General features: G+C 38.8%; 2 protein-coding genes and 1 long non-coding RNA gene across 5 annotated transcripts; 2 read left to right on the plus strand and 1 right to left on the minus strand.

Moving 5' to 3' along the window:
• Positions 1 to 19403: 19403 nt before the first annotated feature.
• LOC126251836 (glycerophosphodiester phosphodiesterase 1) lies at positions 19404 to 41988 on the minus strand. Its single transcript, XM_049952501.1, has 6 exons — positions 41405 to 41988; positions 41070 to 41245; positions 40854 to 40959; positions 34371 to 34463; positions 25401 to 25630; positions 19404 to 20877 (listed from the first exon to the last, which is right to left on the minus strand). The coding sequence occupies exons 1-6, from the start codon at positions 41732 to 41734 to the stop codon at positions 20727 to 20729; spliced, it is 1086 nt and encodes a 361-aa protein (XP_049808458.1). The 5' UTR covers positions 41735 to 41988; the 3' UTR covers positions 19404 to 20726.
• Positions 41554 to 60674, plus strand: LOC126251837 (uncharacterized). 3 transcript variants are annotated; one of them, XR_007545792.1, is made up of 4 exons: positions 41554 to 41686; positions 47515 to 47648; positions 48141 to 48243; positions 60463 to 60674. It is a non-coding gene; the product is annotated as an uncharacterized LOC126251837 (long non-coding RNA). The 3 variants fall into 3 exon arrangements; XR_007545791.1 differs by lacking the exon at positions 48141 to 48243; XR_007545790.1 differs by lacking the exon at positions 60463 to 60674 and having other exon boundaries at positions 48141 to 48503.
• LOC126251835 (dynein regulatory complex protein 11) lies at positions 43319 to 46221 on the plus strand. The gene has a single exon (XM_049952500.1). The coding sequence runs from the start codon at positions 43319 to 43321 to the stop codon at positions 45746 to 45748; it is 2430 nt and encodes an 809-aa protein (XP_049808457.1). The 3' UTR covers positions 45749 to 46221.
• Positions 60675 to 60948: the final 274 nt, after the last annotated feature.

Here is a 60948-nt window from a genome sequence, read left to right on the forward strand (position 1 = left end):
ACACTTGGCTCATTAATTCTTAGCTTGTCTTTTTGAATTTTTTCTGAGTGTTATTTCAAAACTGTATTTCAGCTGTAGTGGTGGTTTGGGTCAACAGAGAATGTAATTCTGGCTGATTGTGTAATGAACTACTGGGAAGAGGTTACAGTAGAGCAGGCACAAGATTCAGAATCTGGAGGAGACTCCGATGCACATTATGTAGCTACTATCTCTACCACAGTAACTGATGATAGTCTCAACTGTATAGTGTCAAGTGGGCCTGTGGATCTGGTAAAGATTCAGAAGGTAGCATACACTGTTTGCTTTTGCTTGAAGAAGCATTTTATGAAAGTCATGATACTGACTGTGATACTGAATAGGTTATAAATGTAGATGTGAACCTCTTTCCTTTAGGGTATGGCTTCCTCCTGAGGGCACATGTTTACTAACAGAAGTCGACATTGATAAATTCCTGCAGATTTTTTCAAACTTACCAGTGAAGCTACCATGGACTATTATTTTGTACACCTGTTTCATTGGGATGAATATCTACGACTTTGTAACTAATGGTGGACTTGGAAATACATAATAAATTCAACATTTTTGCTGATTACTATTCACAAAGAGTGCACACTAACATGTATTTCATTGTTCTGCTGGCTAGGCCACTTTGATATATAAAGGGCCAATTTACAACTTCTTTGAGTCTTGAGAGCTTAGAGTCCCCTCTAAACTCTCAATTATTTGTTCAGGGTAGATTTCATCAGTTTGTTTTCCTCAGAAGACATTGTGATGTAATTCTAGTTAATTCTCTGCTCTTTTCGTAAATCAAAGCTTGATTGAAAGCCCCTGAACTACACCTCTCGCTTGCTTCAGAAGAAAGGCCTTTTAATCACATACTGCTGATGTTCCTGAGATGTACAGAGTATCACCTTTATCTACAATAACGATGTAGGCTGAAATGATGAATCAAGATTTGTACCAGATCCGGGATTCAAACCCAGGTCACCAGCTGACTAGGCAGATGTGCTATCTGTTGTGATGCGCTGGCAGTTTGGCTCCCACAGCTGCTTGGGCTACCCTATTATGTCTCCCTCCTCTACATAAATTCCATTTCATGCCTCACTCCTCACATCAGTATTGGCGAGGCTATATGGTATTAGGATAGCACCTCAGCAATGAGTGAAACGAGGTTAATCCTAGCTGCATCTCAGGTGTATGTGATATTTTAATCATATACAGCTCCTGTTGTTGAGACATGCTGAGTCTGACCTTTATGTAAGATAATGATGGAGGTTGAAGCAATGAATTAAAATCTATACTAGCACTGGAATTCGTACCAAGGTCTCCTGCTTCCTAGCCATATGTGCTAACTGTTGCTCCACGCTGGCACTCCGGCTAGGACAGCTGCAGGGACAAACCTTATATATCTCCCTCACCAACACAAATTCAAGTTCACACCTCAGATGCTGTAGGTGGACTGCCAGTACTGCGCAACAGATAGTGCATCTGCCTAGTGAGCAGAACACCTGAGTTTGAATGACAGTGCTGGTACAATTTTTAACTCATTGCTTCGGCCTACATCGTTATCATAGGAAGGCCTTTTGTTCACCATAAACTAAATTTGCGCAAGATAAAAGTTGGTTCTGTTGTAACATAATACAATTTTTTGTCTAAAACAATGAAATTGCTTGAAATTACCTGTATCTTTACTCATCAATCTCTTAATTAATACTGACTTCATCAGCTTTCTTCATATGATTCAACTTTTCTCATTTGGTTTGCTTTCAGACATCACTCCAGTATTATTAACATTTATTGGAACTTGTAACCATCTCTTATTTGTAATGAAATAGCAGGTTTTTTGGGGGGATGGAGGAGGGGGGGGGGGGACAGCATCCATGACTTAATCCCGCAAAGCCTTGAATAAGACTACTGCTCAACTTAGTTTTCGACACATTATTTCAAAAGCATTCAGAAGCAATATCATAGTCAATGAACAAAGGTCTAAATATCCCAACACAAGTAATTTTTTTTTAAACCTAAAGATGATGTTTTGATTAATCAAAACGTTGACAGAAATGCACTGAGAACTTGCCAAAATCCAAATGCAGATTTCTGACATATGAATCAAATACAATCATTTATACAGGGTGATTCTCGTTAACGTTTGAAAACATTTTGCCCTCCTTTTTTTTACAGACATTATGTATTAAAGAAAATGTAGGTCATTTACTGGTATTGACGTAGTTCAGAATGGTTCAAATGGCTCTGAGCACTATGGGACTAAACATCTGAGGTCATCAGTCCCCTAGAACTTAGTACTAATTAAACCTAACTAACCTAAGGACATCACTCACATCAATGCCCGAGGCAGGATTCGGACCTGCGACCGTAGCGGTCATGCGGTTCCAGACTGTAGCGCCGAGAACCGCTCGGGCACTCCGGCCGGCGTAGTTCAGAAGCTTATACTCATTTACTTGTGTCACAATACTACCTGCCAGATGCAAGACTCGAACCTTGAGGCCCACATACTAAAGTTGCCCAAATAGGGTCGGCATGATGCATGTGTAGTGACGTACGACATATGATGACGTCACTTGTTCAACATTTATCATCCACTTTGGATCATTTCCCAATATTTGCGACACCATGGGTCTTATTTTAAATTAGTTGGGGTACCCGGCTTCACACACGGAGTTGATATGAGATTGTGTGTTGGTTCAAATAATAGAATAAACTTTAAAGTATAAGAGGTGTAAAAAATTATTGAAAACATATTCTAACTATTTACAGTACTCGTCAAAGTTTCATTTTTTGAAAACACATTCTGATTATTTACAATACTTGTTTACAAACAACCTTTTTCATTTTGTTATCCGAGGTATACATGTACAATTTTTCCGAATTTCCTATTCAAGAGTAAGTTACGTACGGTTGACCATGAGAGAAGCGGGGGTATTTGAAGTTGACGCCGCAATGTTTCGAAGTTTGCCTGTGCGCTTTGTTAATTGTAAAACTGTATGCTAATTTGATTGGAAATTGCAGTCTTTGAAACTGGAATGGCAGTTCAGTAGAGATCAATGGCATTCTGAGGATAAAAGGTGTATGTTATTTGTACTTTCTAGTCATTAGTTTGGCTTCAATGATGTTATTCTATAGCTGATTGACGATCATCCTTGTTAAGTAACATAGTTTTGGTGAGCTGAAATTCCTGAGTAATATGATCGGAGATTCAATTGTAAGTTGAAGGCCGTGTAATGGCATTCCTGGTACTTGCAAAGAATTCAGGAATTCTGTACAGATGTTCACACTTTCCGCAAGGTTTAGGATTATGTCAATCAATTTGATTTACTCTCTTCACTGTAAATTTTCTTTTGAATACTAAAGTTGATATCTTCGACAATTTTATTTTTAGTTGCCAAAACTGCTCTTTAAAGCAGCCATTGAACAATGTTTGGATAAATTTGGTCGCTGAGTTCGTTTTCAGCAGTGGCTAGTTGTGGAAATCACTGTTCACTTTAATGAGGCCGGTCGTACACTATGTGATCAAAAGCATCCGGACACCCCAAAAAACATACGTTTTTCATATTACATGCATTGTGCTGCCACCTGCTGCCAGGTACACCATATCAGCGACCTCAGTAGTCAGTAGACATCGTGAACTCACGGACTTCGAACGTGGTCAGGTGATTGCGTGTCACCTGTCTCATACGTCTGTATGCGAGATATGCACACTCCTAAACATCCCTAGGTACACTGGTTCTGATGTGATAGTGAAGTGGAAACGTGAAGAGACACGTACAACAGAAAAGAGTACAGGCCAACCTCGCCTGTTGACCGACAGACACTGCCGACAGTTAAAGAGGGTCGTAATGTGTAATAAGCAGACACCTAGCCACACCATCACACAGTAATTCCTAACTGCATCAGGATCCATTGCAAGTACTATGACAGTTAAGCGGGAGGTGAGAAAACTTGAATTTCATGGTCGAGCGGCTGCTCATAAGCCACACATCACGCCGGTAAATGCCAAACGACGCCTCGCTTGGTGTAAGGAGCGCAAACATTGGACGATTGAACAGTGTAAAAACGTTGTGTGGAGTGACGAATCACGATACACAATGTGGCGATCCGATGGCAGGGTGTGCATATGGCGAATGCCCGGTGAACGTCATCTGTCAGCGTGTGTAGTGCCAACAGTACAATTCAAAGAGGGTGGTGCTATGGTGTGGTCGCGTTTTTCGTGGAGGAGGCTTGCACCCCTTGTTGTTTAGCGTGGCAATATCACAGCACAGGCCTACGTTAATGTTTTAAGCACCTTCTTGCTTCCCACTGTTGAAGAGCAATTCGCGGATGCCAATTGCATCTTTCAACACGATCGAGCACCTGTTCATAATGCACGGTCTGTGGCGGAGTGGTTACACGACAATGACATCCCTGTAATGAACTGACCTGCACGGAGTCCTGACCAGAATTCTGCAGAACACCTTTGGGATGTTTTGGAACGCCCACTTCGTGCCAGCTCTCACCGACCGACATCGATACCTCTCCTCAGTGCAACACTCCGTTAAGAATGGGCTGCCATTACCAAGAAACCTTCCAGCACCTGATTGAACTTATGCCTGTGAGAGTGGAAGCTGTCGTCAAGGCTAAGGGTGGGCCAACACCATATTGAATTCCAGCATTACCGGTGGAGGGCGCCACGCACTTGTAAGTCATTTTCAGCCGGATACTTTTGATCACATAGTGTATGTGTCTTCGCCGATTTGTAAAAGCTGTTGAGCAAAATGTGCTGTTGTTTCGTCTTTCGGTAGTTCAATCCTCATATTTTTTGTTAGTTGCAGTATTCATATGCGTGGCCAGAGATGTGATTTTTTAAGCGTACATTGACCATGTCTGCTCGTGATGAGTTAGGGACAACTGGAAGTGTTTGTCGAAAATCTGCTGTAAGTATGAGCAGGGCTCTTCCCATCACATCAGTTTCCTCGCAAATCTTGTGATGTTCTGTCCATGGCTTCGGGTGGTTTTTTACATGCGATTGTAAATTTGTCGCAGAAGATAATTTTAGCTTGCTTTAGAAGTTCACCCCGTCCAAATGCTCTTGAAATTTTACAAAGCGGTAACTGTTCTTCGGCTATATTCAACGGTAGTTGTAGAGCGCAATAGGCAGTTCGTCCTCCTTCCGTAAGTGTGGTTGCAATACCGGATGATGCCAATGCAAGTGTGATGCCTTGTTTAGCACTTATTTCCACCATCAATAGATTTATTGAAAACGTACTGCCGGTGTCGCCTGGTGCGTCCAAGGACATAATTCCGCCAATGTTGTTATCGATCCCGTCTATGACAACGCTGTAAATTTTCTTTTGATTGTCACTGAGGAGTGGTTTGTTGTGAGCAATGTATTGAAGTAGTTCGTTGATGTTGTAGCTTCTTTGCTTTGTAAATTCGAAGTTTAGCACACTGATACCATCTTTTCGTGGTTCTTGCACTTTCGTTCAGCTGAGGCTGTGAGTGAGGCTTCCTTGTAGTGTTAATTCCTCGTGGTTGTCGTTTTCCAGCAGTCCTAAGCGCTTGCAGGTTCCTCAGTAGTCTGCCATAGATGACCGTCAAAAGTCTTGAGAGCTGTGAAAATTTTTGGTCCCCGTACTTCGTATAGCAACATCCGAAGCTAGAAACATCCGGAATTGTTCGGATGTACAGTATATACTCGGCCTAGTGCGCCAGTTTCCATGATTCCTAGAGGGCCTGCTACTGTAATTTCTTGTTTTCGTCTTTGAAGGGGTTTTCTTGCTGTGTTTCACGTACAGTAGTTAGGGACGTCGATGTATAGTAATGTTTTCGCGAATGGATCCGTTTTTGGCACAGTGGGTAAAAAGCTGTTAATGTTGTGTTACGATGTAGTTCGCTTGCAATTTTTCTGGCTGTGTCTTTCGTGAAGTAAACTCTCTATCCATTCTTCAAACGTACTGGTAGATGTTGCACAGCTAGTACGCGTTTGTGTATGGGAAAAGCGAAAATCCGCCGCGATGTTTCGTTACTGTTGATGTATCTTCCCATCTGGTGCATGAGGATCTCGTTGTTTCTGTTTTGTTGTTCGCTGTCTTTGCCTATTTGGAATACTGCCAATTCACTGCCTTTGTTCACATACTAAAGACATATTTGGCGGATTTCACTTAATTGCAGTATTCTACGTTTATGTGTGCTTGGAACGTTTTGGAAAGTTGTGTGTTACGGTATATGATACTACCCGCAAATTATCTATTTCCAGTTCGTCGCTGCCTCCTATTCGTATTTTTGTTATGAAGCCACCGTTTTTGGGTGATCATCTTCTGTATTTGGAATAGCCATCAGCTCCATTTTCCATTATTTATTGTTAAATGTTTAATGCTTATTAGTAATTTAAAGTAGTGTACGTGGTGTATTTACATGTATCTCGAATCGACGATGAAATTAAACTAAATTGTGCCAGATACGCGCGATCTTCAGTCCTTGCATCACATTATTTAGTCAGTTTCGTTTAGCATTTACTTATTAAGTACTATGGGGGACAAAGAGATGTATAACTTAAACAGTCCTTCGGATGTTGAAGCCGTAATAAATGCAATTCTGCGTGATACCGACGATGAGGATGATCAGGACTACAGTGTTATAGAGGACAGTGACACTGACGATGAAGAGCACGTATCGGAAAGAGACGAAGGTTCTTGTACGGAACTAAGTGCTCAGTCTAGCTCAGAAGACGATGAAGATGAGAGCACCAAATCGACATTTCAAGTTATTTAAAAGAAAAAGAAAAAAACAATAGAGATTTGGTCACGGCAAAAAAAAAAAGCCAAGGAACAGGCAAAGACGAGGTACACAAAACATTTTACTTCATCTGCCCGGAGTAATCGGACCTGCGAAAAACGTGACTAATATTATAGATTCATGGAAATGCCTCATCTCTGACACAATGATTGTAGAAAATACAAACAAATTTATTCTTAGGATACAAGATAACTACTCTCGTTCAAGGGACGCTCCACAGACTGACACAGTGGAAATGAAAGCCTTACTTCGGCAGCTTTATCTTGCTGGTGTGTACCACGCGAATCGTCTCAGTCTCGACGACTTACGGCGAATGGATGACTTCCTAACCGTCGTCAGTATAAAAAGATTTCAGTTTTTAATGCGATCTATTCGTTTTGATGATATGGAAACAAGAGAAGAACGAAGAAAAACTGATCGCCTAACTCATATAACAATTATTTTTGAAGAATTCGTTGCGAACTGCCAAAAATGCTATTCAGTTGGTGAAAATGTCACAATCGGTGAAAAATTCGAGGATTTGCGAGGTAGATGCGGTTTCATACAATATATGCCAAAAAACTAAGCAAATATTACATAAAATTTATGCCTTGGTCAACTCTCAGCTATATTATACATATAATATGGAAATTACGCTGGAACCCAGCCTGAAGATCCATTTAGTGTAAGCAATAGACCATCCAACGTTGTGAAATGGTTAGCAGCACCCATTTTCTACAGTGGGAGAAATATCACGGCCGACAGTTGGTTTACGGATAATGATTTGGTAAAGGAATTGGCATTAAAAAAATTTCATACGTTGGCACGTTACTTAAAAGTAAGCCTCGGATTCCTCCAGAATTCACAGCGACCAAAAAGCGAGAGCCCCACTCACGTCTGTTTGGTTTTCGCGAAGAGGCAACACTTGTTTCATATGTGCCAAAAAAGTACAAGAATGTTTTGTTGATATCCAGCCTTCAAAACGATGGAAAAATCTATGGAGGAACAGGTGATCTCAAGAAACCAAAAATTATAGCTTCTTACAATCAACGACAAACTTTGCGGGTCTTTCAACGTTGCGAGAAATGCAAACCGATGGCCTCTGGAGGTCTTTTTTCGATGAGGAACGTTGCTGCCATAAATTCATTTAAAATCTGGAAAGGAAACACCAGCAATAATCTCAAGAGAAGAAAATATCTCAACTATCTTTCGAACGAACTTGAGCAGGAACATGTAAAAAGGAGAAGTACTCAAGTAACTGGAAACATCCGTATAAACGTTTTAAATGTGTCGCACGCAGAAGACGAACACCAAAAGCAACAAGGAAGAGATCAACCTCAGGAGCCCCAGAAGAAAATATATAGGTCATGTTTAGTTAGTAAGAAAACGAGAATCGCCCGTTTCAAATGTGAAATATGTGGACAGTTTATTTGTTTACAGCATTCAAGAAATGTTTGCATTGATTGCATTTCAACTTCTAAATAACTTTGGTACATTGAGAAACCAAAATTTCAAACATAACCCTGTATAAATTTGACATTCATACACGGAAAGTATCAGTGCCTCGAGAAACTGTGGGAAGAAAATGTGTGTTTTGAAAAAAGCACTCTGTCTTCAGGCCACGAGTGGCCTACCAGGACCATCCGACCGCCGTGTCATCCTCAGAAGAAGACGCGGATAGGAGGGGCGTGGGGTCAGCACACTTATGATGGTATTCTTGACCGAAGCCGCTACTATTCGGTCGAGTAGCTCCTCAATTGGCATCACGAGGCTGAGTGCACCCCGAAAAATGGCAACAGCGCATGGCGGCTCGAGGGTCACCCATCCAAGTGCCGGCCACGCCCAACGGCGCTTAACTTCGGTGATCTCACGGGAACCGGTGTAGCCCCTGCGGCAAGGCCGTTACCGTTTGTTTTGAAACATAACTTCATTTTTACATAAAATTTTACTTGGCTTTTGTTTGTATAACCCATGAATAATAGCTAATATTACTTTTGTGACTAAAATTTAATGTTTTAAGAGACATGAAGTTTGTTAACAAGTGGTATCTGCGGTATATGCGCGACCGCCCTTGTCCGACTACAGGGTGCGCCTATCGGAAGGTTAAGCGGTAAGCATAGAACTCCTTGGAAGTGACTTTTTGGTTTGTTTCTACGCCTGTCCGGGCTGGATTTGTTTCACATTAAAATGATATCCATCCGCTCCGTGCAGAAATATTACGAGCTAGTGTAGGACATCATATAAACGGTGTGTCTCTGCAATGCGTTGTAGTCCCTTCTCTTCTTCGTTGTACAATAATGCCACGGCTTGTGTTATGATCGCAACTTCGTCTATACGAAGTGCATTAAATCGACGTTCTTATTCTCCAGGTGGTCTTTTGTCGGCTGGAATTGTAACTTATTGTCATCAGAAAACATTCGATCTAGTGCTGTTCTGAATATGTGAATCACTTGGTTGTTTTTTTTTAAAAAAAAAAAGATCCTCTGTACATCCTGAACTACTTCTCTTGTCAATACAGTTTTATTTGTGCATCGTTGAAACAGTTTCTGTTTCTTCATTTCCGATTAAATAAACTTGCAGAAATTTATGGTCTTTGTTGGGTACTGATAGCAATGTTGCAATGTGGTGATAGATTTGTCTTTGGATGGAAAAACATAACCGGTTTCTTCCTGTTAGTGTTGATTGAAGTGACACCGAAAGATGTCATTTGGAACCCAGGCATTGTGCGCTTTATATTTTGAAGAAAGTGTTTTGATTCTGGAGTTTCCCCTGTCATGTAACGTGAAAATTCCTGCAGAAGTGCTTCCTAGCGGTACTAATCGAATTTTTCCATTCGTGCAACAGAATCATGGTGTTTCACCACTGATTTTTTTCGCATTGCAAAATTGGCAGGTGATTTCCATTTTCCCGATTACGACGCGCTTGTGTTATATTCTTTAGTTGGATCGTAATGAAATGCTTCATTTGTTACGTTGTACTGTTTACCTGTCCTCGTCCGCGCTTCTCGTAGGGTGATGTTTTTGTGGCTGGCTTCAGATTGCTGTCTTTTACTATAAGATTGTGTCACAATCCTTGATTCTTCAATCCATTCATTTCGTTGTAATTCCGTTTCTCCGCTTCTCACGGTGACCATTCTCGTTCGTTGGGAACTTAAACTTGCTTCGCACTCTTCCTCTGTTTAATTTTTCGCTGTCCTTTTTTGCTTTCGCCGTTTTGCTTCAGAACACGCAAGATCTCCCACTCTTTTACGTTTGGGCATTGTCTAAAATATAAATCAAATCAACTTTTTACTAACAAATACTCTAAGTTCACGTTTCACACTTAATTCTGATTTATATTCAGTCACTGTATCACTGACTACTCACACTTCACTGTTTGTTTTTATTCACTCATTACACTACTTTTTCGATTCCTCCCTTCGTCACTGACAAGAAACCGGCGTTCGAACCCACTATGTATCTTTACCATTGTGTAGCCCCACAAGTGGCGAATTCCAGAACATAACAAAACGGCTTCGAATGGTCCACAATGTTCCACAACATTCGAGACTGTTCTGGAATGTTCCACAATTGATCTGGGATGTTCCTGAACACTCTGGGATCTTCCCGAATGTTCCAGATATTCCTGTATCATTGATGAGCATTCCGGAACATTGTGGAATGTCGAGGAACGTTCTTGAATGTTCTAGAAATTTCTAAAGGGCGAAATTTCCCAGACCTTCAGGTACAAACGGGAACCTTCTTCGTGGGTGGACGATAGAGGGCTACCACCAAATAACCTTGATCGTACCGGCACTCGTTTCTGAGTTTTAGCGGTACGCACAATTGTACACTGATTACTTGTCTTGACGTCACCTACATCGTTTAGAAGGTTTATAAACGTTAACAAGAATCATCCAGTACGTGTCAGCCACTATCAGTCTAATTTTTACTTCGACACTTTTGCAGAGACTTTTGTTCTGGTTTGTTTTTGGCCAAATGTTTGAGCGGAATTTGTCCGAATTTTCATAGCCGAACAAAGGAAACGAACAAATGGAGTACCACACTGAACACCATGAGTTCTATTTTTACATAAAGGGTTTATTTGCTTGAAACTAATCAGGGTAATTAAGAAGAACTTAATTATGATTTCAAGGAAAATTTTAGTCTGAATTTTCATAGCCAATCAAAAAGTGGGAAATGGACAAACTGACCAGCTCGACGTCTAGTTTTGCAAAAAAATGTTCAGTTGCCTGAAAGTAATCAGGGTAATGGAGAAAAACTTAGTGATTTGAGGGAAAACTGAAATATTTCACTAGTTGCTGCTCCTAACTATGCAAAACTTCTGAGGCTCACTTGAGTGTTCATATCAAAGGGATTATCCACCACTGGCTTTCTGGCCCTATTGTAGCTTCACCAAGCATCTTTTGACATTACTTTTCACTGTGAAATAGGCACTTCGCCACAAGTACGCCACACACGTGTTTTTCTTTAAGCAAGAGGTTTTCACAGCTATTTTTCAGTGCAGTAGAAGCCTGGGCCTCTCACTTTCCATCCCTTGCATGTTTCCTGTAAATTTCATGGTTTTTTGTGATCATTTTAATTAGATTCACACAAATGGGTTAGCTTTAAACCTTGATAAAATATAGGTTATCCAGTTTCGCAGAGCAAGTTATTGAACGTGGATACTGAAACCATACAGTAGATGTGTTAAAATTATGATCAGTTGCTTTTGCAATGAGGATAATTGCCAACTTCGGAGAGATAAAACTCAGCAAGTTAACATATTTCCTTTAATTGATTCATATGCCATAATATTCTGAGATAACGCTACACTTATTTAACTAAAACAAACTAATTCATATTGTATGTGGAATTTGCACATGTGTACCTTGTTTGCATATGTTTAACCTGTTGGGAAAATTAACTACGGCCTCACAGCACTTTATTCACTGATGAAATTTGCGGTCGACAACTCACCTGAGAGTCAAGAGAAACATACGTTCAGATACCCAATTCTAGATTAAAAAAAAAAAAGTGATCAGCACTGCCCTCTAGTAACTAAGAAGTGCTGTACACAGCTAAGAAAATGCTTGACAGTCTGCCCACAAAAATAAAATGCCCGACTCACAGCAGCTGTATTTTCATAAGAAGATTAAAGTTGTTCCTCTGTCGCAACTCTTTTCTATTTCATGAGGGTAGTCCTGAATACAAAAATATAGTCAATTACAAATCTTGTAATAGTATGTAGCCATACAAACATACATTTCTAAGAAGTGTGAGCAACATTTGTTCCACTGACACATTAGACATCATGAAGTTCATCATGAATATGTTCTATGGGACATGTGATAAAGTAACACTAAATTCCTGTGACCCTCCAAATAAAATTCCATAATCCAGCAGCTGGTGTTTGTAATTATCAAATTTCAGGAAATCTTTCATAGTCATCATTCACACACTTTGTCACCCATTGTCAGTACAGAAAATGGCTAATGATCTTCACTGAGACATCCACAGAAATGTGCATCTGCATCTGACAGGTCTGCATCCCCCTTCCTCAAAGGTGATACGCAATAGGCTTCTTTGTGAGTGACCTCAAACATTATCAGTGAAAGCTTTTACAGCATAAGAGGTCACAGGCAAGTTATGTGTTGTGTACTGCACACTTTCATGGTTTGTGTGTAAAACCAATCTGGTCTCGATGGAAATGAATCAGTTCAATGTCCTCGCAGAAAAAATCATCACTGGTATACAGGTCATGGATCAAGTACCACAGAGCAGTATCGAAAAGTGTTGGTAAACAGAAACACAGTATTTTGTCTGAGTATTTCTAGATATACAAGTGGCATTTTGTGACAAGGAGACTTGTCTTACAAAATAGTTTAACATATCTAAAAACAAAGATGATGTGACTTACCAAACGAAAGCGCTGGCACGTCGATAGACACACAAACAAACACATACATACACACAAAATTCAAGCTTTTGCAACAAACTGTTGCCTCATCAGGAAAGAGGGAAGGAGAGGGAAGGACGAAAGGATGTGGGTTTTAAGGGAGAGGGTAAGGAGTCATTCCAACCCAGGGAGCGGAAAGACTTACCTTAGGGGGAAAAAAGGACGGGTATACACTCGCACACACACACACATATCCATCCACACATATACAGACACAAGCAGACATATTTAAAGACCAACAAAAAGATTGGGTTATTCATATCAGATTTTTCTTCTAAAATTCATTAGATTGAATTTTCCGTAAAATTAAGTGTTCCAGCCGACTAAGCCAAGCTGGGAGTACATCACCTTCACATCTCGTTCTCATGAAACCAGCATTTGTTTTTTACAAATTGAGGACGAAGGTGAAACACAGCAACAGATGCAAATCAACTGGCTGTATAATGTCAATTTTACCCAACTGAGCATACATTTGGGTAACAGGCTTTCTGATACTGTTCTCGCAGAAAGTCATCACTGGTATACAGGTCATGGATCACGTACCACAGAGCAATATCGAAAAGTGTTGGTACACAGAAAGACGAATTTAGTCACTGCAAATAACAATGCTTCTTTCATTACTGTATTATTTGTTTATTTTTAAGCACTCCAATTATCTAGTAAAGCAAAATTCCCAGTTACTCAATCAATGGTGTAGTGCTTCGTGGATTTCGGAGTAAATTCTAGAATCACTCGGCCTTCCACTGTTTCGAACACCCGATATTTTAGGGGTGAGTGGGAGAAACGAATGCGCCCTATTGCGCATTGCGTATTTGTATGTGCAAGTCAAAGAAAAACAGTTACGAGAAAAAGATGGACCCGGCGGCCGAATGGCGGTAGAGAAGTACCTGCTGTGCAGTCCAAAGAAGAACAAGAAAACTTTATGTAGTATTCTGTGCTCTTTAGTGTCTGTTCATTGTCAAAAGACTAAAGAACAATTGAATATAGATTCCTATGTTCATTCATGTATTGGACTCGTTTGAGACTAGAGACTTTTGAATTCCATCAAGTCTTGGCTATTAACAAAGCAAGACACACGTATGCTATTTGAATATGTGTAAATGACTCTAATGTTTAAGGAATAAGTTAGCTTGCAGAAGTTATTGTCTGTGAAAGTTGAAAATATATAGTGATTGAACTGATAAGTATTTTACGGGTACCAAAATTATTTGAAGGATAGAGAAGTATTTTAATAAATTCCTTTAACCAGTTATAGTCTTTGGAGAAGAAGCTTTTGGGAGATCGGCGGAGCTGATTACCCAGAGAAGAGGATCTGCCACGCACAACGTGCAAGTTAACTGAACTGAGAGACATGTGTGCCTTGCAACCCAATACCACATAGTCTCTTGTCGTGCAAAAAAACGTTAGGAGGCACAGGAGTAAAAGTCGCCCCAGAGCACTTCATGCAATAAAAAAGTGGGCGTGAGGAGTTACAGATTCGATTGTGTAAGTGCGTCTGTCAGGTGCTTCATGAAGTGGTAAATAAATTGAATATCAGCTTATGTATGGGAGAATATTACAGTAGCAAAAGCTTGCAGTGATGGAAACAGAAGTTGAGTTGCTAGCAAAGATGGCCATTCCAACATTAACCATCTCATCTCACCAGTAGTGTCATTGTCCTTTTAAGATATTGTAGCTTCTTATTATAGCTGATTTATGATTTCTTTCCTCTTAATCCTTAAGCAGGCATGCGGTGCATTTTGTACACGTGTACCTGTGCTACCAAGGTAAACACGTTTGACCAAAATCACAGTTTAATCATAGTTTAATTAAAAAACAAGAAAATAAACTTACTTAATATGAGTTGAAGCACTGTCTAATTGAACAATAATGAAATAACTTTCTTTGTCCCACTCCAAAGCCAAGGCAGGTGTTACCCCACAGTAATTACCCCCTTAAAGCATTAAACAGCGCTGTTGCATCAGGTCCCAGCCAAGCACTTATTTGATTGCAAATTATCTGCCTCATTGGGGGATTGTGCTGCTAGCTCGTAATTTGGGTCATTTCCTTGCACAGATCGTTAATTTTTTTCTCACCAACCTCGCTGTTTATTTTCTATTACTGCTGCTCACTTGGTCATATGACAACAAAATGTATCACAATGTTAGCTGAAGCAATAATGAAGGATTAGGTATGGGCTCACAGTTGGGAAACAACAACAATGCAACAGAGCAAAATAATTTTATTTGTGGTTGGCACACTTTATACACAAGTTCGCCCACTCAAGGGTTAATTTACACATCTGGGTACTCCCTGTATTGGAAGACATTTTCAGGGTGTATACGTGGACGAGGGAAAAAAAATTCCCAGTTTTTCCCCGGGATTCCCGGTTAAAAGTACAGATCCTCTCGGGTGAAAACACACTTTTTCCGTGTTAAGTGAGAGTATACTTTTCCTAGGAACTGTAAAACTTATGTCTTTTGAATGGCTATGGTTTTATACACCAGCGTAGAATTTCCCAGCACTTCTGAAAACGACTCTGAGGGAACAAAACAGATTTTGGGAAGATGTCTGATGTGCAGCAATGTGTACACTGCATACTTTCGTATTACGAAAGTATAAATTCAAATTCCACCGAACACCGCGTGTTACTTTCCGAAGCATTGAAATCGTGATTGCGATGCGCTTTTGTAAGCCAGGCATCGCTCACGTCACGTGATCTCGCCAGCCAATGACAACGGATATTCAGAACATAGGACACATGATGTAGTCAGCCAATAGCAACATCACTGTTAAGTAACGCGAACACACAAATAGGAAAAGTTATTGGTTTAAATTAATATACGTAGTGTTGCTACAAGAAAAGCTTTCACATATAATGTTGCCCCTTTTACACTTTACGATACATCACACAAATGTGCCAGTAAAATGTTTACGAACGACATAAATGTCAGATCTTCTGGGCTCAAAGAGTTGATTTTTAAATGAGAGTCAAAAGCTCTGTGATTTAAGAAATTCATCGTACATTCTCGTACATAGATCATCTAGTGTAAAAGGAAATTTACTTTGAAAGTAACGCTTTTCAAACCATCATTCGCAATATTTTCCCACGACCTATTAGAAATAGGTTCGTTTCAGCAGTTCCCAGAAAGCGACAGATAACAAGAGTCTTATTTAATGTCATAAAAGAAACAAGACATTAGAGGATACTCCAAGAGCACGGGAATTTCGTGAACCATACTCAAATGCATAATTCGGCTTAAAGTGCACATTCGTGTGTCCAGATTTGGATGCAAATTTTCTTGGAATGCCAGTACTGTATTACCTCAAGTTTGGTTCTTTATTATGGCATAACGCCGTATGTTCTACATGCACTTGAAATGCAGCGGACAGTTGAAACTAGCCAATAGTGTGGAATTAAACACTCCGTTTCAAATAAATTGGCAGTAAATTGGCTGGTTCAGCGGAAAAGATTAATAAATAGTAAATTTCTTTAGCAAATCGACAAAAGTAACTTCATTGTTCTGCAATGCTATTAATGCTTGACTGTCAGAAAGGGGAAATAAAATCTGAAACTAACAACATTTTTTAGCCTTCCGTAATTCATTTAATAGAAATCAGTTTTGTTTTCATTCGACATGAGAGCAATAAACGAGCAAGACAGTACACATTTCATCAATCCTTAAGTCCTTGCATTGTTTTTCTCACTAACCTTATTACTGCTTTACATGGCGTGCTTTCCTTTTAGGGAAAGAATCTATTACCTCATCAAAGTTCGTCAAACGTTTTGATACATGAAAGAACCAAATGTCGTTGTCTAATACTGAAAAAGCTATTAATACGAATAGTACCCAAATCTGGTGTGGTTTCTCGATCTGATTACGTGTATTTTGTCACTGTCTGCTCGATAACACGAAATAGGTCTGCCTAATATTGCATCAATTGTAACACACCGAATAAACGACACTGTTTTGGCACAAATGGTCATTTTTATAGCACAACAGAATATAATCACGAAGTAACAATATCAAATGCCTATTAGGCCTACTACAAGCAAAAAGTTTCATGTTAGGAAATAGTTTCACATTTCATTCATACGCTCCAGCTTCTGAAGCCTGACATCGAAAAGTAGTACGAAATTTTTATATAAATTTGGAACCGTCATATTCTTCCATAATTTGTGTGATGTCCCCGTTTCTTCTCCTTCCTCGTTCTAACAAACAATCTTGTCATCACTAATTCTGTTCTAATCAATGCCATTTCTGTTTCTCTGCAGTGACACATGCATAACATCTGATTTCAATGTTCATTTAAGTTACTAAGGCATAGAAACGAAGTTCAGCTGATTGTGCGATTAAAGGGACCAGACTGCGATGGTCATCGGTCAAAGTTCAGCTGATATTCAGAAACAAATGTAATGTGTGTCACTAAATAACATAGTTTAGTTCTTCCTCTGAATTATCCTGTGATCTAGTTTATTTTTATTCGATACCTTTAATTCTGGCTGTTTAAAAATGTAAAGTGGTCCTCAACCCAATGGTTGATTTGAACTCCCCAGTGCTTTACCAGACGTGGCCCCATCAAAGATGGTATGTCCTTGCTTCCCTCCAACCTTTGAATTGATTTATGGGAACCTACAGTTTACAATGGATTCTGAACCTCAGTGCATATCAGTATTTTTCACATTAACGAACACTGCCGGAAGTGAAAATTTATTAAAGACAAAAATCCTAGGACTGCCCAGGAATCAAATCCCAGACCTTTCAATCCACAGCCAGACCACTGAGCCTATTTTTTGTTTTGAGAGAGAGAGAGAGAGAGAGAGAGAGAGAGAGAGAGAGAGAGAGAGAGAGAGAGAGAGAGAGAGATATGCAAAACACTATATAGTTCACACTACAAATGCAGTTCTAAACATGTTTACCGACATGTGGCCACAGCAGAGCCTCACACCTAACATCCTGTGCCTGGGATGGCAGTGAAACCTACACCCTTATGTGTGCAGTAGTCAATGTGTTAAATCTGTAATACAAAGAATGATTGCTAAGTTCATTACAATATAACAATAGGAGTGCCATGAAATATGTGCGATCCCCTGATTTCCCCCACTGACGCCATCAATGACACCGCAGAATGAAGCTTGCATTTTTGATACAACAGTGGTTAAAACTTATTAATAACAACAAGACTCTGAACAGTTGATTTCCAAATGAGAAGCAGTCAGTAGTCCACTGACCCAGAAATGGTATGTATGGGGAGGGAGGGGTTTGGGGGGGGGGGGAGAATTTCATTTTCTGCTTCTTAATATCCTCAAATTCAACTTTTTTTTTGCTTTTTTCACAAGGTTAGAAACATATGTGAGCAGTATGTTTAGAACAACAACAACTTGCTGCAGCAGCAAGGGAGCTGGGACCGTGAAATGAAGCAGCAGTGAGCAGTGTCACTTGATTCCCCAAAGTTTGCAATTTCCCGAAATACTGCACTACTGAACTTGCGGGGTACATGTCACATGATAGTGGGGTACATGCCCTTTCAGTTGTGTAAGCTTTTTAGACACATGAGAGACAAATTCTGTAAGTAACATTCGGCACTGTTATGCAGTACCTGTTAAATCAAACAAACCCCTTTGTCAACAAAAATTAAGTAACATTAAGAAAACTGTATGTTGCACATTGTTCTTTATTAATGTTTGACTAACCTGCTTTTGTTTGGTTAACTGCATTTTGTGCCCGTCAGTCACAGATGTCTTCCGATACAATCCACATATATTATAAAGGTGTGTGTGTGGGCGGGGGGGGGGGGGGGGGGGGGCACGCGCATCAGTCGCATCTCCTCCTGTACTACTGGAATGATTTCAATCAAACTTTCTACACACAACATGCAACAATCACTGTGGGATAAGAACTATCCACCTATCACTGTTCAACAGATATGACGTCAAAGACTGAGGATATGTGAAAAATGCCACATCATGCGTGAAGTTTTAATATATTTGTTCTTTACTATTAAGATACTCCAAGAGGCGAGTCAACTTACAGACATCCCTGACACATGGCAACACTTGACAGCTTTGAACTGCTAAGAGCAAATGGCTATAGGCAGAAACTATACCCGTATATAGAGCTATTTGAAGAGGTATTCTACAAGACGTTTACAGAATCATGTTGTAGACACATGAAAGCAGCTGTGCCCATTATAAAGACTCTATCCGGGATTATGCTCCTTAACTTGGGTACTGTACCTGCATCATGCACATTTCTTTGTATGACTGTTTCATCAATTCAGAGGCATTCCCATGAATACAGCGAAATGAAATTTTATATATAAAAAAAATGGCACATTACAATCAGTGATTAGTGAGCCAACAAGTTATAAACACCGATCGGCTTCAAATTATAATGTTTCATTAATCTGACTGAAGCCTCATTAGTGAGAACATCCTCACAGATATTGAAAATGTTATCCGAAGTCAATTATTTAATACCAGCACTAGAAAAATGGAACTAAAAACTCTCACTGCAATAGTTCTGTGTTTGACAAACAATGAAACATTCCTGAACTCTTATAAACGGTACATGAAACTGATTGATTTGCGCCCATGTTATCAGCCACAGCTGTCTGACTAAAGTAAATTAACAGCTTCAACATTTCTTGTTTACATCATTTTCAATTAAAAATTTTGGAAGAGATACATGTCATAGGTCAATAATAATTAATAATGGTTAAAGTTGCTCCAAAAATTTATTGGTTTGCTATAATAATAATAATAATAATAATAATAATAAAGTCAGGCTGAATGCACATATTGATGCACATTTCCTCACAAATGCGATGACTGACAAAATTGCACTTTTGATGCTTTTTATAAGCAGTTTAAATTGTTTTAAAGTAAGTTATGAAATAATGAACATATTTAAAAGTAAGTAAGATTAAATGCACACAATATTGCCAAAAACATGTTCTTAATTAATGGTAACTTTTTTGGCTTCAAATGAGTGGATAATGTCTCCATAACTGCTTTGATCTGCTGGAACTACAATCCTAATTTTAGTTTTGCAAGAAATAATTCTTCACAACGAAATTAGAACAAAAAAAGGAAGAAACTTCCACTCAGTAAGCAGCAGAGAACTTAACGAGCCCTTCTTTGTGTATTGTGTATGAGTACACTGTTTTTGTTGTTGGTGCTGCTGCTGCTTGGTAAGTACAAGTTGTTCTGTTTTTTATTATGACTAATGCAAATATATAATAAATACTTAAATTCTTTCTTCCATAGGTAACTAATGGCAGTCTTTTGTACATGGTTATCTGTGCTTCTAAGCACAGTTTTTGTTCCGTAATTCTCCCTCAATTTGCTGAAGAGTTTATGTAGAAAAATAATCTTATACAGCTCCAAAGCCAGGACTATAATAATTTGTACTTATTTTAAACAATATCATTCATCACATAAAATGCGAAAAGCAGTCTTCTGCTTTGAAGACATATGATACTAAGCTCAGCTGTAAATTTTAAATTAAGTATTAAAATTAAATACAATTCCATTCTTCCATTTGTGACAAATGAATTTTTCCTCCCTAAAAAGCCACACTGTTTATTATGGTACTTTAACACCATACTTAAAACAGATCTGAGCTGCCATGTAAAGAGAAAGACACCTTACTCAAGAATAGCTACTCATATGCAGAATTCAAGGCACATCTCAAATGCATCATTTACAGCCTACAAAAATGCTTTTTAAGCAACTAAACATTCAAAATGAACATTTTAAGAGTGTAATTTTTAACAAAAAAACTGGTCCACCAAAGAATCATGCATCAGACTGATTAGCCTTCTCCATCCCTATTAATAGGGTCTTTCCTTTTTTTCACAAAAATCTTTTTTTTCCAATTTCTATAAGAAATAAACTTACATTTCATTGAACCACAGTTATATGGCTTCATAAACTAATACATGTGTATAATTATAAATAAAACAAAAAATATGAAATCCTCTCACTACATCTTAACTACTACCATGAAAACCAATGCACAAAAATCTGAATAGAAATATTAACTGGTCAGTCTGTTTGGTTCACCATCAAGTGTATCTGTCATATATGTAACCTTCAGCATTCTAGAGAAAAATTGCTTCTCCAGTGGATGATTGACAGTCCATGGAATAACACGGACTCCTCGCTCTTTCCATTTGCGGACAGTCTCACTGCAATAATTATTAAAAAATAATTAAATTTCTGAACAAGTAAGTCCATATAAACTTTCATGAAACAGTTAACTTTTCTCACACTGCCTAAGAAACAATTTTTTTTTCCGATTAATTTCATGCACTACTGTTCCCAAAATTACAAGAACAATTCTCAGATGTTTAAAAAAAGATAAATAAGAACAAAGCAGAAGTGTAGCCTTCATATACTGGTGACTGGCTGTTTCATTCTGCCTTACACACTACTCCACATTCCACACACAGCTAGCCAACTACCGATGCCATACTGTTCTCTAAGAACAATTGTAAAATAAGTTTGGAGCACATCATTCACTGTGCATTTACTCATAATCTATCACAATTAATAGACTTCATCACTGGTGAAGTACATTGTCTCAATGAGCATCTGCAAGTCTTTACAACTGCTTCCTTCTAAGTAATGAGATCAGGGGAAGCACAACTTTATACTTTTGTTATTTCTACTGCAAACACAGTTAATATTTTAAGAATGACTGCCAATGATGGAGCAAGTGGAGAAATACTTAATGCATGATGGCAACCATTTCATTTCTGAGGGTATCTAGGTTAAAATCATAACAACAGAGATTAATCCTTTTGATCTGTTCTGATGAAATAATATTTTAAAGACGCAATCAATGGAGTGGTACACTTTTCTGGAAGAAAAAAAAAGGGCACATCACATTTTTGCAACAAATTTTCTTATTAGCCTTAGGTTTGAGTTTTGCTCTGGACAATAAAAGTTTGGTCTGAATCCCACCTCATATTCACTAATTTTTTGTTCAAGTTGTTTACGTGCTCTATCGAGAAGAGACAGAATTTTGATACAACTGATACTAGTGAGATTCCCTTGCAGTTATTTACATCTGTTCCGTCGGTCTTCTTGTGTAACTGATGAATTACCGCATGTTCCAGTTGTCTGGAATTTGTTGTTTGTCAAACGTCTTGTGTGATTTTGGCAATTTCTTTTATGGCATTTGAGCTTGCCGATTTGAAGATTTCGGCTACAGTTCCTTCTTCCCCCAGTGCTTTACTGTTTTAGAGTCTTTTGATCTGTCTGGCTGTTTTATTTTCATCTGATGAAATGAATTTGGATTAGTGTCTTCAGGTACTTGTGGTGGGAATCTTTATTTGGTTATGGGCAGTTATGCAGTTCTTTGAAATAAGGTATGTATTAACACAACAACAATCAGGACACTACATACAATTACAGAGACCGTGAGACTACACAATATTTTAAAATAAAAACTACATAGCTAAAGTATCATTAAGAAAAATGTGGATTACCTTTTTAGAATATTTTTGATTTTCATTGACAGTACATAGTAATAAGGTATCTAATACATAAGTAGGACTTACGTCCAAGGTCGTACCAACAACAATGTACTTGTGCTACAACTGCTGGCCAGTAGTACACCACTAATCATTTAGATAGACTTATTTCATACAGATAACGAAAATTTAATTGATATTAGGAGCACACAATGATTAACACACATCCCTGTACCTTTTAGTAGGTAACATGCCTCTTACATATTACTCAGATGTTATGCACCCTACATCCTTCTGAATCTGTTTAGTGTATTCATCATATTTACCCTCCACACTGCCCTCCAGTACTAAATTGGCGATCCCTTGATGCCTCTGACTGTGTCCTACCAACCGATCCCTTCTTCCCTTCTTTCAGTCAGGTTGTGCCACAAATTCCTCTTCTCCCCAATTCTATTCAGCACTTCCTCATTAATTACGTTAACTACCCATCTAATCATCAGCATTCTTCTGTAACACCACATTTCGAAAGCTTCTATTCTCTTCTAGTCTGAACTATTTATCGTCAATGTTTCACATCCATACGTGGCTACACTCCACACAAATACCTTCAGAAAAGACTTCCCGACACTTAAATCTATACTCTATGTTAAATTTCTATTCTTCAGAAAAGCTTTCCTTGACATTGCCAGTCTACATTTTATATCCTCTCCACTTCAACCATCATCAGTTATTTTGCTCCCCAGATAACAAAACTCATTTACTACTTTAAGTGTAGCATTTCCTAACCGAAGTCCCTCAGCATCACCTGATTTAATTCGACCTCATTTCATTATCCTCATTTTGCTTTTTTAGATATTCATCTTATACCCTCCTTTCAAGACACTGCCCATTCCGTTCTCTCCAGGCCCTTTCCCGCCTGAGAGAATTAAAATGTCATCGGCATACCTCATACTTTTTATTTCTTCTCTATGGTTTTGAATTCCTACTCCAAATTTTTCTTTTATTTCCTTCACTGCTTGCTCAATATACAGATTGAATAACATAGGAGAGATTTGTACCCTGTCTCACTCCCTTCTCAACCACAGTTTCCTTTTCATGCCCCTCGACACTCATAACTGCCATTTGGTTTCTGTAGAAATTGTAAATAGCCTTTAACTCCCTGTATTTTGTATTTGCCACCTTCAGAAGTTGAAATAGTGTCAACACTGACAAAGGCTTTCTCTAAGTCTAAAATGCTAGAAATGCAGGTTTGTCTTTCCTTCATAGTAAGGCATAGGGTCAGTATTGCCTCACGTGTTCCAACATTTCTACGGAATCCCAACTGATCTTCCCAGAGGTCGGCTTCTACCAGTTTTTCCATTCATCTGTAAATAATTCGTGTCAGTGTTCTGTAACCATGACTCAAATTTCTAGTCTGGTAATTTTCACACCTGTTGACACCTGCTTTCTTTGGGATTGCAATTATTATATTCTTCTTGAAGTCTGAGGGTATTTCACCCGCCTCATTCATCTTGCTCACCAGATGGAAGAGTTTTGTCATGGTTAGCTCTCCGATGACCATCAGCAGTTTTAATGGAATGTTTTCTACTCCTGGGGTCTTTTTGACTTAGGTCTTTCAGGGCTCTGTCCAATTCTTCACACAATATGATATCTCCCATTTCATTTTCACCAACGTCCCCTTCCATTTCCATAATTTTGTCCTCAAGTACATCACTCCCTATACATTCCTTCCACCTTTCCGCTTGCCATTCTTTGCTTAGGACTGGTTTTCCATTGGCACTATGTTCATTCAGGTGGTTCTCTTTTCTACAAAGGTCTCTTTAATTTTCCTATCTTACCCCTAGTGATATAAGCCTCTACATGCTTACATCTGTCCTCTAACCATCCTTGCTAAGCCATTTTGCACTTCCTGTCAATATCATTTTTGAGACATTTGTTTTCCTTTTCACCGGCTTCATTTACTGCGTTTTTATATTTTCTCCTTTCAGCAATTAAATTCAATATCTCTTCCTTTACCCAAGGATTTCTACTAGCCCTCATCTTTTTACCCACTTTATCCTCTGCGGCCTTCACTATTTGATCTCTCAAAGCTACCCATTCTTCTACTGTATTTGTTTATCATTGCTGAATGCTGTCTCCGAAACACTCTACAACCTCTGATTGTTTCAGTTTATCCACATCCCATCTCCTTCAATTCCCATCTTTTTGCAGCTTCTTCAGTTTTAATCTACACTTGATAACCAATAGATTGTGGTCAGAGTCCACATTTGTCACTGGAAATGTCTTACAATTTACAACCTGGTCCCTAAATCTCTGTCTTACCATTATATAACCTATCTGAAATCTTGAAGTGTCATAGGCCCCTTCCACATATACAACCTTAATTCATAATTCTTAAGCCAAGTGTTAGCTATGACTAAGTTATGCTCTGCGTAAAATTCTACCAGGTGCCTTCCTCTTTCTTTTCTTACCCCCAGTCCATATTCAGAAACTACTTCTCCTCCTCTTCCTTTTCTTATTATTGAATTCCAGCCCCCGCGACTATCAAATTTTAGTCTCCCTTAACTATTTGAATAATTTCTTTTGTCACGTCGTACATTTCTTCAATCTCTTCATCATCTGCGGAGCTAGTTGGCATATGAACTTGTACTACTGTGGTAGGCGTGAGGTTCGTGTCAATGTTGGCTACAATAATGCGTTCACTATGCTGTTCAATCCCTAATGCAATACATATACATGTTATCATATAGAAAAGAATCAAGCCAAACTGCTAAAAGTCCCAGAAGACCAGGTTTAATTTTTTTTATTTTAATTGGCCTGAGTGTTTTTCTAAACATTTTTTCCCATTTCTCAATATTAACTCCAATCTCTGCAATGGTTCATACTTTAGCTCACGTCCAACACAGTGGCAATAGCTTTCATTTTGACATCGGTCATCATTTACAGGTGAAACATTTCATGTCTTATATTCATGGCAATATCATCTTTTCAAATGCCAATTCACTACCTGAATACATAAGCTGCATAGCTCGCCCTAACTGGCTTCACTTATTGTAATTGTCCCTGCAACCTTTTTATAAGTGGACTTTCTGTGAGGCTAGCCCTGAAACCATTTGCCCGCTCACTCACACTCCCACACTAAACAGACAGATACTAGTTTACAACACATGTCTCACATTTTAAAGTTACAGAGCAACACATCGTTAATATTTTAAACGTAATTGTCAACTTACAGTGTAACATTGTCCTTCTGCAGGAGGACAGCAGAAAGGCCAAGAATGTAATATGTAACATTATGAAGTGCCCAGTCACTGGCAGCATCAACTAATAAAGCCAAGATATGAGAAATTAGGCCATTGAAACGTGGATGGCTCTCACCAAAAGTGCCATCATACGATTGATACGCATAAAAATTTGGTCTCCAAGCCATGGAACAAACAATATTTGGGTCTGCTCGTCGTATCTGTAAAAAAGAAGTAAAGAGTCTCAAACCAGAATAATAGAGGCTACACATATATGCATATACACTGATCAAAAGTATCCATACACCCCCAAAAAACACACGTTTTTCGCATTATGTGCATTGTCCTCCCACCTACTGCCAAGTACTCCACATCAGCAACCTCAGTAGTCATTAGACATGGTGAGAGAGCAGAATGCGGCACTCCGCAGAACTCATGGACATCGAACGTGGTCAGGTGATTGAGCGTCACTTGTGTCGTACATCTGTAAGTGAGGTGTCAAAACTCACTAACATCACTAGGTCAACTGTTTCTGATGTGATAGTGAAGTGGAAATGTGAAGGGACACGTACAGCACAAAGTCATACAGACCGACCTCGTCTGTTGACTAACAGAGACCACCAAAAGTTGAAGAAGGTTGTAACGCGAAATAGGCAGACATCTATCCAGACCATTACACAGTAATTCCAGACTGTGTCAGTATCCACTGCAAGTACTATGACATTCAGCGGGAGGTGAGTAAACTTGAATTCCATGGTTAAGCGGCTGCTCATAAGCCACACATCGTGCCGGTAAATGCCAAACGACACTTCGTTTGGTGTAAGGAGTGCAAACATTGGACAACTGAACCATGGAAAAAACGTTGTGTGGAGTGACGAATCACGGTATACAATGTGGCAATCCGATGGCAGGGTGTGGGTATGCCGACTGCCCAGTAAACGTCACCTGTCAGGATGTGTAGTGCCAGCAGTAAAATTCAAAGGGGGTGTTGTTATGGAGTGGTCTTGTTTTTCGTGGAGGGGGCTTGCACCCGTTGTTGTTTTGTGAGGCACTATCACAGCACAGGCCAACACTGATGTTTTAAGCACCTTCTTGCTTCCCACTGTTTAAGAGTAATTCGGGGATGGCAATTGCATCTTTCAACACAACTGAGCACCTGTTCATAATGCGCGGCCTGTGGTGGACTGGTTACATGACAATAACATCCCTGCAATGGACTGGTCTGCACAGAGTCCTCACCTGACTCCTACAGTACACCTTTGGGATGTTTTGGAACGTCCATTTCGTGCCACGCCTCACCGACCGACATTCATACCACTCCTCAGTCCAACACTCCGTGACAAATGGGCTGCAATTACCAAGAAACCTTCCAGCACCTGACTGAATGTATGCCTGTGCGAGTAGAAGCTGTCATCAAGGCTAAGTGTGGGTCAACACCATATTGAATTCCTGCATTACCGATTGAGGGCGCCATGAACTTTTAAGTCGTTTTCAGCCCGGTGTATGGATACTCTTTATCAAATAGTGTAGTAGGTAATGACCACATGATGGTAAGTACATTAGTAAACACAACTAGTTCCACATTATTTGCAGGGAGGCCATACGGGTCTTCCTCCATAACTTGTTGGATACAGATTTACACAATATTTTTAGTAAGTAAAGTTACAGCAGAATGCAAATAATTTACGATCAATGGGGACAAATCACAGAACAGCAGAAGCATTGAGTCATTGAGGAGCACACACAAAAGAAAAAGAAAACTTGCTAGCTTTCAGAATATAAATCCTTTCTTGTGCAAGTACACATAATAGAACTGTTACCAATATCAGTTGTTCCACAGCAGAACGTCCGCCCCCAGTAGCTGAGTGGTCAGCGCGACAATATCAATCCTAAAGGCCCGGGTTCGATTCCCGGCTGGGTCGGAGATTTTCTCCGCTCAGGGACTCGGTGTTGTGTTGTCCTAATCATCATCATTTCATCCCCATCGACGTGCAAGCCACCGAAGTGGCATCAAATCGAAAGACTTGCACCCGGCGAACAGTCTACCGACGGGAGGCCCTAGTCACGTGATATTTATTCACAGCAGAACAGTTCAGTTTGGGAAGACAAGATATTTTTTAAGTTTACGAGCTGAGCACTGTCTCTGCAGTGGGGCCACTGCAGCTACAGCCACAGCCTGCGTCTTAAGCAAGTACACATGGTGAGCAGGCCAACAGGAAACACCAAGCTCAGCACTGCAGGGTATAAACGCAAACAATTCAGCTGTAAGCGTGTTACACAGAGTTAGCCATGCCTCCATAACATTACGCATGAAGCAAGATCTGCATCTTCATTCACCATGAGTTTGTCGTGAGTGCTAACATACCAGAAGGAAACTTCGTGGCAGATTAAGATTGTGTGCCGGAGCGAGACTCGAACTCGGGACCTGTGCCTATGGCGGCAAGTGCTCTACCAACTGAGCTACCCAAGCACGACTCACGTCCCGTCCTCGTAGCTTTACTTCTGCCAGTACCTCGTCTCCTACCTTCCAAACTTAACAGAAGCTCTCCTGCGAACCTTGCAGAACTAGCACTCCTGAAAGAAAGGATATTGGGAGACGAGGTACTGGCAGAAGTAAAGCTGTGAGGACGGGGCGTGAGTCGTGCTTGGGTAGCTCAGTTGGTAGAGCACTTGCCTGCGACAGGCAAAGGTCCCGAGTTTGAGTCTCACTCCAGCACACACTCCGCTGCAGAGTGATAATCTCATTCTGATACCAAAAGGAATTGTTATGCAAATGTAGTAGTGGGAGAGAATGCTGGCAGTTAGGAATAGAGGAGGAATGTTATGAATAACATCTAATAGCAAAAAACCGTAACAAATATGTCGGCTAACAGACAGGTAGTCACTTTATGTCAGCTAACAGACAGGTAGTCACTTGATCAGAAGGATCAATGGTGTTTTCCCTGTCACATGCAATTCTCTGCTTACTGTTAGATAAAAGTTGTGCAAGATTGTTCCAGTTCTCCTGTACACTAATGGGCAATGATGACAGCATCTTCACGAGCTGCGAGGAGCAGTCTTTAAAGACCAGAACGAGAACTGCTGCTAACGAGCCACTGAGTAGACTGTCAGCACAATACCGAGCTGGAGCATGAGCTGCTGTAACATCGCTGCCTCCAATTTACCAGCAACTTGCTGAATGGCAGGATCACCGAACAGCATGACATCATGACATCAAGATAACGCAGTCACTTGATAGGCAGTAGTGCCAGTCAACATAACCGACAAACTAACAACATGGCAACATGCAGTGCCCAATGGGGCAATAGGATTGGACATTATGGCAGCCAATAACTCTGCAAAGTTTGTGAGAAATCGATAGGAGCTGCGAAAGGGATTGAGGACTTCTACATCCTCTCAAAGGTACACACGAAGGACCACAGCAGCAGACAGACCTGAGGACCTGCCCCCCAGGATGTAGCACAGAACTAAATATGCCATCTACATTGTAAAATTACTGAACAAACATGTCTTACGATTGTTTCAGCTGTTACTGCATCTGCATCGTGGAACCTACCACAACCACCCTGAACACAGTAGGGGCACAAGCCAGTCATGTTGGTCCCTGTAAAATTCTATATGTTTTTGTATTTTAAGCTATAATATCCAGAGTCTGAGGAATAAATCTTTTGAACTAAGCCAATGTTGACTGTGTATTATGGAGCACTGGTTCAGGAGTTTTGAATTACATATTGTAAACATTAATCACTGTAATTTGGCTAGATAGTTCTACAGCAGGACACCAAAAGTAGAGCTGTTTATTTTTCTTAAATCTGGCACTGAATATGAAACGAGGTGAGGGAGAAGCTTTGAGTACTGAAAAGCGCTTTGAAGCTGTTGGTGTTCAATTGCACGAGGAGATGGGTAACTCAATTATTATAACAGTGGGAACAGGCACTTTCATTAATAAGTTGGAGTCTCAGCTGGACATTATGTTTACTGAACAACCCATCACAATTTCCTGTGGGGACTGTGTGAAACTTGTCAATGATTCTTCTTGAAAGAAGCTATTTCCTAATGTGTTGTATAGCTTCACCATGTTACCTCTTCCGAGTAGTCCCACTGGAATAAAGCATTAAAGGAAGTCATATAGACAATACATTTTCAAAGTTGGATACCATGGAGATACAAATAACCAATACTGGTTTAAGTCTATGTGATCATAATGCCCTCACATCTTTACAATTCCAGCTGCACCTGTGGGAGAAAGGGATGCACTTCTTGCTTAGTTTTGTAGGTCATATAAATAACAATTCCTGCTTAAAAGTGCTTTCACATTCAGGTACTCTCTCTTCAGTATCCATGTCCAATTTTGAAATGTGTTTTGCAAAGATACTGATCGGAGCCTATTCTCGTCTCATCACTAAATCCACTACCTGGATTATTTCAGGCATTAAGATTTGCTGTACAACACTAAAAAGGTTGTGATCGAGTAGTCCGGTCAACAAATGAAAATTATTGGGAAAAAAAAAATCACGTAGTCACGAATTTTTGCACAGTGCTAGGAGGGAGCATCCCCAACAACATACTAAAAATACTGACCATAGTGGTGTAGTATTGGGGCAGGGGGGTTTAAAGGTGAATTTATGTTTTTCACGCATCGCTTAAAACTGTGGACTTCAGCAAAGAACTTTCCCAGTAAAATATTAACTTACATTTAATTTGCTACAAAAAGGTCCAATTCATTTTTTCTCAAGGACTAACAGTTCCACGTTGCAAGGGATGGAAAATAATAAATGATTAGAAGTATTGTTTTAATGGAATAAAACTAATGTTTATGATCAAATGAAGTGGGTTAAAAGCGAATATTATATGTTCATATTACATCTAACTGCAGTAGAGCAATATTAAGTGATAAAATGTTCTGAATGTGAAACAGCGTCATAGGCGGGGTGGGGGTACATGTGGAGAAGCAGCACGATGTAACTTAGGTCGACATACTGTGCTCAGGCACTTGACTCCTTCATGGGCCCGCAAATTTAAAATCGAGGAGGTGATTCCTGACTATGTTACAAGAAGCAACCACAGGCTGTCTCAAAACATGCAGAGCCTCCACAGTGTACATAAGTTATGTGCACTAATTCATTGTTCGCTGTACAAGTGCCACCCACCAATCAAAAATTTTGAAAGTGATACCTTTATTCAAGAGGAGTAATTGATAAAGTTGAAAGTTAATGTCCCATGTCGCCCCTATCAGCATCCTGTGCAGTATCTCAGAATGATACAACAAATGAAGTACTTTAACTGTGATCAGCTATTGAACAGTAATCAACACAGCTTTCAATCTGGTAGTACAGGAATACTAATAACAGTTTACACAGACGTATTTAGAGATGTAGACTACAACACTGTTGTAGGAGTTAATTCAGATATTTCTAAAGCTTTTGATACTGTGACACAAACTGATAGACCATGTAATAAAACTCTTCCAGGAGTTCTATTCTGGATGTTGTCCTCTGAGAAACACTTCAAAGTATGCTCCTCAGAAGGTGCTACAATGGCTTACTTTAGTTACTTTCAGTCCCTCGTAGCTTATGCAGTAGTTTCTTGAGGTAGATCTAACAGTCATTTTATTTTTACATTACAGAGAAGGGCTATTCAAACCTTCTCACATAGCTCAAGGGCTTACTGCAAGCCTCTAACTACAAAGTTATGTGCACTTACAGCACCCTCCCCTCAACTGTGGATCCCTTCAAGTAAGGTGACCAAAAAACTACTATTTCTCAAAGATATGTGAGGTACTTTGGTGGTGTTTTATGTAAGGCATTGCCACCACACAAAGAGGCTGGAGTAGGATAGTGCTTCTACAGTGTGAATGAATATGTTAGCCTACAGAAATACTATGCTCCATTTATTGTTGCGTATTCTTTTAATATTCTCACAGATGTGCCATCACCTATGCTGTGTGTCTGTCTGCACAAGTATGCTTCTGCTGTTGGTTTCCTGTTTTCTTGTGAAGTGCAATACATCACCTCAGAGAAACTATCTTTTGCAACATTAGTTGTGATGAATACAGTATTGGCAGGTGATCATGTGTTGTACTTTTCAGCAATGTTGTATAAGACATTCATGTGTTTACATGTTCCAGAAGTGTATTACATCAAAGTTTCATGTTTTAGTTAAAACATTTATTTTACTACTTCTGCATCTTGTACTCTCCTTGTAGACCATGTATAAGTGGCTTCCTTTTCAATGATATACCAAGTGAGGTGGCTATGCCAGTTTTAATGCAATCTACTCTCACTCTAAAGGAGTGAAATTCGTACCCCATCCTGCCACCATGACTGAGGTTTGCATGGTTTTTTCAAGTTGCAAAGGTGAATGTTTTATATAAATAATTAATAAATACCATTTACATATAAAACAAATGAGGGATTGCTCAGTTACTGCACAGATATCACTAATACACTAAATTACCCACTTCCTTATACTGTGCCAGCTTACAATGAATGTACTTATGTCTTGATGTCTCTGGCCTTGGCAGCTATATATATATATATATATATATATATATATATATATATATATATATATATATATATATATATATATATATGTCTGCTTGTGTCTGTATGTGTGGATGGATATGTGTGTGTGTGTGCGCGAGTGTATACCTGTCCTTTTTTCCCCCTAAGGTAAGTCTTTCCGCTCCCGGGATTGGAATGACTCCTTACCCTCTCCCTTAAAACCCACATCCTTTCGTCTTTCCCTCTCCTTCCCTCTTTCCTGATGAGGCAACAGTTTGTTGCGAAAGCTTGAATTTTGTGTGTATATTTGTGTTTGTTTGTGTGTCTATCGACCTGCCAGCGCTTTTGTTTGGTAAGTCTCATCATCTTTCTTTTTAGAGATTAGTGTGTGTGTTTTCTGATGAAGGCCTGTTTGGCCAAAAGCTTTGTTTGACAGTGCCTACCTGTGCCTCAGTATCTACGCTATGCAATGAGTAGCAACTACCCATTTCATAATGTTGTCTTTATTCCATCCTTTATTTTTTTCACCATTTGATTTTGTACTTGTATATATTTATACAACAATGAAAATGGAATGTTCACTAATTTCTATAATAATGAAAAACTGTATTTACTGCATCAACATAGTATAAAACTGAGCACATGGCATTACAATGATCTGACTTAGCTTCTCTTCAACAGACAGAGAATGCTGACAACCACTAACAAATATGGTTTCCTCTTTGAATTGAATTGAATTGAATTTTATTTGATCCTGTAAGATTACATTGTGTACAGTAAATCTACGTGTAATATAGGACATGTCAAAGTATTAAAATTCTTTATCACTTATTTTTCTACACCTTTAGCTTACATTTTTACATCACCGATAACGAGTAACAATATATACAAATTTAATGGCATAAGTATTCTGCAACACTGTAAAACTCTTTTTCAATGAGATACTCTTTAAGTTTCTTTGTAAAGTCATTGTGAAGTACACTATCTTGCAGGGTTTTGGGCAGACTTCTTAGTAGTCTGATACCAGAGTACTGGGTTCCTTTTTCTAGCATTGCCAGTCGGTGGGGTATGCTCCGTACTTCATTCTTCTTTCTTGTATTGTGGGTGTGTACACTAGCATTTGTAATCCAGTCCTCACTACCTTTTGTGATGTACACTATTGTTTTGTATATATACAACGATGAAAAAGTTAAGATACCTAAATTCTTGAAACAGTTTCTGCATGTTTCAGAGGTCTTTCTTCTTAAAATGGTCCTAATTGCTTTTTTTTTGTAATGTGAACACTCGTTTTGTCTCTTGTTTGTTTGAGTTTCCCCACACCGTCACTCCATACTGTAAGTATGGTTCGAAAAGTCCATGATACACTGTACACAGAAGGTTCTTGTCTGAATACTGTGATAGCTGCATCATTAAGAATATGACAGAGCTCAGTTTCTTACAGACATTGTTAATATGTTTTTTTCCATTTCAGTTCATTATCCACAAGAATACCTAAGAATCTAGCAGATTCTACTTCTTCCAGCCTTGTTCCATCAACCTCTAAATCCATGTCTACAGCCTTTTCCTTGTTTTTAAACACTGCATACATAGTCTTTTTTAGATTTATAACCAGTTCATTTTCCAACAGCCATTGAACTGAGACATTTGCAGATATGTATGCTCTTCTCTCAAGCTGTTCCATATTTTGGTCACTATTTAGTATTGTCATGTCATCAGCATACAATATTTTCTTTTCTTCCTCCTCAACACCTGTATCATTAACAAATACATTAAATAACAATGGCCCCATTACCGAACCCTGCGGCACTCCATATTTGATGGATTTGGTTTCTGATTGGTACGAGTTTCCTAATGATACATACTGCTTGCGGTTGCACAAGTATGATTTGATCCATTCACCTGGTTGCCCCCGAATGCCACAGTTGCTTAATTTTTGTATCAGCATTTCATGGTCAATGGTGTCAAATGCCTTTGAAAGCTGCTCCAACAGCTAACCAGTTTGATTTTCGTTACATCAACAGTAAATAAATCATTACAAGCAGCACCAACAACTGCAGCATTGTAACAGAACTTGTAACATGCTACAATCTGGTAAAGTGCCATCAATTGTGCCTTTCCAAAACCCAGATCCTCTCTCAAAGTTCCTTTGCTTGGATGTGGCACTGCATTACTGTTAAGTCTCGAACTACTACTTAGTGTCTCAAGTATTTTCCAACTCTTGAAACATTATACCATAGATTGTAGAGGAATATTGCAAAGTCACATCTTTAAAACCAATCCCAACACAAAATGTGTAAAATACTAGCTAAAGTTTTAGCTTACAGAAGAAAATGCAGTGTTCTGTTTTCTTACAGTCATCATGTATGAAACATTAATGGTTAAGTATATTGGATTAGCTTATTTTATCAAGCTGGAATTAAATACTGAGAAACAATATCAACATAATTTTACTTACCATGTAGATTAAGTATGGATTAAATGATGATACAACTGCAGTCTTGTACAGTCTACTGTTCTTATCAAATGCATCCAGCACAACTGGAACAAGCTGAAACATCAAATGTTTCCAAGTCAAATCACCATTACAACTAACTGCACCATTTCTTGATCAGATAACTAGGATAGAGAATCTAAAAATAGGAATCAGATGCAATTCCCTCTGTCTGCTGGGAGAATGACAGTCTCAGAATATTCTCAGAGTTGTTCTCCAAAGAAGAGAAGGAACCACTTAAACAATTTTGGAAAGATTTTGAAACAGCCATCCTACCAGCAAACGAAGGGAACAGTGTGGTCATGTTAACACAGCAGTATCAAGCAAAAAAACTTATGGCCTATTGAAGTATGACACCTACAGGAGAAGTGGAGATGATCCTGCAAACTAAATGAAGAGGACTACCTACCTACTCCAACACATATTCCCAGATCGTAAGACGGTGACGAGACTTCGTCCACCAGCAGCTGCATCACCTAGACCTAAAGGACAACATAATGTCTACTAGGTCCGAATGGCACCCCACTTGACTGTTAGCAACACCGGTGCACCAACATATGAATTAGCAAAACACCGAACAGCAATGCTCAGCCCCCTTATGGGCAAATGCCGGCATCACACAAAGACGACCTCGTGGTTAGCTTCGATGTGGTGTCTTTCTTACAATGGTATCTCAAGGACACTTCCTAAGCACCATAGGACGAAAGTTTGGGCCAGCCCTAGTGGCACTGAATTCGTACTTAGTCCGCGTACTTTCTATTCAGCAGAAATTACTATGGACAGACAGTAGCAACAGACTGCCTACTGTCACCAGTGGTGACCATTATGTTTATGGAGGCATCTGAAGAAGCAGCCCTGGAGTTGGTATTCAACACGACCTCACGCTTTTCTCAATATATAGATGATATGTTCACAATGTGACTACACAAGGGGTACAGCCTACAAGACTTCCTGCAATACCAGAATTCAACGAACTATTACATCTAATTCACATTGGAGTTCTGGATGAGCTCACCAATCTAAGACCAGACCACACACCAGAACACTGTGCCTACCATAAACTGACAAACAGATTCATATTTGTATGCCTTCAGCTGTCCTGCCCCTTCACAACACAAAGATGTCCAAATGTCCAAAGCACCCTAGCGCACTGAGCATATGAAACCTCTGACGATGACCATCTAGCAGCCGAATCGCAGCTCCTACAGGCTGTGTGCAAAAACAACTACGACCATAAGCGCACGTCACAATTTTATATCATCAAGAAGTAAAAGAACAAGGACTTGCACGTAAAGAAAGGCCCACAAAATATGCTGTAAAGACACCACAGGTCTTGTACCAAAGATTAAATGTCCTCTGCCATATTGCTACGATAGATAAAAAGTAAAACATGGTCGACAGCCAGTGCGTCATTCGCTGAAACAACAGTTACTTCAGACAGCAGACATACATGAGAATATAAGTGGTTAAAAAAAGAGCCTTCGGTCAGCAAATGACAAACCATTAAAGGTTGACAATGAGCACAGTGTGGTGGGGGATCATCACTTAATAAATGGCACTGGCTAAAATGAATATGTCCAATATGCAACCTAGCTAAAATGACCTTGCGGCGAGAGGGCCGAGATGAAGTCAGCCAAGCCACTGGATGATGTTTAATTCGTCCGAGACTGTTCCTGCAAAGAGAATACCAGTGGTGATGCCACAGTGACACCACCTGCTGACAGACAGCAACACAGATATCATCCGAAGGGACAGAAGAATTACCGGACAAAGTTAGGAGGACTGCAGCCTTGGCAGTAGTGTCAGCAGCCTCATTTCCCCATCAGATTGTTGTGACCAGGAACCCACATGAACATCACACTGGCTCCCTCAAGAGCGAGACAATGGAAGCTTTCTTGGACCTGTTGCACTAAGGGATGGACTGTGTACAGCCCACAGGGGCTCTCAGGATCAGAGTACATGACGCAATGAAAAAGCCTGTGTCACCTGATGTACTGGGTGGCCTGATATGAGGGCGAAGAGCTCTGCTGTAAACATTGAGCAGTTTTTTGACAGCCAATACTGAAAATGGTCAGTGCCAAACACAAAGGCAAACAAATCACGGTCAGTCTTACAGCCATTAGTGCACACAAAGGTACTATCCCTATGTTCCGTGCGAAGATTGAGAAACTTACAATGGATCGAATCCAGAGTAGTTTCCTTAGGAAGCAGATGAATTACAAGATGTACATAAACCACCGCAGGAAGATGAGGTGATGAAGGATTCACAACCATCAAGAATGTGGCAGGTAGTGTGAAGTTAAACTACCAGAGCAATAGTCAAAAACAAACTCCAGGAGGTAACAGAAGAAGGACGTGCCCCATACTGGTGGTCACAGGAGTCGTCAAAGACTGAGGCATAGGATGCGTGGCCGGGCATGGCAGACGAACAGCACACACATCTGCTGAAGAGAACCGGTATGACAGAGGTAATTCGGCAGCTTCTGCATAGAGACTCAACCGCGCTAGTGTAAAAGACATCAGTAGCTGAACAGATTCAAAGACTTTACGATGGACGGACATGTAGATGCATGAACGAAACCGCCATAGTCTAGTTTTGAATGGACAATGGATCGGTACAAACAGTGGAGGGCGATACAATTCGCTCTCCAGGAAGTACCACTTAGAACACAGCGCATCAGGTTTGGAATGTATGAGCGGACTGTGATGACTTCATACACAGCTTTGATCTTTGGTGAAAGCACTTCATCATCAGATGGACTGCTGTAACACTCTGATCAGAGAGGTAAGTTTGGATTTCTCCGTCAATCAGACCATCGAGAAGCCTAGAGTAAGTAACACCACACAAATAATTCGGCGTTCGATGGGACTCGACACTAACAGGATATGGTTCAAATGGCTCTGAGTACTATGGGACTTAACTTCTGAGGTCATCAGTCCCCTACAACTTAGAACTACTTAAACCTAACTAACCTAAGGACATCACACACATCCATGCCCGAGGCAGGATTCGAACCTGCGACCGTGGCGGTCACGAGGTTCCAGACTGTAGCGCCTAGAACCGCTCAGCTACTCCGGCCGGCACTAACAGTACAGTCACGTACGAGCAAAGCTGCAAGCAGCTTCTGGGCTTTAAAGATCACACTTGGTCTCAAAAAGCAAAGTTCTATTACTTAAACGAGAGCAGGATTTCACAGGGACTGCAACTGCAACAACACCTTTCTGAATAATAAATGGATTAACCATAGCAAAGGACTGACCTTCAGTACATGATGCCACAAGGAACCAAGGTGCAGTTAGGAGAGTCTTGGAATCTTTAGCCTCAATCTGTTGATGTTTAGTAGACACAGACCGAGATGGTGATTGGCTCATTGCAAAAAAAATCCTCCATGACTGTCGGCATCTCCGATGGTGTGCTCTTTCCAACAGCACCCTGACCCGTGCCCCCCCGCCCCCCTCCACCCCAGAAGGGGCTTCACACACCTTAGATGAAGGTTCACACCTCAGATCACACCTGATCTCCTGACAGAGGGACTAACTGGCAATTTGGGAACGTAACAGCTCAGGCCATCACCACTCCCTTGGCGTGGCCTGTACCAGGGGTATGTGTGAACCCTACCTATCGACCTGAGGCTGGGAAGTACGCATTACCCCGTCACCTGCTACACATCAAATGTTTGGGGCGGCCTTCATGAGCACACAGGGAGGAAGCAGCAACAAAGAGGCACCTCAAATGCCAACGCAGAGGAAGGATAGGAGATGTAGAACAGAAAAAGAAAGAAAAAGCAGTGGAGGCACTGTTCTGATGTCCGGCTACTACAACTTCAGAACACATTCCAAAAAATATCCCAGACATGTTCTCCTGGGAGGGAAAAAGAAATAGCAGGAAGATAGACATGCAGCATGGAACGGGTAAAGGCTGGGGCCTCTTGGTAGCCAAGCACAAAGTCATCAAAGAGTGGTGAGCCCGTTGACGGGGTGAGGTGGGGTGGGTGGCGGGGGAATCACAGTCTGATGAAGATAAAGAGAAACCTGTTGCAATGGATGGTGATTATCCAATTTGTTGTGAGCACTATCAGGAGGGGGGGGGGGGGGGGGTTGCTACTCTGGAAACATAACATGGCAAGTGAGTATTCCACCCACCAGCCAAGGCAAAAACCTTGTTGCAATCAGTAAACAATGACCTACAACATCATAAACAGAGTCTATCACATCTTTTTCCAGTGTGAGAAAAGGTGTGTAGACCATACTACCTGTAAAGTACAAGCCTAAACACCACACAGACAACGGACCACTAACAAATGATGCTCTACCACAGAACACTGCATCTCCCAAGGACATGACATGAGGTATGATGACACGAAGTTGTTTTAACGGTCTAACACCTATTGGGATTTAATTCTGAAAGATCCTTTAGACATCTGACTATTTGACAAAAGACCACAGCTTTCAATAAAGCACGGCATGGAAACCAGCTTTGAGCACAGTCAAAGCACAGTGTCAATCTACATGAAATCTGCTCGTCATGGCAATTTAGGAGGAAGAGAATGCACTGTCGCTATACCGGCAGAGACCCGCACCTGAGGACATTAGATCAAGCCCCAATTTCACTCTTCCACCACCGCACCAGGTCCACATTCTTCAACTAGATGGATGGAGGCAGTAGGCGATGTGGGATATAAATGTGGTGCCAAGAGGAGACAAGTCATCAAGTACGTCTGAAGATGAAAAAATATCAGCTTGCTGAAATATCACGCATTTTGGAAGTTACCACCCAGCTGAATATATGAGAAATATTCCAAATACTCCAATGACAGGAAAACCTAAATATCATAGGTTTGTGTGAATCTGTAGTTGATGTTTATATTTTCATGCCATGGAAACACGTAAGGTTATTGATTAACTTTAAATAGTGTGTGTTGTATCTTGGGGCTTGGTATGGAGGTACCAACAGATATACTGAATCACCTAGTTTACCCAAAAAACTGATGGCACAACTTGACTGGAAAAAGGAATTATAAAACGTATTAATGAAGGAAGTGTAGGATGTAGCACTGAAGAGGGAAAGCGAGACTCAACTGCAGTAGGCAGGCTCAAATATGTGTAGGTTGCAGTGGTTGAACAGAAAGAAAAATGCTTACATAAGACAGTAGCAAGGAAACTTGCAGGAAAACAGTCTTCAGACCAGCAACAACAACATTCTTATACTCTAACAACTCTGCAGCTCGGAGAAGCATAAAATGTGACTTATCACAAAACATTACGAGTAATTTGAGTACAGAGTGGTGCAAGCTGACTGCTCCAGGGAGGGGGCTGTAAAAATTCAATTTCCTGTAAGTCCAGAAAGATTTCAGATTCAAAAACATTTGTAACATGGAGTTTTACAGGTAATTTTCTTAATGTTTTATTATAGTAATTGCTGATTGCCTTCCAAACACTCTGCCGATTAAAGATGAGGCCATACTGAAAGGAGTGAACACTATCGAATGGGTTAATGAGCAATGACGGTCTGAAAACTTAGCCAACTAAAGCTTTCTGCATAGTTCTTTTTAAAAACTTATCAAATAAAAGTAAATTAACAGAGTTAAATTGGGATCAAAGTACCAGCAAAGAATTACACTAAATGATTGAAAAAGAGTGTCTACATCCCATGTCTTAGTCATTTCAGGGGCTTACCTGAACACAGAATCAGATGTACAGAATACAGGAACTATTTCTCTGTAATGATTTAACAACCTTTGGAATAAGCCTTTCCTAGATACATGTGAGAAAGTTGACAGAAGTTGACAGAAGTTGATAGATACAAATGCTGCCAATTCAAAGTTTGTTTCAATGCTACTGTTCCTAGCTATGTAGTCATATTATTCAGCATGCCCTTGCCTTCATTCAAGCTACAAGGAACCAACTGTTTCATGGGGAACATAGACCAGGGACCAGCATCACACTTTCCTTGTATATAAAACTCACTGACTAAAGACAAGCAATTACGAGAAAATGGGGGGGGGGAGATAGGGAGGGGAGGGGGGACTGACAGTAGGGATATGTTCTACACAGAGTTAACATCTTGTTATTTCACAGTAAACAAAACTCTGGTTACATATTTACTAAAAAAAACTATGTTTCTTTTCTTTTTCACAGCTTTGCATACCATTAAATGTGAAAGAATAGCAATTCAGTGTGTCCTCACAGGCAAACTGAAATGAACAGAAAGCCCTAGAGTAGTACACCATGTACCAATATGGTTTCTGCTGGTGTGGTGGACCAGCTATTCACTATCACTTTGTAATTAACATTCATATGACTTTTACATACAACAAAGAACATAAAACTAACCTGCTAAAATTCAGAGTGCACAAAGTACACAAATGTTTTTAAAAATTGCATAGGGAACCGAAATTGTCACTTATTTGAGGGTTGTTTACTGAGAGAGCCTTAAACCGATCTTACCTTTAAATCGTCTCCTTTCAAGTCAAGAAATACTCTTAGTCCCAGTTTAATGCATTCCTGAATGGCTTCATCTAGCAAGGCAATTCTCTCTCCCTTGTATCTGTCACTGTAAAAGTAATCAACTAATAACTATCTATGAATCCACGAAAAATTCATACTTGTAAAATATCTATTACAGGTTGAGGATTTTATCAAGATTGTCCAATAGGGGCTCACCTGAATGGATGTTTTGAAGAAATATCCAGATTTTTCAGTTGGGCCCAAGTCATATCTTTCACTTCACCAGTGGCTGTCGTTATTCTATCCACAGTATCATCATGAAAAACAATAGGAACACCGTCAGATGTAAGAGCAACATCTATTTCTACAGCACTGCATCCTTTTTCTTTAGCCTGCAAAACATACAACGCACATTACTAGTCCAGAGTAAACATAATCCACAAACTGAGTGGACCATAATTGTCATTACGTCAATCTACGTATTTAATCCGAACTTTTATTAATAACGGGTAATCTGCATACATACAAAATTAAGAATTACACATATTTACCCTCCTCAAAGCAGACAAACTGTTTTCTGGAGCATCCAAACCCGCTCCGCGGTGAGCAACTGTTCTCATAACATAACGCTCATTATTCGATTCATTTGTTCCGTTGCCGTTGCATTCAGCTAACGCCCACGGATCGCATCCTAATACATCTTCGACTAGTTTTGCATCAGGTGGGGGAATTCGTAAATACTTAATCCACAATGCCAACAGTATAGGGGCGAGAAATGAAATTGGTACTGTACAACACAATGCTTCTGATAAACACAAATAGAGACCATACAAGTAAGTCCAACATTTAAAGCAACTCAATAACATTCCCGGCAAGCTCATGGCAGCAACACAAATTGCACCGGCGTACTCTAGGCACTAGGCAGTGTGACAATGACAGTAATTGCCTCTTACACGTGGATTCCTACGCTTTTATAGTTCTCGCCATCGACCACACGCACTTTGAGCGCAAATAATTAGTTACTATAAGATCACACTGCACTGTCTTCAACAAAGATTATGCACATAAAAGTTATTTATGGCAACCATGTGCGCATTTGTATGTATACACATTCCTCAACAGGCGCGAAATACGAAATATCCACGTAGAATAATGAGACGGAAACAACTTATGTAGTCCATAGAATCGTCAATTACACGTGTTATTAAACAGCAGGCTGTCTATCTTACTACAGAAAGTACATTTCCCGAGAGGTGGAAAGTAGTTGTGGGTTAACAATAGCACTAATTCTTTAGTTTTGTCATAAGTATCTGTATTTCATAAGTGAATTTTTCAGGGAAGATTTAAAGTTTGTACAACTATTGGCTTCCACGTCATAATATCGATACTAGCACACCATTAATTTCTAGCACCTCTAAAATGTAGTCTAAGTTTGACGGCACACAACATTATCAATGGGTTCGAATTAAGAAAATGTTTCACAAATATGCATTAGGGTAAATGTGCGCAAATTTAGTAATTCGCATAATTAGTATGTTTAAACATTTAGTTCGAAATTTAACAATCAGCAACACGTATTACCGTCTTATATGCGTAGTAAGGTTAAAAAACCTTGGCACCACACTTCTTTCATCAAATTACTAGGTACTTTGCTAAGTCTTGACTGCCTTTCACGTTTAACAGCGACTATCGAATTTTAATTTTACAAAAATTTGGCTCCCAATGTATTGTCAAAAACCTGCTGGTATCTGCCATACACGATCACTCACATGTAAGCTAGTTATAAATTTAGTAAGAAAAGTTGGCGTCACTTAGAATTTATTATTGATCAGCAGCAGCTGGGAAGGGCAATGAACAGGCTACTACTCTTGTTACTGTAGCAACACATGTTATTGATGCAACATAGCATCTGCACAGATAATGAACCACTGCTGTGATTGGAGAACGGTGTTTTACTTGGTATGGTGCCGTCAGGACATATGTTTAAGTATTGTCATAAATGTGTAAGCAAATCAGTAAAAGTGGTGTTTAATTTTTATCTCTGTTGCAGTAGTTTGAAATTATCACCTGTCCAGTACTCAATTTACAATATTTCACTGGATATTTTCAACATTTTCATGTACCACATATGGAAATAGAAAGAAAAAGAAACACTTTTATGAATTAACTGTGTAATGTTACATCTGTATGACTTTTTAAAATATGTAATATTGTGTAGTTCTCTGGCAGATCTTCAGAATTAGCAGCGTTTTACAGTTTGCAGAACTCATAATCCAGTGTACATTTAGTTTCTGGTGTGCAGCTTGTTAAGAGTAATATTACTGCACACATATCTGCCATGTTGTAACTATGATCAATGCTACCACAATTCAGGAGGAATTTCTTTGATTCATAGTTATTTCATTGTGAAAACCTACAAAATTATCAATTTATACATAATATGTATTTCATTGCAATCTGAAAGAATGTCACATATAACTTACAATTATCTGTGGTCTGAAACTCAGAGGACAGTAGATGAAACTACCCAGACAGATATTGTATTGAGTGCTGAGAAGCCACAGAAAGACAAGAAATTAGCACAAGTTTCTGTTTCTGAATTATACTTCAGGTATGTAACTGTGGTAAATAGATTAGACCAGTGTTATGATCAGATAGTACAGCCACAGAAGAGACTTGTCATTCGTAAATTGCTAGATGCTTCAATTGGGCGTTTGTTGGAATTGAAACATGAGCTTGTCAACCTGGACTTATCAGAATTCAGTTATAATGATGATGTTTTACTGAAATTAAAATTGTCTCCCACAGAAGCAGAAGTAAACATACCAGTACATTATAGACGACAGAGAGAAAATGAGATTAAAAAGAGAAGAAAAGATATGGATGAGATTCTTAAAAAATTAGGTTTTTATGAAGAAGAAGTAATTGAAGAACCAATGACAGAAATTGAAGCTGTTCGCCTGTTACAGAGACATGAAAGGGCACGGCAAGGACGACTCCGCTTTCAGTTCATGAAAGAAATTCGGCTAATGAAGGAGAAAGGGAAAGTGGAACCACAAGAAGGGAAAGCCACTGATGGTGGTTCAGCCGCTCTGAAAATTCAGAAAGTATGGCGGGGTTACATCACACGGAGAAAAATGAAACAAAGAAAACTGGAAGAGATGCTCTTAATAGGGATGTTGCAGCCTAGTTTTACTGAGACCAGCGAACGACAGAGAGCCGAAGAAATTAAAGAAATTAGGCATCAGCTGCAATCTGAGTATCAAAAGGACTATGAAAGGTCACTTGTGGAAGAGAAAGAAAAGATAATGAGTAAAAGAGGTGCCACTATGAAGGAGGAAATTGCAGATGAAATCCGGAATTGGTATATAGAGTATGAGAAAGAGACTGGGAAGTTTCCTGAAATTCCTTCAGAAGAATCAGGAGGCTCTGCACTGATATTCCAGCGCCAAGGAGCAGAAAGTGAAATTAGTAAATCTACTACAGCCTCTTCAGTAAAGAGCAAGAAAGGTAAGAAGGAAAAAGAAAAAGAAGGAAAGAAACCAAAAAAGGACGACGATGAAGAAGATCCAGGGTTTAAAATGACGCCATCCAATTTTCTGTCCGATATAATGTCTGCTAGTGAGGAGTACCAAGAAACGTGGAAAGACAGAGATGAGTCAAACAATCCTCGCCAAACTGCTGACATAGATATGATAAGAATGGAGAAAACAGCTGAAGTGGAGAGTGAATTGCGCAAAATAGTTGACCAGTTGATGAGAAAAGAACTGGAAATTCTTCAAGCTGCTCTAGACAGGGATCGTGCAAAGAAAGGTAAAAAGGCAAGAAAGAGTGCCAAAAAGAAAGGAAGAAGTGGTAAAAAGAGCAAAAAGAAAAAAGAAAAGGATTTAACACCTGATAGAACTTTGGAATCACTTTTTGAAGAATTGATAACAAATGGTATTATAAAAAAATATCCAGAAATTCCTCTTTCTTCATTTCATGGTGAACATTCTTTAGCTGCACACGATTTAAGGAAACAAGGAAAGGATCCACCGCCTTCCCTTGGTGATGTTCGACAGATTATAAAGGAGTATTGCATTTTACCTCTAGGCTCAAATATTATTCATCAAATGGCACCACTGGTAAAATCATTAATGATAGTTGGGCCCCATGGAAGTGGAAAAGACATGTTAGTTCATGCAATATGTACAGAAGTTGGTGCAGTCTTTTTTGATTTGTCTCCAGCAAACATTGTTGGAAAGTACCCTGGAAAATCAGGTCTCATCATGTTAGTACATTTAGTTAATAAAGTCTCTCGCCTGTTGCAGCCTTCTGTTATATATATGGATGGTGCTGAGAAACCATTTTTGAAGAAAGTTCCCAAAACAGATAAGACAGACCCAAAACGTTTGAAAAAAGATCTGCCAAAATTAGTAAAAGGCATTGCACCAGAGGATCAAATAATGTTGTTGGGTGTATCACATTGCCCATGGGAATGTGATCAAAAAGCCTTGGCACAAACTTACAATAAATTTGTTATGATTCCCCCACGCCCTGATTATGGTAGTATCTCATCATTGTGGAAAGAACTGTTATTTCAGTTCAGTGGAGTAAATCGTCAGTTTGATACTGCAGCAATGACTAAACTGTCTGATGGCTACACAGTAGGGTCAATATTAAAAGTAGTGCAAGATGTTATGACATGCAAAAGAGTCCTGCAACTTCGAATACGACCTCTTACACATGCTGAACTTATTAATGAACTTTGCAAACAGGAGCCAGTGTACAAAGAAGAGGAAGAATCATTTATGCAGTGGTATGCCAAAACCCCTATTGGGAAGAGAAAAGCCCGAGCCCTAGAGATAGAAGCTGAGCTAAAGGCTGAGAATCAGACGCAACAAACAAAAAAATGAAACGTAATAACCAGTTTCCTTCAAAAAATTGATAAAACTGTGAGCCTAAAAGTTTATAATAATGTATGTGGGAAGAAAATAAGTCATCATTCATGGCCTAGAACAAGGCAGTAGGTAGTGAATTATTAAACTGAAAAAAGTAGAAGTGTCAAGCTCATTTCTGTTTGGGACCAATTAGAAACCACCCAGTTGGAATCCTACAGTTGATGTTCTGCATACCATTAACTATTGTAGCTAATTTATGTGTTTCAACTTCTGATTTATGTTGCACAGTTCACGAATGTATCATTGCACCAACTTTTCATTTGAAATATAACCTCTGTTAACTCAGTGTCTAATTGCAAATTATCCCTCCTCTTTTCGACATGTCATAGTGTATGCCATACGCAAAATTTCTTAGTGATTGTTGGATACTATTTTGAAAATCACTTTCACTGGATTCAATATGTCACCACCAAAAAAGACAGTATCATAAAAATACCTCCAAGAAATGCATTTTCTGTATGTAAAAACAAATGTCTAATGATAATAGATGAGTTTGCCAAACTGCAAACAGTTATTAAAATGTTAGAATAACTAGCATCAGTTATTTGTAAACCATTTGTCAATGTACTCTGTTTGTAACTCTTAATAATATGCTGTTTTAATCTGTAGACATTCTTGATTCTTAAATATGAATGCCAAAATCGAAAATAATATTTCTGTATCATTGTTGCTTGTTACTAATTACTTTTTTAACATTACTTTCATGTGTGGCAGAGATGCATTGTTTGATCTTATCTTCATTTGTATCGCCAAATAACTGTGTCCACTTGTACTAACTTCATAATGGAATCTCATCTTTAAACTGTTGGATAATCTGTCTTAGGGGGCAGTTGAAGTAATACATACAGTGTGTCACAATATTACGTAATTTAAGTTCATTGCAATTTGTGTTACCATTTTAGTGCATTGTATTTCTCATTATGTAAATTTGTTCATTAGTTCATTATGTAAATTTGAAGTCAATCCACTTATAACTCACAACTGCTCCTCAGAAGCAGTCCCAAGGAAAGGCTACCCACTAATGTGTATTTGATACAGTAATAGACTCTCTTAAGCTGTCTGAGTGGAACTACTGAAGTCTTGTATTTAGAAAATAAGTGGCAAATGGTATCTTAAAATGATTTAATTTGTTGGTCCTGTATGTCAAACTTTTACTTGTATGTGATCTCACAGTACATGCTTATTACTATATTTCAGTAAAAGATGATACAGGAATGAATTATTCAATATATTCATATGGTTTGAACAGTAAGTTGTGCATATTAATATTAAACAAGGTATATTCAAAAAGTAAGAACTATTTCATATTTAATTGCTGACAGCTCAGAACAGCATTTTATAAATCCAGTGCCATCTATTAATCGATTATGAAGCCACAGAAGTGACTCTTTTGATTGAGTATTGGCTTGACTGTGAGTGAAAGTAAACAACAGTGGCTTCAAAACTCGTTGCTTATGCCCGCTGCAGTTTGCATGCTGTAATTAAATTTTTGTGTGCTTTAATTCATCAGGAGTTGACCTACAGTAATGAGCAAAGGTATGATAATGATGTCAATATTTTAAAAAGTGGCTGTACAGTTGTGCATGATGCAGAGCATAGCACCAGGCCAGTTTCCAGACTAATGAAATCATGTTACAATGAGACCAAAAGCTGCAATCTAATCAATGATTTGTGCTTTTGACTCATGAAATTCCTCATATTGGACACATCATTATTTACAGAACGTCAAGGGAATGCTTCTGTGGACCAAAAATGCTTACTAGCCAGCATAAAGAGCAAAGAATGTCAAGCAAACGAGCATTTCTACACCACTACTGGCCGTAAGGAGATAAGTCATTTTCCTACATTCTCACAGGTGAGGAGAGACAGATATCTTACACCAATGCTAGATCAAAACAGTAGTTAACACAGCAGCAATATTCAACTTCACAAAGCTCATAAATGTTCAAGAAATCTCCTTACTCTGGCTGAAAAAGATGGCTACTGCTTTCTGGTATGAAAAGGGCATTCTTTTAGCTGATTTCTTGGACCATGAATCAACAATTGCATCTGATGTGTGTTGCAAAATACTTATTAAACTGAGGAATGTCATCCAAAATTGACAACATAAGTAACTGTCATATGGGATGGCCCTCCCCTATGACAATGTGTGTCCCAACACCACTGGCCATACCGAGAGTAAAATTCAGTAATTCTTTTAGGAACTTGTTCAGCACCCGCCCTATGGTCTCAAACTCACACTTTGTGACTATTACCAGTTCTTGCACTTGAAACAATAGTTTGGTGGATAACAGTTTGAAGATAACAGTGAACTAAAGACTGCTGTTATCAATTGGTTCCATTCCAGATTGAGAATTGCTATACAGAAGGACTGAGGAACCTAGTGCTACATTACAGGCAGTGCCAAAGTGCTTAGAAGTGAACAGCAATTACACAGAAAAGGGTAACAGGTTTGTTGGAAGCTAAAACCATCAACAAAAGCTTTTTCTAATGAATATTTTTTTAATGGTGTAATAGCCAGACTGATGTGTCTGCAAGATATTGAACTGCTTCATAAAGTAAATATGCAACAGTTTTGAGTGAATCACACTTATTTTCTTTGATTAGTCTGACTGTGGTGGTAGAAAATCATATTTAACCAAATTTCTAATATATTTGCATTTTGCTTATTTTAATGGATATAGTTCACAAGGATCCATAACATAGTAATTGACCTGCGCCACCATGTTACAATTCTTTTCTGGAATGATAGTTCACGAGCATAGTAACTATTATTTGCACAGATGATGTATGTATTCAAATATATGTAAATGTAAAATGATTCATTCCACATTGCTGTGATTTTTTGTGCAAATAATCCTGAATCCTTGCAATTTCACTCAGTTCCTCTTAAATAACTATTGTCCTAAAACTTTTCCTAGCCACAAATGGTTTGTTTCTCTAACAATGGAAAACAGATTTAAACTGAATATGATGGACTGAGTGATGTTCTGCAGTCTGCCAACAATTTTGTTAGAAAATTGAAAATTTAAGGCTCTCATACTGCAATGCACATAGCATAATTAATCATAGTTTTATATAAACAACAATAAAAGTGTATATGCTTTGTGGCCAAATTCAAAGGGCATTTTAGTAAATATACTCTGTTTGGCAATAGGCTATGCATTGAAAGTTTTACGTGTGCAGCCTCAAAGAATCACCACATAATGATGCTCCAATAGATTGGGTTGAGTTTTAAGAGGACATACATAGTTGTAGGGTCCAGGAGTTCTCGCATTCCATTAGAGAGATATTTCAAAGGAGTTGGGTAAATCTGCCTGGTTAGTTAGCATTGTTCTGTGAAGTGGAGAGGTAGTGACAGGAAATAATTACTTGTAACCATTTCTATGATGTGCCTAAAATAGTAATTTATAGGTAGTGCTAAATTATAAAACATGCTATATGAACTAATCATCAGACATCTCTGTCAACTATTGCCTTCTGTGTCTCTTGTAGCACAGGCACAGAGGTCAGCAACACTACAGTCCATCAGAGTCAATAATACCTGGTTACCATAGTTGTGTTTAAGCACAGAACTCATTCATCAAGAGAACAACATTGCTTTCTGGTGTATGCAATGCTTTCATCATAGCAGGAAACAGTGGAAGAGTTAAGAGTCTGCATACCATGGATGTTTAGGTTGACAGTTTACTTCTTTTTCAACGTGCTCCTCATTTAGGCTGATGTACTCGCCCAATTCTTTCTTTTTTTCTCCCATGTAGACTCAACATTCGTATTCAGCTAACCATTTATTAACTGTTAAAAATGAAAGTAAACCCTGTTTACAGACATTCACCAATTTCTGATGAATTTAGCACAGTATTGCACTGTATTGCAGTTTACCTGTTGACTTAAAACACACACAACTGAACTAGCTTAAAAAAACTATATAAAGTGAACTATTCTTCATGTGAAGTTGTCACTCGAATTACATTACATTATTAAGTAACATGTTCCAAAATTTTAAAAGAATGACATTGATATCAATGTTATGTCTGTGATAGTTGCAAGTAATTTTCATCTTGGCCATGGACAAATTAATTGAGTGGGTGATATACTGTTAGGACCCTGGACTAACTTTTGAGAGGAGTTAAGTTCAGATTCCCACATGGTTGTCCAATTTAGGTTTCCTTGGTTTCCCTAAAGGAATGCCAAGATTGTTACCTTGAAATGATCTGGGTAAAGTTCTTTCCCTATCCATGTCCTAGCTGGCCTTGTGATCATTTCTAAAGACCATCTTAAACACAATCTTCCAGTGTATGTGCAATATCACAACCACACAATCAATTGGACCAAATAAAACAAACAATCAAATTCAATTGGTATTCAGGTATGCTTCACTACCTAGTGTACACCTGTGTACTTAAAAATTTGTAACAAAACTGGTAACTGCACACACTGAAAATCATATTAAAAGGGATTAAGGTGCTGGCTAGTTACTGGTGCTGTAGAATATAGTGCAGAGTTACAGAGCTACAAAAATATTGTTCTAAAAGTGAAATTGGGAGAGTACATTGAATTATGAGAGAGGCAAAACAGATACAAAGAAAAGTTATGTACTTTAACCTATGCTCTGCAAGATATGATGATGCTGTTAGTTTTGTAAGTACTGAAGTAATTAAAATTACTGTAGCTTCTTATTAATATACACTACCATCCTTTTGTTACATTAATATTAATATAAAAATATAATAATAATAATAATAATAATAATAATAATAACCCCCGTGGAGGCCCGGGAAAAGAATAGGCCTCCGGTATGTTCTGCCAGTCGTAAAAGGCGACGAAAAGAACAAACCACTAATAGGGCTAACCCCCCTTTTAGTGTGATTAGTTGGTTCAGGACAGAACTAATGAAGCCTCGGACAAGCACTGACATGGTCGGGGACGACGCTTGAACCCTATGCCCGTCCACAATGCTAACGACACTGCTAGCCACATGGAAAATGATTTAAATCCAAATAGAGGTGTTTTGCAGGATATGCTTCCTGCAACCACTCTAGAAGGAAAACAAAGACAGAGGATGATATGGTCAGATGAAGTTAACCGACACCTCATGTTCTGTTATTACCAAGTAACAAACTGAGGAACAAACACAACTGGATACAGATCACAAGTATACACAACATTCATTACCAGATACCCGTGTAATAATCAAAAATAACAGGATACCCCAGTCAGAATTAGAAAACATCAAACAACAAGTACAACAAATACTGGAACAAAATAATGTGCAATCAGAAGAAGAAGAAAATACAGTAATGGACTCAAACATCCCAGAGCAAACAAACCAAGAACAACACGCATCAATTAAACAATCAGAGGAAAACGAAATCTTAAGATAGCCACCAGAACAAGCACAAATAGACCACGAAGTGACACACATGTTAGATATAGAAGAAAAATTTCAGTTGACATATATAGAATACAAAGACACAAATACATACATTAGACCATTCTTGTATAGGCCACCAAATAACCCACAAGTCGAAACAACACAATCATACACAACAAAATAAATGAAAATACAACTACGGAAGAGTTACAACTACTGGTTTATGTAGGAGCACTCACTACACTAAATATACACACTAGGCAGAGATCAGAACCAACCAACACACAGAAGAAACCCACAAAACCAGCATGGCAACACAGGCTACAGATCAGAATAGAAAAACTGAGAAAAGACATCGGACAGGTAACACAATTTATAAGAAATGAAGTATCGGACAAAAAACGAAAAAGGTTAGGTAAAATCTCACAAGAAGAAGCGATAGAATAGTTAGATGAAAAGAAGCAGAAGTTACAAGCATTGGCCAAATGACTTAGAAGATACAAAGAAAGTGAAAATAGAAGGAAACAAAACCAAACATTCAACACAAACCAAAAGAAATTTTACCAGACAATAGATAACACACACATTAAAATGAACAATCCACCAAGCATAACAGACATGGAACACTTCTGGAGCAACATATGGTCAGACCCGGTACAACGTAACAGGCATGCATGATGGATACAAGCAGAAACAGACACATACAAGATGATTCCACAAATGCATGAAGTGATAATTTTGCAACATGAAGTCACCCAAGCAATTAATTCTACTCACAATTGGAAAGCCCCTGGAAAAGATAAAATTTCTGGCTAAAGAAGTTCACCTCAACACATTCACATCTAACTAAATTATTTAACAGTTACATTGCAGACCCATACACATTCCCTGATACACTTACACATGGAATAACTTATCTGAAACCTAAAGATCAGACAAACACAGAAAACCCAGCTAAATATCGCCCCATAACATGCCTACCAACAATATCCAAAATATTAACTTCAGTCATTACACAGAAATTAATGACACATACAACACAGAACAAAATTATAAATGAAGAACAAAAAGGCTGCTGCAAAGGAGCACGAGGATGTAAAGAGCAACTGATAATAGATGCAGAGGTGACGTACCAACCTAAAACTAAACAAAGGTCACTACACTACGCATACATTGATTACCAAAAAGCTTTTGATAGTGTACCCTACTCATGGTTACTACAGATATTGGAAATATACAAAGTAGATCCTAAATTGATACAGTTCCTAAACATAGTAGTGAAAAATTGGAAAACCACACTTAAACGTCTACAGACGTTAAAGTAACCTCTGGCGTGCCACAGGGGAGTGTTATGGGACCATTGCTTTTCACAATATATATAAATGACCTGGTAGATAGTGTCGGAAGTTCCATGCGGCTTTTCGCGGATGATGCTGTAGTATACAGAGAAGTTGCAGCATTAGAAAATTGTAGCGAAATGCAGGAAGATCTGCAGCGGATAGGCACTTGGTGCAGGGAGTGGCAACTGTCCCTTAACATAGACAAATGTAATGTATTGCGATTACATAGAAAGAAGGATCCGTTATTGTATGATTATATGATAGCGGAACAAACACTGGTAGCAGTTACTTCTGTAAAATATCTGGGAGTATGCATGCGGAACGATTTGAAGTGGAATGATCATATAAAATTAATTGTTGGTAAGGCGGGTACCAGGTTGAGATTCATTGGGAGAGTGCTTAGAAAATGTAGTCCATCAACAAAGGAGGTGGCTTACAAAACACTCGTTCAACCTATACTATAGTATTGCTCATCAGTGTGGGATCCGTACCAGATCGGGTTGACGGAGGAGATAGAGAAGATCCAAAGAAGAGCGGCGCGTTTCATCACAGGGTTATTTGTTAACCGTGATAGCGTTACGGAGATGTTTAATAAACTCAAGTGGCAGACTCTGCAAGAGAGGCGCTCTGCATCGCGGTGTAGCTTGCTCGCCAGGTTTCGAGAGGGTGCGTTTCTGGATGAGGTATCGAATATATTGCTTCCCCCTACTTATACCTCCCGAGGAGATCACGAATGTAAAATTAGAGAGATTAGAGCATGCATGGAGGCTTTCAGACAGTCATTCTTCCCGCGAACCATACGCGACTGGAACAGGAAAGGGAGGTAATGACAGTGGCACGTAAAGTGCCCTCCGCCACACACCGTTGGGTGGCTTGCGGAGTATAAATGTAGATGTAGATGTAATATCCAAACAAATTCAAATAATATCACATCACAGCCAATACAGATTAAGCGTGGAATATACCAAGGAGACTCATTAAGTCCTTTCTGGTTCTGCCTTGCCCTGAACCCACTATCCAACATGCTAAATAATACAAATTATGGATACAATATTACTGGAACATACCAACACAAAATCACACATTTGCTATACATGGATGATCTAAAACTACTGGCAGCAACAACTCAACCAATTACTAAAGATAACAGAAGTATTCAGCAATGATATAAATATGGCTTTTGGAACAGACAAATGTAAGAAAAATAGCATAGTCAAGGGAAAACACACTAAACAAGAAGATTACATACTTGATAACCACAGCGACTGCATAGAAGCGATGGAAAAAACAGATGCCTATAAATATCTAGGATACAGACAAAAAATAGGAATAGATAATACAAATATTAAAGAAAAACTAAAAGAAAAATACAGACAAAGACTAACAAAAATACTAAAAACAGAATTGACAGCAAGAAACAAGACAAAAGCTATAAATACCTATGCTATACCAATATTGACCTACTCATTTGGGTAGTGAAATGGAGTAACACAGACCTAGAAGCACTCAATACACTTACACGATCACAATGCCACAAATATAGAATACATCACATACATTCAGCAACAGAAAGATTCACATTAAGCAGAAAGAAAGGAGGAAGGGGATTTATCGACATAAAAAACCTACATTATGGACAGGTAGACAATTTAAGAAAATTCTTTCTAGAACAAGCAGAAACTAGCAAAACACACAAAGCAGTCACCCATATAAATACATCGGCTACACCATTGCAATTTCATAACCACTTCTACAACCCTTTAGATCACATAACGTCAACAGATACAAAGAAAGTAAATTGGAAAAAGAAAACACTACATGGCAAGCACCCGTATCATCTAACACAGCCACACATCGATCAAGACGCATCCAACACATGGCTAAGAAAAGGCAATAAATACAGTGAGATGGAAGGATTCATGATTGCAATACAGGATCATGTGGTGTCACCGCCAGACACCACACTTGCTAGGTGGTAGCCTTTAAATCGGCCGCGGTCCGTTAGTATACGTCGGACCCGCGTGTCGCCACTATCAGTGATTGCAGACCGAGTGCCGCCACACGGCAGGTCTAGAGAGACTTCCTAGCACTCGCCCCAGTTGTACAACCAACTTTGCTAGCGATGGTTCACTGACAAAATACGCTCTCATTTGCTGAGACGATAGTTAGCATAGCCTTCAGCTACGTCATTTGCTACGACCTAGCAAGGCGCCATTATCAGTTGCTATTGATCTTATGATGCATGTACCGTCAGACCGACGTTCACCATTAATGGATGAAAGTTAAGTATTCCACCAGCTACATCTGTTTTTTCTAAAGTCTAAATTCCTTGTCCTGTTCCAGACCTCATGCCAGCCTGCGTGAGCTAAAACGCGTGCCTTTCGGCTTCCTCTATTTATACGGGTTGGCTCTCCTGCCAGCCCACGACAGATCAAACAATAAACACCAGATATTACAGCGAGCATATTATTAAAGATCCCAATACCACAACAGATAAATGCAGACTTTGCAAACAACAAATAGAAACAGTAGATCACATCACAAGCGGATGTACAATACTAGCAAATCCAGAAGACATGACAATGTAGCAAAAATAATACATCAACAACTTGCCATACAACATAAACTAATATAACAACATGTTCCCACATACAAGTATGCACCACAAAATGTACTGGAGAATGATGAATACAAATTATACTGGAACAGAACCATTATAACAGATAAAGCAACACCACATAACAAACCTGACATCATATTCACCAGTAAAAAGAAGAAATTAACACAACTAATAGAAATATCCATACCCAATACAACAAATATACAGAAGAAAACAGGAGAAAAAATTGAAAAATACATCCAACTGGCTGAAGAAGTCAAGGATATGTGGCATCAGGATAAAGTTGACATCATACCAATTATACTATCAACTACAGGAGTCATACCACACAATGTCCACCAGTACATCAACGCAATACAGCTACATCCAAATGTATATATACAACTACAGAAATCTGTAATTATTGATACATGTTCAATTACCCGAAAGTTCCTAAATGCAATGTAACATACACCGTACAGTTAAAAGAAAGTCACGCTTGATCAAGGTCTGCGTCACTTTCCATTTTTAACCAGACATAACATCTGAGACAGGAAAGAGAAATAATAATAATAATAATAATTATTATTATTATTATTAATACTCTTAGCATTGCCATCATCATTATCGTGCCTCACCCAGAATAAACCAATAAATACATATGGCTGTATGTAATTTTGGTTGTAACTTAGTAATTTGGTATTTTAATCAATGTCTGTCTGTAGCATTTGTGAGTACTTAAAAAGAAATTCTGTTATCCATGTCTTCTGTGATGTTATTGATTGGAGGCATTGCAGAAGCTAATTATTTGCAAAGATAATCAGTGGTATATATGTTTGCTTTTGCATCTTCCTCAAGTAATCTGCCGCATTAATCTGCAGTAGGGCTGGGATTTTTTCTTTCCTCTTTGAATAGTTGAAGAAATTCATTTTCTTCCAAGTTCAACCTTCCTTAAATGCTGTTTCCTTGAGCTACAAGGAAAGCTGCATCTCCTGAAGATAACTACTTTTTTTATTATTTGTTTAGTCATCCAGAGATGATCTTACAATGATATAGGATTTGTTATCATAATAAAATGAAAATAGATCACTCAAAATATACATAAACATAGAATTTATAAGTATGTTTTTACAAGAATGTCCAACCCGATGTGTGGATGGATATGTGTGTGTGTGCGAGTTTATACCCCCCTTTTTTCCCCCTAAGGTAAGTCTTTCCACTCCCGGGATTGGAATGACTCCTTACCCTCTCCCTTAAAACCCACATCCTTTCGTCTTTCCCTCTCCTTCCCTCTTTCCTGATGAGGCAACAGTTTGTTGCGAAAGCTTGAATTTTGTGTGTATGTTTGTGTTTGTTTGTGTGTCTGTCGACCGGCCAGCAATTTCATTTGGTAAGTCACATCATCTTTGTTTTTAGATATATTTTTCCTACGTGTGTGTGTGTGTGTGTGTGTGTGTGTGTGTGTGTGAAAATTCAAGCTTTCGCAACAAACTGTTGCCTCATCAGGAAAGAGGGGAAGGAGAGGGAAAGACGAAAGGATGTGGGTTTTAAGGGAGAGGGTAAGGAGTCATTCCAATCCTGGGAGCGGAAAGACTTACCTTAGGGGGAAAAAAGGACAGGTATACACTCGCACACACACACATATCCATCCACACATATACAGACAAGCAGACATATTTAAAGACAAAGGGTTTGGGCAGAGATGTCAGTCCATACTTACATATATGTTTTTATCTTTGTTTTTACATATATTTTTCCCACATGGAATGTTTCCCTCTATATATATAAAGTTGGTTCTACTAAGAAGTTCATCAATGGAGTAGGAGGAGTTGGCTACCAATAACTGCTTTAGGCTTTAGGTTCCTCTTAAATAGAAATTTATTGGTAGTTAAATTTTTTATGACTGCTAGCAAGTTATTACAAATGTGTGTTCTTGAACAATACCAAAATGAGTGAAAATCACTGTGAAGATTATTCATATTTTTAGTACGATATTTATTCTGTGAGCTGAAATATTGGTCTGAAAAAGAAATATATTATTAATGAGAAATTGTGTTTTTTTAACAAATAACTGTATCAGGAAGCAGTTATTTGCATCCCCAGTTCCTTAAACAGATTTCCGCAGGACACTTTTGCGTTCACACCATTCACATTTCTGGACTCAGAAAACTTCAGCATAGCTAGATAAGTCACCGCAAAAACTGATCCCATATGACATTATGGAATGAAGGTAATCAAAGTATGCAAGTTTTTATTTATTTTTATATCACCTGTGTCTGACAACATCTGTATTGCAAATAAGGGTTTGTTTAAGCACTTCAGCAGTTCTGTGATATGCTCCTCCCAGATGAATTATCATCAAGCTGCAATACCAAGAATTTAACATAGACAACATTTATCTGCCTGTAGTTATATTTTAGGCACCTACTGGGGTAAAATATCCTACAATTTCTAAACTGCATATAGCATGTTTTTTCAAAGCTTAGTGACACAGAATGGGCTAAGAACCATATATTAATGTCCCTGAAAATTGCATTAACCAATCTTCCGAAAACTATACTTTCTCTGCAATTTTTTGCAATGTTTCTGTTAAATGCAAACAAAACAAACTTGGGATCTGGTAATGTTACTGATGAAGGGTAATTGATATACGTAAGAAAAAAGATTTTTGTTAGAGACCACATACATATAAGTAGTTCCCAACTGTATGATGCTTGATGACTTAATATAAGTCTGTTTCGATTGACACTTTGTTTTTTTGTTAGAGATATACGGTATGAACAATCTTGCAGCATTTCTCATTAAATTGTCATATTCTAATTTTCTTTAAAGAATTGACATAGTTGAATTCCTTTGACAGATCAAAAAATATACCAGTAACCTGTAATTTCTTGTCTAACAAATTAAGTACATTTTTATTGTATATGTAGGTAGACTTCTCAGTATCAGAAGCCTTTAGAAATCTGAACTGTCACTTTGACAGTATATTCTAAAAAAAAGGGGCTCCATGAATGAGTTATGCAAATTGGTCACAAACTGATATTTGTGCAGGTATCAATGGAAAATGCAAAAATTTAAACTTCAGTGGCTGATGGATGAATGTGTGACATTACAGTGCAATTTCACTGCTCAGCTGACAAGGATAGTAAACTGGAGACTTATTGGTACCAGTACATAAAGTCTTTGCAAATTTCATTCCGTGCACTCTGCTGGACAGTAACTATGCCTCACAGACAGATGTGTGAACAGTATACGCAAATGTCAGCATTTGAGAATGGCTGTCTCGTTGTGCTAGAAGAAGCCAGTTGGAGTAATTGGCAGTCACTCAACATTACAATAGGAGCAATGCAACTGTTCAATAATGTTGGTAGGAATGAGTGAACCATGGCCAAACAGAGCATTAAGAAGGAAGCAGTCAACCTAGAGAGATGACAGAACTTTAAGCCCACACAGTCGTCAGAGAGGCACTCAGTCCCAGATTCAGATTCATCATTATCACCAATACAAAGTGCAATTGGTGCTTCAGTGACTACAAGAACCATTAACAGGTGGCTCACAAAAGGGGGGCTGAGTTCATGGTGCTACTGTGACTTCCACCAATGAGCACATTTGCAGTGGTGTTGGTCACATTTGTCCTGGAATCTGATTGACTGCAGTAGAATAGTCTTCGGTGATGAGCCCTAACTGAGCTACTGTGATCAGTAACGACATGTCTGGAGATGCCGAAGCAGATGTGGCATACCAACCTGACTGTCACCCACCACATGGCTTGACAACCAGGAGTGATGTTCTGGGGTGCCATTTCATTTTATAGCAAGACCCCCTTTTAATTGTAATCATTGGCAACCTTACAGTACAGTGGTATATTGACGATATTCTACACCCTGTTTTGTTGCCCTTCATGGCAAACCATCGTGGGTTTAAATTTCACACTGTGAGAAATTCTACTGCTAGTCTATATGCTTGATAAACCCTACCTTGGCCAGCAAGGTCGCCGGATCTCTCCACATTTAAGAGTCAAACATTATGGGCAGCAGGGCGCACCAGCTATCCCGGGAGTTTGACAATCAAATGTGCCAATGAGACAGAATTTGGCACAATATCCCTCAGAAGGAGATCCAACAACTCTATCAATGAATGCCAAGTTGAATAGATGCTTGCATAAGAGCCAGAGGTGAACAAACACATTATGAAGCTTTTTGTCTTGTAGAAATCACCCAGATTTTCTGAAATTGCAATCATCTGTTTGTACATGTACATCATATCTACAGATTTCAATCCCATCCCATTCAATTCCTTCATGGTGCATCATTTTTTTCTGCCTTTGAGTGTACTATGTGTAGTCATATGGTTAAAAAGCTGACTGTGTGTTACCTTCACTAAAATTTTTGAGAATCCTGGCAAAAAGTGAAAATGAATGGAAAATTGATGATGTAATTTAACTCATTTCTTATAAAAATGCTTAACTCAGCATATTTCAACCATTTAGAAAATGTTCCTCTGATAAATGACTTGTTACATAAATAACTTAATATGGTGCCCTGAAGCACATTCTTTAATTAACTTTGTTGACAATCTATCATAACTATTAGAATTTTTTTGATTTTAAAGATTTTATGGTGAACAGTACTTCTACTGGTGTAATTACAATCATGTTCATATTAATGTGTATAAAGAAGATAGAAAATATGTCTTTTTTAAAAAAGAAAATTAAAAAAACCACCCATTCATTGTTTTCCCTTATGCTGTTAAGGAATGTCTCGAAGTAAAAATTTAAATAGTATGTCAGTATGCATTGCAAAGGGACACTGTAACAAATTTAAAACTGTATATAGAATCACTTCCAATATGTGGGGATGTATGAAACAATATTTCATGTCAAAATGTTGATGCTGCTATCCTTTACTTTTTCTTTGTTTTCCTGGCAGTGCTGAGAGAAGATCAAGGAACAATGAACTATATTATCATTGGCTGCTTTTATAATATACTTTTAATGACATTTTTGTGTGAATTCTATTAAATGGAATTTTTTGTATCTTTTTGTAACTGGCAGATTATAAATGTAGTCATACATTTTATGAAAAGGGAAGTTGCCACTCACCAGCGGAAGTGCTGAGTCGCAGAGAGGCACAACAGAAAGACTGTCACAAATAAAGCTTTCAGCTCTTAAGGGGGGTGTGTGTGTGTGTGTGTGTGTGTGTGTGTGTGTGTGTGTGTGTGTGTGTGTGTGTGTGTGTGTGTGTGTGTGTGTGTGTGTGTGTGTGTGTGTGTGTCCAGCGGAAGTGCTGAATAATATTGTTACATACCAACTTGGATTTTCCTTTGTTTAATTAGTTTCCTACATATGTTTCTACAGAAATTCAAGAGTACCAGTATGCCAAACCAATGAAGAGAAACTAAAACTTTCGTGGTTATCACATATATACCGAAGTATCACTGCTGTGTGGAAGTTATTACATACAATGTGGTTTGTTCCAGAACTTCTAGATTTTGGACCTTTTGACGTGATATACAGAAAACAGTTCCAAATTTGTAATGAACAACAGGTTTAAAAGCAAAAGTGCATTGTTTTACAGGTAGAACATTTACAATTTATACATTCTACAATTGTTGAATATATAAATTTCTATTTAAATTTTGAAACTGTTTTCAGTTAATCCTTTTACAAAGTATCACAAATCTCCAATGAAAGGTTACGCCTGTTGGATGACGTCGTTAATAGACCAAGTTCTACAAATTTTTAGTCTCATATTCTTTGAAATCAAATTGATGGGTGCTCTAAAATGAAAAATGTCAATTAACAAAAAATGATACTCTGAATACTAGTAAAAGGTTAATGTGT

The sequence above is a fragment of the Schistocerca nitens genome, chromosome 4 (genome assembly GCF_023898315.1).
Source record: "Schistocerca nitens isolate TAMUIC-IGC-003100 chromosome 4, iqSchNite1.1, whole genome shotgun sequence".
NCBI classification, from domain to species: Eukaryota; Metazoa; Arthropoda; class Insecta; order Orthoptera; family Acrididae; genus Schistocerca; species Schistocerca nitens.

What these genes read in the sequence shown, in the direction of transcription:
- LOC126251835 (XM_049952500.1), top strand. Translation starts at nt 43,319, where the DNA reads ATGTCACATATAACTTACAATTATCTGTGGTCTGAAACTCAGAGGACA.
- LOC126251836 (XM_049952501.1), bottom strand. Translation starts at nt 41,734, where the DNA reads ATGAGCTTGCCGGGAATGTTATTGAGTTGCTTTAAATGTTGGACTTAC. An exon ending in TCTTCAAAACATCCATTCAG is followed by an intron (nt 40,960 to 41,069) that starts GTGAGCCCCTAT and finishes TTACTTTTACAG; the next exon opens with TGACAGATACAAGGGAGAGA. An exon ending in CAGAAGGACAATGTTACACT is followed by an intron (nt 20,878 to 25,400) that starts GTAAGTTGACAA and finishes TAATTATTGCAG; the next exon opens with TGAGACTGTCCGCAAATGGA.